At 36.7% G+C, this 72,089-nt stretch overlaps 3 protein-coding genes across 3 annotated transcripts; 2 read left to right on the top strand and 1 right to left on the bottom strand.

Moving 5' to 3' along the window:
• Window positions 1–47,110: 47,110 nt before the first annotated feature.
• Window positions 47,111–49,135, top strand: LOC145161224 (ACT domain-containing protein ACR9-like). Its single transcript, XM_079080718.1, has 6 exons — window positions 47,111–47,444; window positions 47,642–47,872; window positions 47,951–48,056; window positions 48,156–48,477; window positions 48,562–48,846; window positions 48,938–49,135. Exons 1-6 carry the CDS (start codon window positions 47,291–47,293, stop codon window positions 49,076–49,078), a joined length of 1,239 nt encoding a protein of 412 aa, XP_078936844.1. The 5' UTR covers window positions 47,111–47,290; the 3' UTR covers window positions 49,079–49,135.
• A 762-nt stretch (window positions 49,136–49,897) lies between these two features.
• Window positions 49,898–51,259, bottom strand: LOC145161223 (uncharacterized). Its single transcript, XM_079080717.1, has 2 exons — window positions 51,150–51,259; window positions 49,898–50,588 (listed from the first exon to the last, which is right to left on the bottom strand). The coding sequence occupies exon 2, from the start codon at window positions 50,586–50,588 to the stop codon at window positions 50,130–50,132; it is 459 nt and encodes a 152-aa protein (XP_078936843.1). The 5' UTR covers window positions 51,150–51,259; the 3' UTR covers window positions 49,898–50,129.
• Window positions 51,260–64,004: 12,745 nt separating this feature from the next.
• Window positions 64,005–65,321, top strand: ECI1 (delta(3), delta(2)-enoyl CoA isomerase 1). Its single transcript, XM_079080716.1, has one exon. It carries the CDS (start codon window positions 64,125–64,127, stop codon window positions 64,845–64,847), a length of 723 nt encoding a protein of 240 aa, XP_078936842.1. The 5' UTR covers window positions 64,005–64,124; the 3' UTR covers window positions 64,848–65,321.
• Window positions 65,322–72,089: the final 6,768 nt, after the last annotated feature.

The raw sequence follows: 72,089 nt of genomic DNA, 5'->3' as shown, positions 1-72,089 counted from the left end.
ATTAGCTCCATCGACTCCTCCCTAACTCCATCGAGCACCTCCCTCCGCCCTCCACCTCCAACGCCTACCCCTTCCATCAATCATCTCCGCCCTCCCTCAATCGACCACCTCTACCTCCGTCAACGATCAACAACGACTACCAATCAACAATCCTTAATTCGGAAGCAAGCAGATGATCACAAGTCACTCTCATTAACCTAAACGTGTTCGTCTTCTCTCTCGCCTAACAGCTGACGCTCCTCTACATCGTTCCTTTCCAAATTCGCAGCTCCATCCGTCGCCTCCTACATCTCCAGTCGTTCCATCCCTCCCACGCCTCCGACACCACCATCGCACAGCAGAACTCCGACTCATCTTTAGGTATCTAGTCCGTTCTTCAGTTTTCCTGCTTTATCTTTATTTTTGTTGAAATCAATGCTCCAAATCTGATGAAATTGGCGATTTCTCGTAAATAGGTAATGAAATCGTTGATATGAAATTGTTTGTTGATTTCTTAAAATCGTGATGTTCTGATGAAATTGTGTGCTGATTTCTCCACATTGTATGTTTTGATTTGAGTATAGTTGTCAGTTACTTTAGCTTTACTTTGATTTCTTTGTATTATTCACAATATAATGTTCTAATAAGAAAAAATATTGAAAGACCCTAACTTCCGTACTAAAGACATTGTCACTCCAAAACATGCTACATGCATATTTATAAATAATATTTTACATTGATAGCGTGATTACAAAAGACTGGATACAAACCGACTAAGTTTTAGTATATTACATAACTACCCAGGATATTATAATTTTTATACAAACATAAACCCAAATACAAAAGTAATAGTATAAACTATTCTAAATCTTCCAACAGTATATGACTATAATGGATTCTCATTACTTGCAATTGTTAAACACTGAGAGCGGTAAGCAGTGACGCTTAGTGAGTTCAATAATAGATACAATATAACGTTATGCCATATACATATCAATATGACAGAAGCAAAGAGGTACAAAGAACAACAAAGGCAGATGAGTATCATATGACATGCTTTCCATATCAACGAATAATCTGATTCAAAGATATACAATCAATAAAACTTTTGCCCATATGGCATGGAAAAATAACCAATTTCTTAATAAACATTTTGGCTAGCAAATTATAGGCTTTCAGCCCTGCCTAGCCTTCTGCCAATGCCATAATGGTAGAAGTCATTCTCTTACGAGACATGCTCTACACGGCCAAAGGCTACATACATGTACCCAAGTGATGCTTATGTCATACACTTCGTGGTCTAAGGTATAACTCATTATCATAATAACACGGGAAAGCACGTTGAACATATAACACATAACATACAATTGTTCCTATATATTGAACTCACCGTGAAATAACTGGGGATTAATTTGGGCAGCACTTCGGCTCTAAATATGACTTTCTGCGATGGAACTGGGGATTTTAGTTGAAAACCGGCCTTACACGGGTAGAGTTTCGACTTGAAAATATAATTTTCTCGGGAACTTCGGGGCTTCGGGACTTGCTTCGGGTGTCGTGGATCATACCGGGGCTCCGGGGGGTTAAATGTGGGCTAAAGAACGTTTAGAGAGTGAGAGATATCAGAATTAGCAAACAAATCCCGAAGGCTTCGTTTTCTATTTATAGGGTGAAATTTTGAGATTCACGACGTGAACCATGCTTGTTCACGTCGTTAGGTTTGATCCCGGTCATCCCCTAGGCTTTCCGTGTGTCTTCTAGGCTCGAAACGCGTCGTTCACTGAGTTCACGTCGTGAACACAGTCAAATTCTCGAAGTTTGTGCTCCGAACTTCAAAAATCCATATCTTTCGCATACGAGCTCCGTTTTTGACGTTCTTTATATCCACGCGTAGGTGAGATTATGCTCTACATCTTTCATTTAGACTCTGTCGGCTAATTTTGAATTTATTTTTAATATTATATTAATATTATATTTTTAACGGGCCGAGACAGGAAAAGTCCGTTAAATTTTCATAACTTCTTCATCCGACGTCCGTTTTCGTCTGTCTTTTTACCGCTGTACTACTATTGACGAGACCTTAGATTCTCGTTTAGGTTGCGTCGGCTAAAAATCACTCGATCTTTATTCTGAGTTTTTAGCTGTCTACCGCTATTCCGAAACTTAGAAAAATCATAACTTCCTCATACGAAGTCAGATTTGGGCGTTCTTTTTATGAAAATTCTCGGTTTAACAAATACTACGACTTTCATTTAGATCACCAAGGCTAAAAAGTAGTTTATCAAAAACTCACTTTTTACGTCATTCGGCGCCGTGCCGGTTCTGTCGCGAAACTTCGATTGGTCATAACTTCTTCGTTATAACTCGAATTTCGATGAGGTTTTCGCCTAAATGTTTCTAACAGGATTCTCTACAACTTTCAATAATAAAATTTTACTTATTTCAAATTTTATATTTTCGTTAAATTTCAATATTATATTGGAATCTCATAAGACTTCCAATATTTTCCGATTGATTCTAAACATAGTTTTACTTCATTTCTAGTAAAAACCATCTGTTAGAACTCAATACTCAAATTTCATATAATATTTCATAATATTATTCACTTTTAAAATTACATAACACGATAACTGAACGTGTATGTTACAAATACCTCCTCCTTTTGAGGATTTCGTCCCCGAAATCACAACGATTTAGACAAATGAGGATATTTCGCTCTTACAATTTGAATCTTATCAGTGGTGTCTTGAATCATTTCAGGACCACCAAGGATCACTACAAGGAAAAAGGGTATCAAAGACTGATATAATCAGTCTTTGATGGTCAATAATTAGTCTCTGATGAGAATCAGGGACTGATTTTGCTAGTCCCCAGCTAGTCCCCGAGACCTAGTCTTAGATAATCGATTTTTTTTGTATCTGGTACTGAAAATTAGTCCCTAATTCATCAATGTATCAAAGACTGAAAATCAGTCGTAGATAATATCTCATTCAGTCTCTAATTTGTTTTATTCAAATCCCCAATTTAATATCATATCTGTCCCTGATACTATCTTTTAGAGACTGAATATTAGCCCTTTATAATATATTATTCAGTCTGTAATAGTTTCATTGAAATCTTTATTTTGTGTCCTATCAGACCCTTTTGATATCATTTGGGACTGAATATCAGTCTTCTAAACTACCTAGCTTAGTCTCTAATATTGTTTTTCAATGACTGAATATCAGTCTCAAATACAATTTTATTCAATCTCTAACCTGATATTTCAAGGACTGAATACCAGTCTCGGATACAATGTCATGAGTCTCTAATCAGATTTTTAGGGACTGGACATCAGTCTCAAATACAATGTCCTTTAGTCTGTAACATGATTTTTCAATGACTGAATATCAGTCTTAAATACAATTTTATTCAGTCACTAACCTAATATTTCAAGGACTGAATACCAGTCTCAGATACAATGTCAATCAGTCTCTAAACAGGTTTCTTAGGGACTACATATCAGTTTCGGATACAATGACATTCAGTCTCTAACTTGGTTTTTCAGTGACTGAATATTAGTCTAGGATACAATGTCATTTAGTCCCTAACATGGTTTTTTAGTGACTGTATATCAGTCTAAGATTCAATGCTATTCAGTCTCTAACATGAATTTTCAATAACTGAATATTAGTTTCTGATACAATGTCATTCAGTCCCTAACATGCTTTTTCAGTGACTGAATATCAGTCTAAAATGAAATATAATTTAGTCCCTAAACCTTTTTAGTGACAGGATATCAAACTCATATGCAATATCATTTTAGTATTAATAACTAGTTGTAAGTGCTAGAGTTATAGACTAAATGTACTGAAAATAGAAAATGTATTGTAATCTAGACATCATTTCCAAATTAAAACAATAAACAGAAAAAATCTAAGCAGTGTCTAAATAGTAAAACCATATCTGAAAAAAGTTCTAACTTTTAACTTAAGGTCATGACTATTACTCTTCATCAGATGTGTTTGTCATGTCATCATATGCACGAAATCCTTCTTTATCAGGCGGGCATAATATGTTTTGAGAATCTGGGAACTTCGAGATCATAAATTGAAGCATCTTTTCACATTTCTCCTCACTTTGTTTCACTTTTTCTTTGTTTTCTCGAATCTCTTCCTCGAGTGCAGTAACTTTATTTTTCAAAGCCATTTCATCCGTTGAGGCTGATTGAGACGGTTCCGCTGCTGATAAGATATGTAGATCTTTTTTCCTCATAATAGGTCCACTTAAAGCCTCCCATCCAGATAGTAATGTTTTATGTTTTGCACAAATGGTTTTAACGACTTTTTTCCTCTATTTCATATTCCATTTCTGGAGTAATGCTTACTCCCGCAGAAACTAATTTGGTACATTCATCCTCTTTCATTTGGAGAATATTTTCCTAAAACAACATAAAAACATATTATAATAACTTATATATAACACCAATATCAATAATTACAAACGGAAATTAATATTACTCGATAAATCATTCTTACATATTGAATGCGTGTCTCATCATTTAGCCATTCCTTTGTAGGATGAAAATGCAACTTATGATATAATTCGATTGGGGTGGGGGGCAATTGAGTCTCTTTGTTTTTCTGCAATAATAAAAATTATATAAGAACAATTATTTATAATTGGTGTTCAATGAATATGTTAATACAAATATAAACTAAATCGCTAGTTACCATGCTAAATTTGTGATTTGCTATTGATCGAGAACCTCCTCTACTTGAAATCACTAGTTTTTCTCGATTATTTTTCATTTGATCAGCATACTTCTACAAAATTTAAATTGAACATGGTTACTAACATATAAATAATAAATAATTACGTAAAAGATGTGTATATGTAAAGAGTGAAAAAGTTACCTGTGCTTTATCTGTCTCCCAATAATCACACAAATGAGACCAATCTTCTTTGTTACGACAATCTGGCTTCATTTTAGATCGTGCTATTTGTGGATCGGTCATTCCTCCATTTTTCTTCCAAAAATCTTTCAAAGTATTTCGTGTGCGTTTCCATTGCCTTCGCATTTGCTCATCTACACATTCCATCAAAACTATATTTGCGTGCGGTATTTCAAATTTTGCCTGCATTTAGTACATATTTTAACCTTTTAGGGATGAGATTTATAACCGGACCAGTTCGGAACTGGAACCGGATTTGCTTTATTATATGAAGCGAAACATTTTTAAAAAAACAAAAGAAAAACACAACATAGATATGTTGTCTTGTCGGACCTATAGATGATTCAGTATTTAACCAAAATATAACTTTGTGTAGTCTAAAATGAACTAAAAACAATAAATTACGTGTTGAAAAAGAATCAAGTCATACCGACTTCATATGACTGCCTTATGCATATTTTAAAAATGAGTGAATTAAAAAAGTGCTAAAAAAGAAATTTCAGTCCGGTTCTAGTATAACTTACACGTAATCTATCGATCATTTCTTCTTTATTTTCTTTCGGTACTTTCTCCCATGTATGGAATTCCATTGGACAAAACTTTCGCATCACAATTCCAACCTCCGTTGCAAAATATACTGCTGAATCCCCAACAAATTTCTTAGTATATGTATCTTTTCTCAATGTAATCCGTGCATCTGGTTGATTCTCCACAATCTTGTCCAAAATATGCGAAGCCTTTTTATTAATATTAGGGCCTCTCCTTCGTCGTTGATCTGCACAATATATATTGTTCTTAATTGGTAATGTTATAAATAAAATAATAAAATTCGTACTACTTACTTGGAGCATGAGAGTGCTCAGTTTGGGATTCCATGTTATCAGTCGTGTTAGAGACATTTCCTTCACCAACTAACGGTATTGAAGATCGTTGAGTATCTTCGGTGGAACCACTTTGTCTTGTTGCTATTTTCACATTAATTAACACAAGTACAATTGAAGTAATTTACTATTATGTAGGATATAATTTATGTAATTTATATACTATTACAAAAAGACTGGTTTTTAATTTACTATTACACAATGGCCCATTACTATAATCTAATATAAGACAAGTACCAATATTTATATAATTTACTATTACTCAAAATATTAAACACAAATGTAGTTACCTGTATCACCTGAGTTTGGAAAAGAATCCATATTTTGAGAAGGAGGACGTTCAGTTGTTTTAGAAGTTGTTCTAGAGACACTTTCTTCTTGGGCAGGCTGAAATGAAGTTGATCGAGTATTTTCTCTCGCAACAGTTGCTCCTACAGAGATTCAATCATTAGTTATGACCGATTATGTCTGTTACGAGAGTAAAAAAATACAAACCTTGCACTAAAAATTACAAAACAACCCCTTCATTAACAATTACCAAACAACTCTTACACTCATTAACAAACATCCCCTGAACTCATTACCAAACAGCCCCGTACACTAACATTTACCAAACAGCCCCATACACTAACATTTACCAAACAGCCCCTACACTCATTATAACCAGTTAACTTTATGTCACCAAATTCAACTTTAACAGATTATGGATGTATCAATTAAATGTAATCAGAAATTAACATGTAAGGTTATACCTATTGATGCAACAGATGTCATAACACGTTTACGTGTACGAAGCATGCACAACTTTGGATCCAATTCACTTCCACTTTCTTCACCAGTTGACACAACCGAAATTTGTCGAGGTTCTTTCCTTACACGCTTCGTACCTCCGAGATTAGCAATCGTCATCAACACAAGAAATATCCACATTTTACCTGCAAAAATTTGGTTTTTACACAAGTTAGTCATGAGTAAAATTATTCATATTCATTGTCAAAAAAGTTCTAAATAATTAACAAATTACAAAACACACCAACAACATACAAAAAGAATACATTTATTCATATTCGTTGTCAAAAAGTGTTAAATACTAAATTAAAGACACCAACAAAGAAACACAAAAAATACACTTATTCATATTCATCGTCCGACTCATCATGTACTGCCAAATTTGTTTCATTGCTATCATCTAAATCTTCGTTTGATTCATCGGGTAATTCCTCAATAACTTCATTGGGGATAGTATCATAATCGATAAAATCATCTAAATCAACTTCAAAACTTTCATCATCAACGACTTCCACAAACTCTTCTTCACCGTCTTCTCGATGAAACTCGAAATTTTCACAATCAGATGCTTCAAATGGGGTTGTGTGTGACGGTGTTCCTACATGTTCAAATAAATCTTGTGTATCCTCATTCTCTGGTATGTCCCATAAATGCCTATGTGTGCTCCTTTCTATGATTTTCCAGCTCGAGCACGTGTGGGATCATTTATATAAAACACTTGTTTGCTTGATTTGCCAAGACAAACGGATCTTCCTTATAAGCTTGTTTGGTTGTATCTACAGAGATGAAATGAGGCTCAAACATCACGTGCTTCTTTCTACGATCGGTATCGAACCAAATGCATTTAAATAAAATAACTCGATATCCTTTTATGAATGAAAATTCAAGGACTTCATCAACATATCCATAATAATCCTCTTCAACGCCATCGTGAATTCCTAGGGCTGTAACTCCACAATTCTGAGTCTTCCTATGGTCATCTCGTGACTTAACAAGAAATTTAACTCCATTTACTATGTATCCACCATGTGTTGTAACTCGATCATCTGGGCCACGCGATAATGCATACAACTCTTCGTCAATTGCGGATGAATTTTGCTCATACATTTTCCTCATCTGTTCACCATTTTGAGAAAAGTATGAGTTGGTTGAATGCTTCTACATGATAAAACGATATAATTTAATGTTATAGTAACATTACCCGTAAAGAAAACCAACTTGGAAATAAAGATTGTTGTAATTCGCTAAAATTTAACGATCTTGGATGTTCTCTTTTCAGGTGTTGTAAGTGTTCCCTGTCAGGTGAAAATAAGCCTTAAATACCTTGAGATAATAAAAAACTGAATTCACTATGAAAGGTAAAATATACTAACTCAATGTATGGTTCTGCTTCTGCACAATTACTTAAGATAAACCACTGTGCTTTCTTCAGTAGAGTACTCGAAAGCCTAACAGTTTGTCGCTTCCCAATGCCTCGGCCATTCAATTTAAAAATATCCAATTTATAGTCTCGAACATCATTAACTCTTTCAACATCATTTCTACCACGCTTCTCTAGTTTTGAATCAACACCTTGTAAATAGTGTGAGCAGAATGTTAGAGCTTCTTCTACAACATAACCTTCGGCAATTGAACCTTCAGGTCTTGCTTTGTTTCTAACATATTTCTTTAAATGGCCAAGATATCTTTCAACCGGATACATCCACCTTGATTGTACGGGTCCTCCTAAAATAGCCTCTTGAGGTAGATGAACGCATAAGTGCATCATAACTGTAAAAAATGAGGGAGGAAATATGCGTTCCAGCTTGCAAAGAATCTTAATTATCTCTGTTTGCAGCATTTCTAACTCTCCCACATGTAATGTGACTGAAGTTATAATCTTGAAAAACCGAGAAAACTCTACCAACGTATCACGTATTGGCTTATTCAAAAGCCCACGAATAGCGATAGGGAGTACACGTTGCAATAAGACATGACATTCATGAGATTTAAGTCCATATATCTTACATTGCTAAAGAATAACATTTTTAGCCAGGTTTGAGGCGTATCCATCTGGAAAACGAACAGACTTAATTGTACTGCAAAATTGGTGTCTCTCTTTTCGATTTAAAACATATGGAGCTGGCGGTTTAATCCAACGATCATTTTTCTTCACTAAGTGAAGATGCTTGCGTATTTTCATATCCTGCAAATCACGGCGAGCATTATCAGTGTCTTTTGTCTTCTTTTCTATGTTTAATAAAGTTCCCAAAATGTTCTCAAAAACATTTTTTTCAACATGCATGACATCAATGTTATGACGCATTAACAACTTGCACCAGTATGGTAGTTCAAAGAATATGCTTTTTTTTGTCCAATTTAACTCTCTTATGCCCCTTTTACGTTTTTGGCCGGTGTAAGACTGGTTTTTTCCATGTGGACATTGAGGGACGTGTTCTAGTTGATGTAAGCAATCTTCTCCGCTGATATGTTTAGGTGCAAGCCTGTCCTCTTTTTTCCCATTAACATCTCGTGCATTCCTCCAAGGATGATCGTGGGGAAGAAATCGCCTATGACCTACATATCCTATTTTATTTCGTAAACGAATACTTGGTGCATCTTCGTTGCATATTGGGCATGCCATGTACCCACTCGTGCTCCATCCAGACAGGTAACCATATGCAGGAAAATCGTTTATCGTCCAAATAACTGTTGCACGCATGTTGAATGTACATCGAGATTCAGAATCATATGTTTCGACACCATTCTCCCACAGAACTTTCAACTCATCTACCAATGGACGTAAATATACATCAATGTCCTTTCCAGGTGAATCTTTGCCTGGAATCAACAAAGACATCATAAATGAGGCATCATTCATAGACTTCCACGGAGGCATATTGTACGGTATAAGCACAACAGGCCACATACTATATGAAGTATTCATCGTCCCAAAAGGGTTGAAACCATCACTTGCAAGCCCTAGGCGTACATTTCTAGGTTCGTTTGCAAAATCTGGATAGATTCTATCGAAGTGCTTCCATGCTTTTCCATCTGTTGGATGCCTAAGAACTCCTTCTTCTTTGGATTTGTTGTGAGCGTGCCAATGCATGTCCTTTGCAGTATACCTACATGCATATAACCACTTCAGTCTACTTGTGACGGGAAAGTAACGCAAGACTTTTGCTGGTATCTTCTTTTGATTCGTTTGATCGTCTACCCAACGACTACCGCCACAAACTAGACATGATTGTAATTATGAATTTTCCTTCCAAAACAACACACAGTCGTGCCTGCAAGCATGGATTGATTCGTATCCAAGTCCAAGAGTACGCAAATACTTTTTTGCCTCGTAGTGGGTTTAGGGATTATTGTGTCCTTGAATGCCTCACTCAATAACTTCAGTATCATATCCATGGACACATTTGTCATTTTACAGGTTACTTTCACATGCATCAATCGTAATATAAAGCCCAGTACCGAGAAAGTATCACATCCCGGAAATAAGGGTTTCTCCATATCAGCAAATAACTTGTCCACATTGGGATTGCTAGATCGATTAGAAGACTCGAACTCATTGTTTCCATCTCCTCCTTCGGTTTCATATCCAACATTAAACGCATCACCAAGTAAATCGTGGACCCGTCATTTGATTCATTGTCAGTTTCGTCAAGGTCGTCGTTTGTTTCATGTTCCCAACTACTTTCCCCATGAAATATCCATTTTACATACGATTGTTGAAAGCCATGATGTATTATGTGATCACCAACAAGATCAGGTAACTGCTTTATTACATTCAGACAGTTATTGCACGGACAATGTGTAAGACCTTCGCTATCAACATATCCCTTAGCCATCTCCGCAAAATCGATTGCTCCTTTCATGAACTTCGGATCGACCTTATTCTTGATTTAAATCCAACTCTTGTCCATCTTATCTTAATGTTAATTTGTTGAACTAAAAATAACCAAAAAGGAGATACAGAAGAAGAAAGAGACAAAAACAAACATTAATGTGGGAAATTCTACAGAAAAGTCTAAATTACTTACGACCCTTAATCATAAAAATTGGATATTTGGTGCTCTATAAAATGGATATATGGTGTTTGATTAAATGCATATGATAAGTACATGTTTGAGAATCGAGCCCATAGAGTGAGTAATGCTTTTTATCTTTTTTTATTTTTTTTAGCTGAAGCTTATATTATCAGACCAAAAACTAATGGTATACTTATGTTTAAATACTGTTAAATACTGGAATTTTCTTTTCTGGCTTCACCACAGCTAACAAATTTTATGGCTTCAATGTTTTTTAATTTCAAGGCCGCTTGTAAAGACATGAGCAATTAACTTTACAGTGTTTTAATAATTCATAATTATGGGACAGTTTTAATCTTAGGGGTATTTTGGGGAAAAAAATTAAAGTTTTTGTATCAGATTAGGCGTCTTTCATGTCTAGTATAAAAATAAGAGTGATTACTTTATTGTTTTCAATCTAGTATTACGTTTATTTCAGAAGTAATTACTTAGCCAAGAACTTTTTTAAACCTCTCTTGTCCCCTGTTATTTTTCCCCTGTTCCTGGTTATATTTTTTATCACCTGTTATTGTTATTTTTATTGGTGCACAAGGTGAAAACTGAATGCAACCCTGCTACTATTATATTTTTAAACAAGGTGAAAACTGAATGCAACCCTGCTACTATTCATCATGACAATCTCTTTTGTTCAAAAAATGGACATTTATGCCCCTGATATATGTAAGTGCCCATATTTCAATACCATGTTCCATTCTTTGTAGTTTTACAGTATTTTCCTACTTTCAGTTGGAGCTGCTTGTATGTGATTTATGTGTTTATATATGATGGCTTATATGTGTTTATATATGTGATTTTGAAATTGAAAGTTGAAACAGATGGAATGAATGTTCTGGTGGATCATGACAGTTATGCCCTTGATCTATAGAAGTGCCCATATTTCAATACCATGCTCAATTCTTTGTAGATTTACAGTATTTTCCTACTTTCAGTTGGTTTTGCTAGTATGTGATTTTTGTGTTTACATATTATGGCTTATATGTGTTTATATTTGATGTATTATACGTATATTTTTCTATTTTTCTACTCTATAAATGTATTATATGATTATATATATTTGATGGCGTATATATGTGATTTTGAAATTGAAAGTTGAAACAGATGGAATAAATGTTCTAGTGGATCATGACGTTACTATAGAGGTAATTTAAAATTCTAGTAGCCAAAATATCATATGATTTGGAGCATTTTTAATGGAGAGAAAAGAATCTAAGCTAATAATGATTGAACAAGGAATCCACGAGCAACATTAAAATTGAATAACAAAAGCTTAACCAGCGAATCAATAGAGAATTGAAGAAGGTTAGTTACCTAAGATCGATGAATGTTTCACGAGTAACTGTATATCGTAGCCCTGGATTTTGATGCACGTCTATCTCGTTCGATTGATGTTGCTTCTCGTAAGGATTTGATAGGGTTTAATGTGGGATTAACCGTTCCATAAATCTACAATCCTTAATTCCAGGAAGTGATTATGTTTGTTATACGATCCATAAGCAAATATATTCTTTCCTTTTTTTTTAATTATTTTTTTATTTCAATTTTCTTAAACTTGTTTTAAATTGTAGTTTTGATTTTGGTTTTAATTTTTTTTCATAATTTCATACTCAACTAGTTATTTTTTATTTTTTTATTTCTTTATTTTTTTGTTCCGTTTTTTGGTCATAAGTAGAATGTATTTTTATTTTATTTGAATATTTGAAAAAAAATAGGTACCCCTGACCAACCTACAAACTCACACGGATACTCTAGCTCACCCTACGGTATCACGAATCCCACATCCATCCATCCACCCACACACATCCCCTATAGACCAGTACACGTCTAGAGGAGTAGCGGTTATGCTCCCAACAACTTTCAATTGACAAACACATATTTAAAATAAATTGGGCTAGAACAACTAAAATTAGGGAGAAGACCCTCAGGTGCTGGTGGGTGGCAGTGATGGCGGCGGCGGTGGTGGTGCCAGTGTCAACTGGTAATGCCGGCTTGTAGCAAAGCAGGGGTAGTGGTAGTGGTGGTAGTAGCGGTTGGTGGGGGAGGCGGCGGCGGTGGTGGAAATGGTTGTGGTGGTGAGTGATGGTAGTGGCAGTGGCGGTGATGGTAATGGTAGTGGTGGTAGTCATATATGGTATATATGACTAAATAACGTTTATCAAAGACTAAAAATTCACTCCCTAATGATTTCTATTCTAATCCAAAAATGGTTAGTCTCCAATACTGGATTTCAGTCCCTAATAAGTTTTTTTCCAAATAGTATTCGTGACTGATTCATCAGTCTCTGATATATGGTATCTACGACTAAATAATCAGTCTTAGATACCAAGATATAACCATTCTTAAGTGTTCATTTGAATGTCAAATAGTATATGTCTATTAGGGACTGAAATTTAGTCTTTAGAAAGTTTCATGTACGTAGGATAAATTGGTGCAATTATATCAATGACTGATCTTCAGTCCCTAATAAGTTCCTTACACAATCAAAACTGACCCAAGTCTACCAGGGACTGAAATTCAGTCGCTCATAACTTTCCCCCAAAATTCAAAGTTTGCGCTAAACTATTTGAGACTGAAATTCAGTCCCTAATGTGTTTCCTAACAAACCTAAACTGACGCAACCAGATTAGGGACTGAATTTTAGTCTCGAATAAGATCGACCAGTCTTTAATGATTTGTACATTAAAATCAGTCCTAGATAATATCTGAGACTAATTAATCAGTCCTAGATACATTATATCCAAGACTGATTAATCAGTCCCGGAAATTTTAGTCACAGAAGCCCCTTTTTCTTGTAGTGGATATTCTGTCCTATATCATGCCAACATAATGGAGTATGACATTTATGCTCATATAGTGCTTTATATACCTTCAATATATTTTCTACTGTTTGGATTGTTCTCTTCTTCTGACCATCTGTGATCGGAAATAATCTTTAGCGGTACACAATGTCTCGCAACAGTTTCATCCAAGTACACTTGTGCGTATTTCTCCATAGGATCTGTTTCACGCATGGCGAGAAAATGTGCACTCTTAGTCAATCGGTCGACTATTACCCAAATGCTATCATTCTGTATAACAGTCTTTGGCAATTGGAGCAGCACTAGACATAGAGTCATTTCAAAATTCTATTTGCCTATCAGGGGTAGTCCAGGCAAATCATCGGGGAAAATATCAGGATATTTATTATTAACAGGAACGTCATTTACAGTTTTCTTCTCCTCTTTTGAGATATCAACTGTATAGGATAGATAGGCATAATACCCCTTCGATATAAGTTTACGAGTTTTTAGGAAAGAGGTTATTTTTTTAGATTTTAAGTCTTTGTTACCGAAGACATAAATAGAATTCTTCTCTTCGATAGGGATACGTACCATCTTTGCGTAACACAAGAGTTCTTTGCGGTTCTTCGACAACCAATTCATGCGGAGAATAATTTCAAAGTTGGGCAAAGAGATAGAAAATCAGGTTATCAAGAAAACTATAACCTTCAATTTCTATGACACAATCTCTATAGACATTATCAGCAAGTAATGATATACTTCCCACGATATCGGTCACAGCGTTCGGGTCCTCGCGTGCCTCCTCTGCGATAATCTGGTATGCATGGTGTTTAGATTTTGGCACCTCCTCCTTTTTAGTTGAAGTACTCATCGGTTGTTGAATGGAAGCTTGACTTCCCACCATCTAGCTAAAAAGAGTAGGGCATAAACGCTTTCTGTGGCCAGTAGCACCACAAGCATAACATATAACATTCTTCCTCGGGCAAATGGGCTTCATGTGACCCTTTTCTCCACACCCATAGCAAATCACTGGTCTTTTTTCTGTTCTTCATTGACCCTGGTGATTCTTTCCACATTTTTGACACAATGGTGACTGAAAAGAAAAAGATTGTGACCTACCGCGGTCACGAAAGGTATTATGAGGTTGTACTTGTCTGCTAGAATCAGATCGAGCTGATGGAATAAAGAAAACAGAGACAGTTTAATCAACACGTGGATGCTTCAGAACAGAAAGAGTAGCACCATGTATTTCTAAGTCATGATCATGCTTTCGGGCATACTCAACAACTTTGCCAAATGATAGAATATTTCGATTAATTACGAATTCACGGATTTCATACCGTAATCCTTCCAGGAATAACTAAATTTTCATCGTCTTCATAACAGGTAACATCTCTAGCTAATGGTTGCTCAATCCTTTAATGAAGATCGTTATATTTCTATCGACTACCTTGACCATCTCCTTCTTCAATTTTATGACTAAAATTTCATCACTACACGAGACATGTTTCTCTAAACCAATCAATTCACTTCGCAGAGTTATTTTAATCAGAGTCGATTCTTTATGACCACTAAGGTCTGAATGAAAATCATCTTCTTAGTCATCACCGAAACGAAGGTAATGACATACTCGAACAAAAACGGAATCAATTTGTAGTTTCTTGGTAACCTTGTGACTTTCCCTGATCCAAGTGTGAGTTCTGTGCTTCCAGTAGTATAGGCCTCTATTACTATTCACACCTATTCATACTCGTCCCAAGTATTGTCTCGTAGTTCCCAAGTCACCATTCAAAAGTTTTCACAAAACAACTTTTCACACCTGAGTGTGTTCAAACAAGTACATAGTACAATTTCTCCTAAGACTCAACTAGGGATTTCACGTTTCTATCAAACATATCTTGGATTTCTTAAATTCATTTTTTTTAGAATTCCTTTATGCATAAGCTCGATCTAGCATATCCTAATATTTTTCCTAAGTCGAAAGGAATTTCACTTCCATATTCTTCATATAAATTCTTTCTCGGATAGTGTCTACTCTGCAAGACACACTATACCAGAATTTATTCTAGCAGTGTGGAGATAAACGATTTCCAACTACATGTATCGTATTCTATCTCATGCAAGTCATTATGCATATTTGTTCATTTCATTATCCTTCCATGACCTCGTCATTCCTGTATATGAGTAAGTATTCTTCTCATGGTTGTATCTTTTAAGTCTTCTTCATAGGAGTCTATCCAAAGAAATCTGCATTATAGCTGCATCTCAGCATGTTCTACTAGCTTCAACTTGGTTCTATGTCATTCCTAACTACAACATCTTTTCTCATACAATACTATGAATGTATATCTTCTTCAACTAAGCACTCTACCTTACTCTAACAAGTAAGTCACTCAGCCTTTTCACAATCAAATAACCTATTTCACCATCCTAATCATGTATGTTAAAGTCGACTTAACACACAATGGAACTTTCATAAGGATGTGATAGAAGTCAATCGTCACTCAGTATTATTAAATACTAAGTCTGAACATCCTGTATAGGGTTACTACTTGAACTATATACTACATCAAAATGTTTAGGCAAAGTCTTGGCCTATTAAGTCTGAAAACTTCATTAGCCTTTCCTTTGATCTTCATTTAATTCTTCTAAATCTTGCACAACGTCAATTGCGATATTGTCGAAGTATTGATCACCATCTTCGGTTCTTCTGACTCTATAAACAATCACTGCTTCAATCTGGACAGTGGTGAAACAACTTTATAGATTGCACCAACACATTTATCTCGTCCAAATGTGTTTCAAACGCACATCATTCTTCCAAAGATGTTATTATTTCACTAAACATAGTTTGAATGTACAACACCACTCTATAGGTATTAATACACTATTTACGATATTACTTGTTAAATATTATTTTACGATATCCCTCGATCGTTTATCTATAAAATTATCGGAGTCGACTATCATAAGTCTTTTTATTACTTCGAAAAGTTTCATATCAGTTCTAATATAGAAACTTTTAAATCTAGAATATATAAAATTTCCTCTTCCATACTATGGTCGGCAACAGACCTTAAACTTTCTCAACTAATAGCAATATAAGTAAGCAACCTAAGGCACGTTATATTCATTTATTATTTAGCACATATTAGAATATAAGGCAATCCATGTTTAAGTCTAGAAATTATCAAAATTCTCAAAATTCCTAGTTCACTTAAACTAATTCTATAAAAATGTTGAAGTAACTTAATATTTTAAAATACTATGGTTTATCACTACCCAATACCCCACTTAAATCTTTCCTATGGTTTGTATCCATATAATTACAAATGACTCCGTTCATATATTGAACGTTAGACAGTTTAAGTCTAAATATCAATCCGTGATATTTAGTTCGCTTAAACTAATGCTCTGATACCATGATTGAAAGACCCTAACTTTCGTACTAAAGACATTGTCACTCCAAAACATGTTACATGCATATTTATAAATAATATTTTACATTGATAGCGTGATTACAAAAGACCGGATACAAACCGACTAAGTTTTAGTATATTACATAACTACCCAGGATATTATAATTTTTTATACAAACATAAACCCAAATACAAAAGTAATAGTATAAACTATTCTAAATCTTCAAACAGTATATGACTATAATGGATTCTCATTACCTGCAATTGTTAAACACTGAGAGGGGTAAGCGGTGACGCATAGTGAGTTCAATAATAGATACAATATAACGCTATGTCATATACATATTAATATGACAGAAGCAAAGAGGTACAAAGAACAACAAAGGCAGATGAGTATCATATGACATGCTTTCCATATCAACAAATAATCTGATTCAAAGATATACAATCAATAAGACTTTTGCCCATATGACATGGAAAAATAACCAATTTCTGAATAAACATTTTGGCTAGCAAATTATAGGCTTTCAGCCCTGCCTATCCTTCTGCCAATGCCATAATGGTAGAAGTCATTCTCTTACGAGACATGCTCTACACGGCCAAAGGCTACATACATGTACCCAAGTGATGCTTATGTCATACACTTCGTGGTCTAAGGTATAACTCATTATCATAATAACACGGGAAAGCACGTTGAACATATAACACATAACATACAATTGTTCCTATATATTGAACTCACCGTGAAATAACTGGGGATTAATTTGGGCAGCACTTCGGCTCTAAATATGACTTTCTGCGATGGAACTGGGGATTTTAGTTGAAAACCGGCCTTACACGGGCAGAGTTTCGACTTGAAAATATAATTTTCTCGGGAACTTCGGGGCTTCGGGACTTGCTTCGGGTGTCGTGGATCATACCGGGGCTCCGGGGGGTTAAATGTGGGCTAAAGAACGTTTAGAGAGTGAGAGATATCAGAATTAGCAAACAAATCCCGAAGGCTTCGTTTTCTATTTATAGGGTGAAATTTTGAGATTCACGACGTGAACCATGCTTGTTCACGTCGTTAGGTTTGATCCCGGTCATCCCCTAGGCTTTCCGTGTGTCTTCTAGGCTCGAAACGCGTCGTTCACTGAGTTCACGTCGTGAACACAGTCAAATTCTCGAAGTTTGTGCTCCGAACTTCAAAAATCCATATCTTTCGCATACGAGCTCCGTTTTTGACGTTCTTTATATCCACGCGTAGGTGAGATTATGCTCTACATCTTTCATTTAGACTCTGTCGGCTAATTTTGACTTTATTTTTAATATTATATTAATATTATATTTTTAACGGGCCGAGACAGGAAAAGTCCGTTAAATTTTCATAACTTCTTCATCCGACGTCCGTTTTCGTCTGTCTTTTTACCGCTGTACTACTATTGACGAGACCTTAGATTCTCGTTTAGGTTGCGTCGGCTAAAAATCACTCGATCTTTATTCTGAGTTTTTAGCTGTCTACCGCTATTCCGAAACTTAGAAAAATCATAACTTCCTCATACGAAGTCAAATTTGGGCGTTCTTTTTATGAAAATTCTCGGTTTAACAAATACTACGACTTTCATTTAGATCACCAAGGCTAAAAAGTAGTTTATCAAAAACTCACTTTTTACGTCATTCGGCGCCGTGCCGGTTCTGTCGCGAAACTTCGATTGGTCATAACTTCTTTGTTATAACTCGGATTTCGATGAGGTTTTCGCCTAAATGTTTCTAACGGGATTCTCTACAACTTTCAATAATAAAATTTTACTTATTTCAAATTTTATATTTTCGTTAAATTTCAATATTATATTGGAATCTCATAAGACTTCCAATATTTTCCGATTGATTCTAAACATAGTTTTACTTCATTTCTAGTAAAAACCATCTGTTAGAACTCAATACTCAAATTTCATATAATATTTCATAATATTATTCACTTTTAAAATTACATAACACGATAACTGAACGTGTATGTTACAAATATATATGGATTTTATAGGTTATGATTCTGCCATCTGGAGACATAGGAACAGTTCGTTCTTTAGAACGTGATTCACAGGCATGTAGCATTGCAAGAGCTGGAGATAATGTAGCCGTTACTCTACAAAATATTGATGCAAATATTGTGATTTCGGGTGGTGTGTTGTGTCACCCTGATTTTCAGTGTCTGTTACAAACCATTTAGAGTTGAAGCTTCTTGTTTTGGATGTCCAAACACCAGTTTTAATTGGTTCTCAGGTATTATTTATTGCAAAGGACATAAATGCCCTCTTCTCTTTCATCATAAAAGATCTGCACCAGTGTCCTAAACTAACATATTATTATATATATAAACATGAGCAGTTGGAGTTTATTTGTTTATTGATGCCCAATCAACTGCTTATGCATATTCAATATTAGATTGTGCAACTGAAATTCGCCTCTAATCACCATGTTCTCCTTTTCTTTTCAGGGTAGTTGGAAAGGGTTGCAAGTTAGTTGGATGTGGTACGGCAGGACCTATTCTTGAAGTTTCTAATGATGATGTTTCTAACATTGTTGACACAAATTATGAATTGATATTTGTTCGAACTGGAATCCGTAATCGCCGAGTTCTTACAGGTTCGTTTGACTTAATGCATAAAGAATAACTTAATATGAAACTTGAGCCAAATGAGTCTTTCCTAATTCCCATTAAGTCCCTAACTTTTTACAAATTTGTCTTCATCTTGGCCACACCATAACAAGATTGTCTTCATTTTAAGTCATATGAGAGAGATTGGAAGAGAACATTGTATAATGAGTTCAACACTTTAATCTGGACAACTATGGTTGCTTCTTTTTTACTTAGCTAAATTTATAAAAAGTTCAATGTTGTAATTACATGTGATTCACATGTAAATCACATATGAATTACACGTGATTCACATGTGAATCACATGTAATTCACATATGAATCACATTTGATTTATATGTAAATCACATGTAATTCATATGTGAATTACATGTGATTCACATGTAAATCACATATGAATTACATATGATTCACATGTAATTCACATATTAATTACATGTGATTCACATGTAAATCACATGTAATTCACATATGAGTTACATGTGATTCACATGTAAATCACATATGAATTGCATGTGATTCACATGTAAATCACACGTAATTCACATTAGAATTATATGTGATTCACATGTAATTCACATATGAATTACATGTGATTCACATGTAATTCACATATGAATTATAATTTACATATGAATTACATGTAATCACATATGAATTACATTTGATTCACATGTAAATCATATATGTATTTTTGTGAGTGTTTTTGCATCAATCAATTTCTTTTTAATTTTCTTATAAATTTTGAAGAATTTGTGGAAAATATTGAAGAGGTGAAAAGTGATAAATTGAAGAAAAATATGAAAATCTTGATATGAAGAAATGATAACACTGTGAATATCCGTAGCATTTTTTATTTTTTATATTTTATTTTGTATCGAATAAAATACATGTACTATTATGTATATAGATTGATTGATAAAAATGAGATTTTTTATGATTTACTTAGGAATATTATAGTATAAGAAATATGCATATATTCATTTGAAAAAAATATGCATATATGCACCTAAAATGTTGATTTTTTTTTGTTAAAAAAATAGAGTTTTTTTTTAAATATTTTAGTTTTTTTTTTATAAATTTACTGATTTTTTAAAATGTATATTTTACACAAAATTGCAATTTTTTATTAAAAAATTACAGTTTTTTTTAATAATTTATGCTTTCCAAAAAAGTTAAAAAATCTGCAATTTAAAAAAAAACGAAAATTATTATTATTTTTTTTAAAATCCGAAAATTTGTTTTATAATGTTAATTTGAGAGCTTTTTATTAATATTTCCAATAATATAAAAAATTAAGTTGGATTGGTATGATGACGATCATGCCCTTAATGAATTAGTTTTTTATCCAACGCTCCACTTTTAGTTATCGGGTTCTCGGGAAACTATGAGTTCTCAACCGATCTCACCCCTATATATATATATATATATATATATATATATATATATATATATATATATATATATATATATATATATATATATATATATATATATATATATATATATATATATGTAAAGTTTTAAATGTAATAAATGTGATACTAAATTGCAATTAATATTTTTCTTCATTTCTTATTTCAAAATTTTATTTTAAAAAATATTTATTGTTTACATTTTGATATTTAATTTTTTCTTAATCGACCCGTGTATTACACGGGTTTTACACCTAGTTAAAAAATATGGTAAACTACATCAACAAAAAAGGTTTTGCAGTTAAAAAATATGGTACACTGCATCAACAAAAAATATGGGGCAGCCCCCTTTGATTGCAATACGACTCAGCCTTTGCCACTGGATAAATAGAGTTGAATGGAGTGAAAACTGAAAAAGAAAACATATATTCTATTTAATTTAATAAAACCCACCATTTTGCACTAAATCGTAGGTAAATATCCAATGATGCATTCATTGAATTCCACATCTCTCTTTTATATTATATTCAATTTAATTCTATTAACTCCTAAACTCGTACTGTTATTGTTATTATGAAACATATAACAATGTTTAAGATGACATAGTGACACTAAAATCACCAACAGTGTCTTCTATGCTTCATATTCTCTTCGTTTGTTTTTTTCCTCTACCTAAATAATAAAACAGACGTCGACACCAAACTAGAGCTCTTACCCCGGCTTCTTCTACTGCCTCGTTTGCTTATGTCTCCTTGTCGGATGGCTCCTGCCTCTAAGCTTTCTGCCTTCTCCTCAACTTGACTCTTCTTCAGCTCTATTTTCCGAGTCAGTCGGAATAGGCTCCGTCCGCCGCAACTCGAGCCCTCTTTCTTTCTCGCTGCTTTTCTCTGGACTCCTCTGCCGCCGACTCGATGATCGTCGTCGCCGCCGCTCCTCTCTTCTTATACAAAGGAACCGCCGCTGGCCGCCGCTTCTTCTTTCTCCTTCTCCAAGGAGCAGTTGTTGTTAGTCGTCATTGTTAGAGCTCTGTCACCGTCGTTGCCGCTATCTTCATTTATGTTATGTTTTATGTTTTTTTTTTCAGTTTAATCGTCCCTTCCCGATCAAACTATGGGGTGGATGTTAGTGATTAGGGTTTAGACCCAAACCCTTTAGTATTTAGATTATGTCTCTTATGTATTTCTATTTATATGAGGTTTAACCTCACTATTTATCAAGGAAGCATTCTTTTATATAACACATATTTCACAAACCTCCTTTTATATTATCTTTACTTTCCAAGATAAAAAATAATAATAATAAAATACAACTACACCACACATGTTTTCAAAGTATAGCACTAGCGAAACTTAACTGAACTTTTTCCTTATAAAGATATTTAATATAAATTTAAATACTTAAATACTCATAAAAGTTGAATGATTGTTCATATTTTGTTGTAATTCATGTTATCTTTGTGTGTATCATATCAATTCTTTTAGAAAGAACTTTGTTAGATTCAATCATTCAAATATACATGCCTGGCTAAATTCATAATACCCCATAATTAACTTAGAAAGTCAAAAATCATGATCATGATATAATAAAAATAAATAAATTATGACACATTATGGGATGCAATAACAAGATAGAGTCAAGGACAAATGAAGAGTCAAACAACATTATAGGAAATTTCAAATCACAACCAAACATCACTAAGGCAACAATCCTGATTTTGGGAATGGTTTGTTACATGCACCTTTTTGTAGTCGTGGTGGTGACTATGACTAAGTTATATGTGTAGATAATATTTACAAGGTATATATAGATTAATAGATGTACGAAATTCCATTCATTATTATCTAATGCATATTATACGTTCAACCAAACGATAACAAGTACTTTTATAATTTGTTGACATATCAATAAACATAATGTATAAAGTTTGAAACTCGTCGATGAAGTATCATTTTCTGTTGGATGAAAATACAAATACCTTACTGAAACATATCATATGCAATATGTGGGTGAGATTTAATATTTAAATACATGTTCAAAATTAAAGTTCCATAACACATATGTACGAGTGTGTTATTTGTTTTTCATTAATTACTGTTTTGGTGTTGTTAATTACTGTTTTGGTGTTATGATAAGTTGATTTGTTTCACTTTTGCAAAGTTATTTTAAGGTTGTTTTTAATATCTTAAAGCTAAATTAAATTAAATTTAAAAATTTTAAAAATATGATAATACATAACAAACTTGAAATGAACAATCAAACATCGACCCGTCCCTACCTCGACGACATCCATCCAGCCCTTGTTCTTTCTTGTCCACAAAATGACAAAATCATCTGGTGTTAGCAACAAGGCAATTGGGTTAGATTAGATTTTGATCTATGTTAATAACATTTTCAAATACCAAAGGGCTTCTAGCCCAACGGTATGGTGTTGCCCTCCCTCCTAGAGGTTGGAGGTATTAAGAGTAGTTTAGGAATAGTGTAAATTTGATGTTCTAAAAAAAATAAAAATAACGTTTTTAGATTACTAAATCAATTAATTAGACTCACTTTATCCGGGTTTTTTTTTCCTTCTTCAATTTAACATGTTAGATAAACGGATTGGATCCAGGTTCATCACTTCAAATTTTACACTTCACATCAAATATGAAAATGGATTAATGATTGTCGGCAACAAATTATTTGTTTTTCTTTCCAACCCTCGTTGTTAGAATATATATATATATATATATATATATATATATATATATATATATATATATATATAACGGTAATTTTTATTTAAAAACTAGCAAAAAGCTAGAAATAATAACAAACAGTAAAAACAATATTATGATCGTTAATTCAACATAACCAATTCAAATACTTTGCAAGACAGTGATATGAACATGTTTCGTTAACTTAGTCCACAATTTTCTGAATTGAAGTAACATAGTAGTCATGTTTGCATAAGTCTAGGAGGAAGACTTGGTCTTTTCCTCACATGTCAATAAGGGAGCTAATGCTCCTAATTAGTTGTGCACGTCTACTTTTCCTTGCATGTATTATCCTTCCTTTTAGCATAAAGTCGGTTATCATTTACCTTATAAATTGTAATGTTTGGGTTTAGTAAAAGAAAAAGAGAAAATTGTCGCACGTTGTGTTATTATTTTGGTTCTTTCACTGTCTCTCGTGTCTATATGCTTAGGGGATTAGCTATCCATAAATAAGCTTCTATCAGTTGGTGCTTTCATTCTTCGTCCTCATGTCTCCCAAATCAGAAAATAGCGGCTCCACCTCCGACAACCCCAAGGTCACAAACGCCGATAATCCCATTGTTGCCCTTCACGCTCATCTCCTCCATATTGCTCAAATTACCACTGATACCAATGCAAAACTGGATCAAATGATCCTACTTATGACCAACCAACACATCAATAACCCTCCACCGCCACCGCCACCGCCGCCTCCGTGCCATAACAACTAGCAACCCCGACCACCAAAAATCTCTTCGCCTACCATTAATGGATCGAACCCGTTGGATTGGCTTTTCCAAGCCAACAATTATTTCGATTACTACCAAATGCCCAACAACCAACGACTTCCTTTGGCTGTTTTTTATTTCACTGGGGAGACTCTTAGCTGGTACAAGCATCTCGCTAACAACCAGTTATATTGACCACATGGACGGAATTTTGTCGAGCACTTGAGCTTCGTTTCGGTCCGCTTCCTACGACAACCATTAAGCCAATCTTTTCAAACTTCGGCAAACATCAACGGTGGCATCCTATCAAGCCTCTTTCGAACAACTAAAGAATTGTGTTAATGGCTTGTCACAGGAAGCTCTTCGTAATTGCTTTATTTCTGGTCTCCGGTCAGACATCCAAAACGAGATCGCTATACACAAGCCACTTACCCTTCACCAAACATATGGTCTTGTCAAACTCATTGAGGACAAGCTCCGTGTTCCACATCTTCCTGCTGATGGGAATTTTAAACTACCATCAACGAATCAACCCTTGTTGTCTACCCCCCCCCCTTTCTCAAAACTTCTGATCAAAAGGTTAAGCCCCACCGACATGCAAAAACGACGTGCTGAAGGCCTTTGCTACAATTGTCCGGCGAAGTACCAACCGGGCCACCAATGCAACACACCGAAATTACTGCTTCTTCAATCCGAAACCGACCCACTATTGACCTTTCACGCAACAAACAATATCGGCCTTAAGGACAAGGCCATTTTCGAGGAGCAGAGTATTGATACGAACATGTTTCGTTAACTTAGTCCACTATTTTCTGAATTGAAGTAACATAGTAGTCATGTTTACATAATTCTAGAAGGAAGACTTAGTCTTTTCCTCACATGTCAATAAGGGAGCTAGTGCTCCTGATTAGTTGTGCACGTCTACTTTTCCTTGCATGCATTATCCTTCCTTTTAGCATAGAGTTAGTTATCATTTACCTTATAAATTGTAATGTTTGGGTTTAGTAAAAGAAAAAGAGAAAATTGTCGCAAGTTGTGTTATTATTTTGGGTCTTTCACTGTCTCTCGTGTCTATATGCTTAGGGGATTAGCTATCCATAAATAAGCTTTTATCAGATACCTACCAGAAATCCAATAAAAAGTTTGCAAGACTATTGGTGTATAAAACCTCATAGACTCAAAGTGTTGAAGATAGTTGCGCATTTGAAGGACCAAATCGTCCAAAGGATAGTGAGAATGACCACACCAAAACATTTATTCTTCACCATGTTACATTATAATTGATATGTCCAAAAACCCATTCTTTAGCTACAAAGTAAGTTGGAATATAAACATTCCACCAACAACAAATCAAGTGCCATAAATAATACACCACCGAACAAGTTGCGAATTAATGATCCAAGGACTCGTTATTTTCTTTACAAAACAGACATAAAACAGAATCAATATTCATTCCTCTTGCATCTAAGACCACATTAAAAGACAACCCATCAAGAAAATTATGCAACCCCTATTTGTTTACTTTAATAGGAATCAACTTATCCCATCTAGTTGACTAGTTGGTATGGCATCGATTTCCAAATTGCATATAGCAATAAAATTTCCCGCAGACAAGACTGATAATTGTCATGAATCATCAAGCTCCCAAGTCACTTGTCTTCATAATTGGATTGATTAAAATCAGACAAAGCTTCCATCAACCCAAGAATTGCAAATACTTGCACATGGTTCTCGATGCTACACTCAAATCGACTCATCATTATGTAAGGTTGTAAAAATCGTTTGACGGTAGCTCGGCGGTCGACTAGCGATAAGCGATTAATCAGACTAGACGGAGATTAATCGGGGACCCTAAATTATTAATAAAATTATTTTAAAAATTAATATTTCCTCAAAAATGAAGTATTTGAAAATTTTGAAATTTTGAAAATTTTAGTATAATATTTTAAAATTTGAAAACTTTTGAAAATTTAAAATTTTGGTGTAATATTTGAAAATTAAAAATTTTGAATTTTTTAAATATTTCCTGCCGAGGACCGCCAAGCCCAACTTTGACCGATTTTGACCAATTTCCGTCAAGTACCCTAATCGTAATCAGTTAAAGGCCGTCAAACGATTAATCGCCGATTAATCGGCCACTAAGGCCAATTTCTGTAAAACACTGTCATTATGTAACTAATTACACACCTTACTATCTTTATCTAATTCTAAGGAAATCAATCTAGAAAATCGAATGCAAAACTTTGTATCATCTGATCACTTAGAGCATTAGGTGTGGGCAACTGGATGTAACACCAAATTGGTGCCACCTCATCCATAACACCACCATAACACAAAGGGGGAAAGGGTGTTTCACATGTTATATCATGTTAAGAGGTACAGAGAGAAAATAAAGGAAATTATTTGATTGGTTGATGAAGGAGATAGCCAATCATCTTTCTTGTTTTATCTTGTGCTCATTACCACAAGATCCAACATAACGAGCTTCAACGAGTTGGGGGGGCGGTGTTCCCCGCGTCGTGACGCCGTTTTCGTGTGCCATGTCAGCCAATTCGTTTCTCGTTGTGACCCACACCGTATACTCTTATCTTTATCTAATTCTAATGTGATTAATCTATCATAAAAAGATACTTTACGTATATTTCGCATCCTCTAAAAACAAGGTTCTTTCGTTAGTAATATATATATATATATATATATATATATATATATATATATATATATATATAATTAATTTTTGAAAAGTAAGTACGTTTATATATTATAAGGCTAAGCGGTGTGGAAAGAAGAAGTGTTGGCAGCATCTGATGTGTGCATGTTTGTTGGCGCAAACACTGGCCCATGTTGACGGTAAACTTTGGGTGAGAAGGTGAACGGAAAAAAATTACCGATGAAAATGTGGTTGACTCTCTTTCAATCATTCTCTCCCCTCTCTACACCATCCTGCTAGCCACAAAGTCATAGACATGGATAAAGACATATATGAAACTTTGCTGAAGTGTGGGTTAGGTCTAACGTTAGAAAATAAGGGAACAAAATAACAATAAATACAAACTTTGATAGATTCAAAGATCGTGTTTATCAAACACTTTCCGAAATCTGTAATTCGTCCCTTTTGTCTGGGGTATACGAATTCAGAAGTGAGATAATCCAAGAATAAACCAATTCGAATTACAAGCCTAATTCAATTTGAAAACACAGAATACCTTGCTTGATGTGTTCTTGAGAGATAGAGAAATTATGATGTAATTTCGAGTATATGAATGTTCAATCCTTTTTCTGGAACATCCACATCTGATTTATACTTGAGGGAAAAGTGGTTAAAATCGGTTAAACCAAAAATGGTGCCAAAACATGGTAGTTGTTGGACACAACCGATACCTACATCATCATGATGTCATCAATGGGTTTTTGGAAGGAAAATCCATCGCTGGAGTCTCACTTGATACAAAAATTTGTTTAGGTTTCAGGACGGTTCCCTAGACCCAGCCAAGGGGCTGCTACCCCTTGGAACTGTAACAACGTAATTTTTAAAACAATTTTTCATTTTTCAAACACAATAAAACTCACATAATATTTTCAAAATCTCATGTGTATCCAATGTCATCACAATAAAACATATCCCATAATCTCAAAAACATAATCCTCTGCCAGTGTGTACAAATCATGTCGGCGCCTTCCCGCGATCCTCGGTAGTACCTGAAACACATATCACATAACACGGTAAGCATAAATGCTTAGTGAGTTCTCCAAAATACCACATACAGCACATAAGCCACTCGAGCCTATATAACTCGATAAGACCCTCTGGTCAATGTGTCTCAGCGGGACCCTCCAGTCCCGTAGCTCGTTGGACCCTCCAGTCCGGTCTAGCTCGTTGGACCCTCTGGTCCGATCTAAATCGTTGGACCCTCCGGTCCGGTCTGAATCATTGGACCCTCCAGTCCGGTCTGAATATCACACAGCATACATAAATCATAATGCACATAATCTCAAGTAAACACGTAACACATAAGACCTTCCGGTCTGCACATAGATACCACTCTAGGTAATGTATAGTGAGAAGACTCACCTCATAAGATGTCTAGTAAACTCTCGTGCTCGATATCCTCGATCTAGCCCCCGCCTAGCACAATGATAATAATTCTAATCAATACTCTCTTTACATCCTCATCTCTAGAGAATGGGTAGAAGACCATTCTACCCCTCCCTGACCCCTCTTAATCAGTTTGACCAAACCCTAAGGTCAACTGAAGTCAACTCCAGTCAACGGTCCAATTTTGACCAAACTTGCCGAGTGCACTCGCGTGACTCAGCGAGTTCATTCATACCCTCAGAATCCTTCTAAGCCCCCCCCCCCCCCCCTTAGGCTCGTCGAGTTAACCTCCCAACTTGACGGGTTACCACTGGTCACGAATCGCGGGGCAACCCGATCCGACTCGTCGAGTCTTCTCATGGACTCGGCGAGTTTCCTCCATGGCAATACTCATTTGACCTTCTGAGGTCAGATCTGTTTCTCTAACTTATAGATCTGCCCTTCTAGCACCCAAAAGTCACGTAAATGTTCAATCTTTATGTGCATGCACCACACATCAAGCTCTATTTGACAAAATAACCCTTATAATGACAACTTAGACTCAAAACTCTTATGGGACTGAATAAAGCTGGATGATTGGGACTCTCTGGACCTCTCAAGGTCCAGATCTGATGTCTATGCCTCAAGGGACCTCACATACTCCATAACTCGTCTAAAAAGGGGAAAAGAAACCCTAGATTCATGAGTTCTACTATTCATACGAAAATGGGCATGGATTCATACCTTAAGCAGCAACTTTGAGTGAAATGGTAGAAGATCTGAGCCCCTCAAATCAGCCTTGCTTGAATTCCCTCCTTCTTCCTTGCAAGAATGCTCTAAGGTGAAGAAATTAGCTCCCTCTCTCTCTCTATGCTCTCTGGTTCGAAAGGTGCCTCTCAAGGGTATGTGTGGCCGCAAATGAAGGCCATAAGGACCTTTAAATAGGTCTCAAACCCGGGGATTTAGGGTTTCCACTCCCAGCGCCTACTCGGCGAGTCTACTCCCGGACTCGTCGAGTATATCATTAAACCCACGTGGCCATCTCGTCCCTACTCGGCGAGTTATAGCACCAACTCGTCGAGTTATAGCACTAACTCGTCGAGTAGATCAATGAACCTCAAAATAATTACTTAAAACAACATACCTGGGAATCTGGATGTTACTGATGGGTTTTGAGCATTGTAACACTCCTATGGTGTACGTGCAACCCTAAATACCTTGGATCTATGTTTTCTCTATTATACATGCAAATATCAAATTTCCAAGGTATTATTCTAACTAGCATAATATAAAGTACACATAATATAAAATCTAGTAGAATTACATACCTCTTGTTTGGTGCTTGATTCCATGAAGCTTAAGAGCCTAGTGCCCCAAGTGTGACACCTCAAATGGTTCACACAACATCATAAACATTTGGAATAACCATGAGAGAAGATATGAGTTCATAGAAATTGGGTTGCCCTCTATATTATGCACTAGTGCCAATTTCTCCAACCAATGGGGTCTTTATATAGTGTGGCTATTAGGGTTACACCATGTAACCCATGACTTTACCCATTCCTTATGCTCCATGGGTTTTAACCTCCATGGAGTATCCATGGGCCACCACATGGGTTAAACCCAACATAAAGAATCACGGATCACAAGCCCACATATATAAGAATTAATGATTTACACAATCAATCCCCATATATTTAATTAGTTTCTTTTTGATCACTAAATTTATTCCAAATTAATTCTTGATCAATACTAATTAAATAATATGATTTCATATTAATATATTAGAACTTATAATATATTAATATGTCACAAATATCTTCTTCTCTTTAAAAGGTCTACCCAAATGTTCCGATGCCATGCAACCCAAATGGACCATGCCGGGTCGGGTCAAGTATATACCAATTATAGTTATGGACTTAGACACTAATCCAACAGTCTCCCACTTGGATAAGTCTAATAACTATTACTGCAAGTATAACTTCACAACCTGACCAGCAATCATAGCTCTTAAAAGCTGCTGCCGAACTCTGAACAAATCAATGACGCGTCCATTAGATAAGTGATCATATATTCCTCCATTCTAGATATCATATGGACTGAGACATGGATTATAATCATTCTCTCTGTCCAATTGTTGTTTCCCGATTTCCGATTTATGATGACTGACTAATTGAACAAATCAAATCAGTCCAGGCCCGGCCGAGCACTTACATTTTGTCATCACTAAATCATCGAGGGTCCCACAAATATCGCTTTTATCCCGAATGTAAAAGGAATGGATAAACTTCGACTCATATGTTTGTACTGACTACTTGTTGAATCATACACAAAGGCATGTTTTATAACATCGAGTTACCAATGCGTTTACGTGCAATTAATGTATAACCAACTCATAGTCAACAACTCATATCTCTAGGTTTGAAGAATATAAGATATTATCGTCTCATGATTCACTCGTGATAAAATCCATGAAGTGATTCAAATGAGCGTGGGTTGAATCCAATACTCAGAACTTATGAGCACTCATGAATGTTGTAGCAACCACTGCTATGTCTAATGCACATTAGACAAATCATACAAGCCAAATTCATGACAGTCTTGATTCATATCTACTTCCAACATATGACCGACTGTGGATGGTTTGAATAACTTAGTCATTCGGGAAGAATGACCTAGTTATTCTGGAAGTCAAAACATGTAAAGTGAAACACAAAAATAATATTAATCCTGTATGGCCCCAACACTTTGAGTGTAAATAAAAACACATTTTATCTAAGCACCATATTGATTACTCATTATTCATGTTTTGATTAATCAACTTAATACTTGAATTGAAACAATAGTCATGCCATGCTCCAAGCATGCACACTATGTTCGTCCAAACAATAGCTATGCCATACTCCAAGTATGCACACCATGTTTACATGTGGTCCTCTCTTTGTGAAACAGATCGATTGACAATATTTCAGTGATGCTCATTTCACAATCCCAAATCCTTTACAATAAATGTAAGAACACCAAATTCTTGTCATTTACCGTAATCTTGTTAGATTCTAAACTTATATGCAATGATCCTCTTGTAATGAATATGCACACAAGTCACAAAGACTTGGCAACAGACATTACAAAGCATTCCAATGGAAAGCAATTCCATGAAGTCTCAAATTCAAAGTGCATTCCTTTGAACATCCTTCTTTGCATTAAGTTCTTTAATCTTACACAGATTCAAAGAACAACTTCCACCTATGGAAACAATTCCATATTACCATTTTTACCATCACTTCTGAACAAGAGTTGCCTCTTTTCAAAATATGTCAATATGGTCCTTACTCTATACTTCCAATTGTCCATGAGTAACCAATCTTTGGTAAACCTCAAATTGTTCTCAACAATTGCTTAATCATTTTAGTCATATCCAGTTCTAATCCTTTTTCCCCTCTTAATGCCCTAAGCATTAGGAAAATTTATAAAGGATAACTATTATAGCTCATGTAAACGATCCTATACCCGAAGCATATGGGACATGATTCATGCTATAAATTTTTATTTGCCATATTCTCACAATTCGAACTATGAAGAGGTATGCCGTAATCATAAACGAACTTTGAGAACGCAACATATATAGAATTTCCTTATGTTGAACCATTCTAACATAACATTCATATATATTCTTGACTAAAGTTGATTAAAATCTCAATCTAAGCTTGTAGAATTGGAATGAAGCATAAAATCCTCTCCCTTAATTATAGCAAAACAACTTTTCAAAGCGAATTGAAACTTTTGTTTTCTATAATTAACATTGCTAGCTTGCAACATAATCATCATGCTCCCACTAGCATAATGATTATTATCTTACTAGCATAACACTTATGCTCCCACTAGCTTTGACATGTATCCAGAGATCAGCTGGACTTTTAGAAATCAATACTTTATTGACTTTCTTACCAAAGTTCAGATTTCTGATACGTAATTGCTTTGATAAGACTTTATCAAAATCATACACCTTTCCTTAGATAGCTCACTTGTATGTCCAAACATATATGGACTGAACTTGTTCAATCTTAATTTCTTGCCACCCAGCAGCACAAGGGCCTACCATTGCTTCCAAGTTGTTATGCAAACAATTGATAACTCATATAACTCACAAGCATAGTCAACTTTTAACTGGAATAGACCCAGAAATAAGAATATGTCAACACGATAGGTTACGAACCTCAAGTCGTGGGCTAGTGATTAACAAAACTCTTGATTAGTTCTTGAAACTATTTCAGGATCTTTTAAACTCCCACTGTCCTCTTGACATATAAGACTCTCTTGCCCAATATTCAAGAGATAGTGCGGATTCTTTTACAAACACTTCACACAATTGGCCTTAGTTGGTCTTTGTTTTATCCAAAACATCACAACTTACCAATTTCAAATATACAAGAGTAAGAAAACATTTTACTCTACATTTGACAAGTGTTTTAAACTTTCTAAAGATTATGTCACTCAAGGCTCAATCTTGGATTATGACTCTAAGACTTTATTTTGGAATGAAGTATGATTTATCTTTTGATTTAACCATTTCCACAATTCACGATTCCTCTCCTCAGCCAACAAATGCACTAAGGTGTCCTTAGAGGATCAATTGTGATATGGTTCCATAATCACTAAGATAATCATAAAACAAGATATACAAGTACTCTCCCATCTCTTCAGATTGGAGAAACTTTTATCTTTCTGCCTTATTTGATTCTTCTTATTCATTCTGCCATATATTGAAACTTTTCCAATGTTTCAAAATTACACTTAAACTTGTAAGCATAATCATATTTACTAAACTTTAGTAAATCATAACGAATAATCTTACCAACCTTTGTGGTGGACCTGACTAGTGCACAACCTAATGTACTCGATCCTTTAGTCCTTCGCTTGACTCATATGCGAATGTGAACAAGGAATTAGTCTTAATTTACCAAAGATGAAAAATCTCATTCATCACACAATACAACTTGCATGATTCCAAGTTTCTATCCAACTGAAACTTGGGTGATGAGAATCTTTCCTTATTTGATAAATTATGACACTACCACAAACGAAAGAATCAAATTCATTTTCCAATATTGCTTATCAATGGAAACATATAAACAACAATTTTCCACAAATGCCTTTGTAAGGATACTTAAAATAAATAAAATCAAAACTTTTCTTTTATTTTAAAACCTGCGGAAAAACTTATCCTTACAATGCAAATTCATATGAAAACTTTGTTGTTATCTATTCCTAAGCAATATCTCATAACTCTTATGCAGTGGCTCAAAATTCTGGTCATCGAACCATGCGATCAGAATCAACACACCTTTTCTTTAAGCTTCCTTTGATTCTTCAAAAACATCAAAATGTAATTACATTACATCATATATTAAGAATCTCCAAAAGAGACTTAATAGAGTTAGATAACGGACTTTACCTGAAGTAGAGTCAAACTTTTGTCTTTTGACTTTACCATCCTTATGAGGTTTCAGGTAAATTCGGCAGCTTCGCAACCAATGCCCCTTTTCTTTGGCAATAGGCACATATGGACTCTTTGGGAATGGTACATAGGACTATCTCAGACTTAGTCTTTCTCTTTACCATTTCGTCAACCGAGTTGACTATGGCCGATCCCTTTCCATTGGTAAGAGAAAGTTTTTCTAGATTTCCAGTGTTACCATTGTCAATGTCCATGAAGTTTTCGGAAGTCGATCTTCTAATCAAATTTGCTTTACCAGTGTTCCAAATCATTGCTGATTCAGCAGCACCAAGCAAATAGATAAGATCATTAAAGGGTCATGTCGTGATCTGTCATCAGGGAGTGACTGAAGAACCAAGTCAACAGCCAGCTACCTCGAGACTTCGACACCCGACTTTCCCGGCTTGTCAATATGTGACTTAATCTCCAAGACCTAAGCACATATAGACGTTGTTTGCCAATAGGGATTGAGTGACTTAGAGCTTATCAAGTCTTGAAACTTGTGGGATAGGGAAATTTATTCGAGGAGGTGGAGGAAGTGAAGTATGATTTCCAGTCCCACTAATGCACAACAAAGGGACTGATCTTTCACCATGATTGCCATTTGGGATATCATCTTCATTAGAATAGCTTGTTCCTAAAGATTTGGGAAGACAATAGTTGTCTGAAGGAGACATCTATAAGGGAGAAATTCAAGTTAGTTGATTTAAAGTCCTTAATATAACACCCAATATGAAATATTAAGGCTAGGAGTCAACAACCTATTTATAACTGGAAGAGGGATGCCGTAATCCGAGTTATAAAATAGTTGAAGGTAGGTAAATGACGATTTACCAATTTCCACCATGAAAAACGAAATATAATTAAGTTTTAATTGGATTTGAAACTCCTAGATCTTTTGAGATACATTGAACTTTCAATGGCATGTTTGAATCTCAATTGTGCCCTCTCAAGTTTGTGACTGGGATGTCGAGGATCACAAACAAGGTGTGAATAACCATGCAAATTGACTTGGTACCCTTAACTTTATCACCTAATCGATGTGTCGGTTAGCCACACAGCTCCACCGATCTATAATAAGGTCAAGTTACCCTTTGCCACTCTTACTAGTCCTTATTAACGTGTCGGTTAACCACACACGCTCCACTAATCGACTTGGTAAGGTACAAAGTGTAATTTCATGGGTTAGCACCTATTTCATATTTTCCTAAGTAACTAAGATTGGGAATTTATAAGTGTTTAGTTACTTAGTATTTTTCATTATACTTTTAATGAAGGGAGAATTATAGTCCTTTCCTACCCGTTCGGCTAACGACCCTCCACCAGTCAAGGAAGCGGTGGGTGAGAGTGGACACCCATTAAACTGCCATTTTATAGGCGGTAACCTTATACCCCCCTTATAGACCGGCTTCGTGAATGAGGCCTACTAATGGTAAGATTGACTTTATCTTATACATATCTATATAATTAAAATTATAATAATAGTATAAGGGTGTATTTTAAACATTTAAAATACTTGGTGGTTTAATCTATTAATTAAACTATACTCTTAATTTAATTAAACTTAAACCATGTCTTTATGGAATTATTAACTCTTTTAATTAAACACTTTAATTAATTTAATGAAGTCCATAAAGTTTGAATTTTAACTTTTAAAATTCTAGAGTTTGGAATTAAAGCATTAATGTGTGTGAGACTTTACAAATTCCAAAACTTGAGGGCAAGTTTTGAAACTTTTCAAAACTCTTGGATTTTCATAACTTATGAGTTTAATTAAGGTTTAATGAAAAACTTTTCAAGTTCCATAACTTGAGGACAAGTTATGGAAGACATTAAATCATTTTATAATGACATTAAAAATAGTGACTCTTCCATTTTTCATAACCTATGAGACTTAATGACACTTTAAAAAGAAAAACTCTCCACTTTCCATAACTTGAGGACAAGTTATGGAGTTCATAAAAACCATTAAGATCAAATATTTCAATTAACACAATAATCAAATAATTTTTCTATGATCGATTAAACTCATAAGTAAAGATAATTCACATCAACAATTTTCAAGAAATTAGATAATCATATAAACTAATACAAATCTTGAAACTTTGACAATTATCCTTTGAAGACTCTTGGAATTCATAACCTAAAGAGTTAATGAATGAGACATTTCACATCCATAACTTATGGAAGTTTCAAAACTCTTAAGATCATAACTTTTAAAAAAAACTTTTGAGTTCCAAAATTTTACGACAAAATTTGTAACTCCTTAAAAGCATTTAGATCAAACTTTTAAAACAAATAAAATCATCATATCATTCTATCTTTTAATAAATTGACCTAATTCAACTCTTGTAGTAAAGTGACTCAAATTTTAAAAATAATTAGTTTTTCATAAAATCAAGTAATTATCTTAAAATATGACAAACTTCATGTTTTTTTTCTTTTTTTTTTCCTTCAACTTGAAAAAAAAATACATTTGCATCAAATATAATAGAAAACAACCTATGGCTCTGATACCACTGATGGGTTTTGAGAATTCTAACACTCCTATGGTGTACATGCAACCCTAAATACATTGGATCTATGTTTTCTCTATTATACATGCAAATATCAAATTTCCAAGGTATTGTTCTAACTAGCATAATATAAAGTACACATAATATAAAATCTAGTAGAATTACATACCTCTTGTTTGGTGCTTGATTCCATGAAGCTTAAGAGCCTAGTGCCCCAAGTGTGACACCTCAAATGGTTCACACAACATCATAAACATTTGGAATAACCATGAGAGAAGATATGAGTTCATAGAAATTGGCTTGCCCTCTATATTATGCACTAGTGCCAATTTCTCCAACCATGGGGTCTTTATATAGTGTGGCTATTAGGGTTACACCATGTAACCCATGACTTTACCCATTCCTTATGCTCCATGGGTTTTAACCTCCATGGAGTATCCATGGGCCACCACATGGGTTAAACCCAACATAAAGAATCATGGATCACAAGCCCACATATATAAGAATTAATGATTTACACAATCAATCCCCATATATTTAATTAATTTCTTTTTTATCACTAAATTTATTCCAAATTAATTCTTGATCAATACTAATTAAATAATATGATTTCATATTAATATATTAGAACTTATAATATATTAATATGTCACAAATATCTTCTTCTCATTAAAAGGTCTACCCAAATGTTCTGATGCCATGCAACCCAAATGGACCATGCCGGGTCGGGTCAAGTATATACCAATTATAGTTATGGACTTAGACACTAATCCAACAGTTACAACTCTCCCCCACTAGAATCAGACTTCGCCCTCGAAGTCATGCTCCGCAAATAACTCTGGATGTTGCTCCCGCATCTCCGTCTCCGGCTCCCAAGTTAGCTCGGACCCTCTCCGATGTTGCCATTGGACCTGAACCAGAGGCACCTCCTTGTTCCTCAGAACATTAATCTTCCGATCCAAGATTGCGATCGGTCTCTCGATGTAATTGAGGCTCGCGTCCACCTGAATTTCCTCTAATGGTACAACTGCCGTCTCATCGGCCACACACTTCCTCAACTGGGATACGTGGAAGGTGTTATGGATCTGACTCAACTCCTCAGGTAGCTCCAAACGGTAAGCTACCTTCCCCACTCTGGCGGTCACTCTGAAAGGACCGATGTATCGGGGTCCCAACTTTCCCCGTTTTCTGAACCGAATCACCCCTTTCCATGGGGAAACTTTCAGGAGTATAAAATCTCCGACCTGGAACTCGAGCTCGGATCGCCGCCTATCCACATAACTCTTCTGGCGACTCTAGGTGTCAGTAACCTCTGTCTGACCTGTTGAATCTGCTCAGTCGTCTTCGGCACTATCTCAGTGTTGCCCATAACTCTCTGCCCCACCTCTCCCCAACAGATGGGGGTACGACACCTTCTCCCATACAGGAGCTCAAAGGGAGGCATACCAATGCTCGAGTGATGGCTGTTGTTGTAAGAAAACTCAGCCAAGGGTAGGTATGTGTCCCAACTCCCACTGAAGTCCATAACACATGCTCGAAGCATGTCCTCGAGCATCTGGATCGTCCGCTCGCTCTGCCCGTCTGTCTGTGGGTGATACGCAGTACTGAAATGTAAGCGCGTGCCCAACTCCTCATGAAATTTCTTCCAGAACTTGGAAGTGAAACGTATGTCTCGATCCGAAATGATAGAGATCGGCACCCCATGTCGTGCTACCACCTCTCTCACGTAGATCTCCGCCAATTTCTCCGCAGAAGAGCCCTCACCAATAGCAAGGAAGTGAGCACTCTTCGTCAGTCGGTCCACAATCACCCACATCGCGTCGACTCCACGCACAGTCCTCGGTAATTTGGTGATGAAATCCATCGAAACATGTTCCCACTTCCACTGGGAAATCTCCATGGGCTGTAATGGACCATGCGGACGCTGGTGCTCTGCCTTGACCCGACGGCAAGTCAAGCAGCTCTCAACTATCCACGCAACATCCCTCTTCATACAAGGCCACCAGTAATCTCTTTTCAGGTCCAAATACATCTTAGTGGCCCCGGGATGGATCGAGAATCTCGATCTCTGCGCCTCCTCCATCAGTATACACCGAGCCCCGCCCGTATAGGGCACCCAAATCCTCCCTTGGAAGGTCATAAGTCCTCGGCTATTTGTCACAAACTCGGATACTTTCCCAACCACCCGCTCCCTCTTGCGGTTCTCCGGTTTCACGGCCTCCGCCTGGGCCTTTCGAATGGTGTCCAACACCGGAGTCATAACCGTCATCCTCATACACACATCCTGAATCGGGGCACTCTCCGCCTTGCGGCTCAGAGCATCGGCTACCACGTTAGCCTTGCCCGGGTGGTACAGGATCTCACAGTCGTAATCCTTTACCACATCTAACCATCTCCTCTGGCGCATATTCAGGTTGGGCTGATCCATCAGGTACTTCAAGCTCTTATGGTCCGTGTATATGGTACACCGAACCCCATACAAATAATGGCGCCATATCTTGAGAGCGAACACCACTGCCCCCAACTCTAAATCGTGGGTGGGATACCTCGTCTCATGAGGCTTCAGTTGCCTCGATGCGTATGCTATCATGTGCCCTCTCTGCATAAGCACCGCACCCAATCCCGATATAGACGCATCACAGTAAACCACAAAATCCTCCATTCCCTCTGGAAGGGCTAGCACCGGGGGTTCGCATAATCTCTGGCGAAGAGTCTCAAACGAGGTCTGCTGCTCGGGACCCCAAATAAAAGCAACGCCCTTCCGGGTCAATTTGGTGAGGGGAACGGCAATCTTGGAGAAATCTCTGATAAATATCTGATAGTAACCGGCCAACCCCAGAAAACTCCTGATCTCGGTGGGGGATCTCGGCACCTCCCAACTCATAACAGCCTCGATCTTGGCCGGATCGACCAGTATCCCATTCTGATTAACGAGGTGCCCCAAGAACTGGACCTCTCGTAACCAGAAATCGCATTTGGAGAATTTGGCATAAAGCCTCTTCGATCTCAATACTCCAAGGATCTCTCTCAAATGCTCCTCATGCTGCTCTCTGGATCTCGAATACACCAAGATATCGTCAATAAACACGATCACCGATCGATCCAACATAGGCCTGCACACCCGGTTCATGAGATCCATGAACACTGTTGGTGCATTGGTGAGCCCAAAAGGCATCACCACGAACTCGTAATGCCCATAACGAGTCCTAAATGTTGTCTTCTGAACATCCTCGTCACGCACCCTCATCTGATGATACCCAGATCTCAAGTCAATCTTGGAAAACCAAGACGCACCCTGCAACTGATCGAACAAATCGTCGATCCTCGGTAGTGGATAACGGTTTTTGACCGTCAACTTGTTCAACTCCCGGTAATCAATGCACATCCGGTGTGAACCATCCTTTTTCTTGACAAAAACGATCGGTGCTCCCCACGGCGAACTACTCGGTCGGATAAACCCTTCCCCAACAACTCTTGGAGCTATGAGGACAACTTCTGCATCTCTGGCGGCGCAAGGCGGTAGGGTGCCTTGGCGATAGGTGTCGCCCCCGGAATCAAATCAATACGGAACTCCACCTGCCTCTCAGGAGGCACACCCGGCAACTCCTCGGGGAAAACATCCGGGAACTCACTCACTATCGGAACATCGGCGACAGAGCTCGATCTCCCGTCAGCAACTCGAGTATCCATCACACACGCTACAAAGCCCCTACAACCCTGCTGTAAAATCTGTCTCGCTCTAGCAGCCGAGCAAAAGGCCGATCCAGATCGGGTACCCTCACCATATACTGTAAGCACTCCCCCACTAGGGTCTCGTATGGTCACCAACTGACGCTCGCAGTCTATAACAGCCCCGAATCGGCTCAACCAGTCCATGCACACGACGACACAAACATCTCCCATCGCAATTGGCACCAGATCCATTGGAAACTCAACACCGAAAATCTCAAGTATACATCCCCGTATCACATCAATAGCAAAAACCGTGCGCTCGTCGGCTATGGAAACTCGCAGAGGTCGACTCAACGCCTCTCGCTGAATGCTGATGTGACGGCTAAATGCTAACGACACGAAGGATCGACTCGTACCCGAGTCAAATAATACCAAGGCAGGTACAGAATTCACAACAAAAGTACCTACGCGTATCATAGAATAAGTATAATACATCATATCAACATAAAAGTAAAAGGGTACATACTAGCCACAACATCAGGCGCTGCACGGACCTCCTCCGCCGTCAACTGGAAAGCTCTCCCGCGAGCCCTCGGTACGTCGGCCTTTGTTGGCCGACCCTCAGTAACTCGTACTGTGGCAGGGGCAGATCCCTTTGCGGATCCCTGTAGCAGCTGTGGGCACTAGGCCTTCCGATGGCCCGTCTGGTTGCAGTGAAAGCAAACCGAAAATCCCTTGGGGCAATCCCTCGCGATATGCCCCTCCTTCCCACACTTGTAGCACACACCTGCCCTGCACGTCCCATCATGAGTCGTGCCGCACTTCCCACAAGTGCGGCCCTTCTGGCCTCCAGACCTCGAATCAGCGGGCTTTGCCCGCTTGGCTGCCGGCTGAGACTGTGCCGGCCGCCTATCCCCCCTCTGAGACTCCGCCTCCTCCCTGGCCTGAGTCTCCAGCTCAATCTTCCTCTTCCGAGCATTTTCCTAGAGTTCGGCAAATGTCCGGTATGTCGATTTCGCCACGAACTCACGAATGTCTCTCCTCAGTATGCTCAGATATCGGCTCATACGTGCCTGCTCAGTAGACACATTCTCAGGGCAAAACAACGCCCTCTCATGAAACATCCTCGTAATCACTGTCACCGACTCAGTTCCCTGTTTGAGGGACAAGAACTCCTGGGCTAAACGTTCCCTCTCCACCGGGGGAACATACTCATCTCGAAACATGGTGGTGAACCTCTCCCAAGTCACCGCTGTAATCTCTGCAGGAGTGAAATCAGCCGTCACAAACTTCCACCAATCCTTCGCTCCCAAGCGAAGCTGGTTCACCGCGAATCGTACCCTCAGATGCTCCGGACAAGAACATGTGTAGAAGAATCCCTCAATGTCAGACATCCATCTCATCGCGGCTATCGGATCCTGAGTCCCGTCAAACTCTGGTGGCTTCGTGTTGCTGAACTCCCAGTACAGCAACGAGTCACCCCCCTGTGGCCTGGCAGCGCCGACGGCTGCGGTGACTGCAGCAACAGCAGCCTCGGTAAGAGCAGCATACCACTCGTCAAATGTCTCAATCAACGTGGTCTTGATAGACCCAAACACCTCTGGTATCTCAGCTCGAATGGCTGCGGCCACCTCCTCGTGAATCAACCTACGAATCTCCTCATCACTGGTACCACTGCCTCCTGGGTTGTGGCGCGTACCCACCATGATGTCTCTGAAACACAACACAAAAGAAATCAGAGACTCGCTCGAGTGTACTCGCACTCGATCACTCAACCCTACTTGTTCCTCAGTATCCTAAGGATTCTTACTTGGACTGCTCACTGATCTGGTGTTTCCAGTAGTACGGTCCCTATACTACCTTCCACACCACATCAGTATTCACCCCAAGTCCTCCTCCTAGGATTCCAGATCACAAGTACTCTATATCTTGCTAAACACAGGCTACCCTCCAGTAGACCTCTCATATGCTCCTCTCTACTACTTACTCACTCTCGAAGTAACTCATAGTAGCAGTAATCTCCTAGGCTAAGGCATCACAAATCAGGCCTCTCTGGTCCTAAATATGAATACCTAGCCTACTCTAGCATGCATAGCATATCTCATAATATCTCATAACACATAATGTAAGGGTATTTTGGGAAATCACCGTTCGGGCGCTGGCTGATCGTACACACTACTCCTTTCCGCTTTTCCTGAAATCTCTTTCTCTTTTTAGAAAAATCGTTTCTTTTTGAAAAAATCTCTCAAATCCTCAATTTGAGTTCAGATACGCCTGAAGGTGTACCCGAATCCCTCAAACTAAGGCTCTGATACCAACTTGTAACGACGTAATTTTTAAAATAATTTTTCATTTTTCAAACACAATAAAACTCACATAATATTTTGAAAATCTCATGTGTATCCAATGTCATCACAATAAAACATACCCCAGAATCTCAAAAACATAATCCTCTGCCAGTGTGTACAAATCATGTCGGCGCCTTCCCGCGATCCTCGGTAGTACCTGAAACACATATCACATAACACGGTAAGCATAAATGCTTAGTGAGTTCTCCAAAATACCACATACAGCACATAAGCCACTCGAGCCTATATAACTCGGTAAGACCCTCTGGTCAATGTGTCTCAGCGGGACCCTCCAGTCCCGTAGCTCGTTGGACCCTCCAGTCCGGTCTAGCTCGTTGGACCCTCTGGTCCGATCTAAATCGTTGGACCCTCCGGTCCGGTCTGAATCATTGGACCCTCCAGTCCGGTCTGAATATCACACAGCATACATAAATCATAATGCACATAATCTCAAGTAAACACGTAACACATAAGACCTTCCGGTCTGCACATAGATACCACTCTAGGTAATGTATAGTGAGAAGACTCACCTCATAAGATGTCTAGTAAACTCTCGTGCTCGATATCCTCGATCTAGCCCCCGCCTAGCACAATGATAATAATTCTAATCAATACTCTCTTTACATCCTCATCTCTAGAGAATGGGTAGAAGACCATTCTACCCCTCCCTGACCCCTCTTAATCAGTTTGACCAAACCCTAAGGTCAACTGAAGTCAACTCCAGTCAACGGTCCAATTTTGACCAAACTTGCCGAGTGCACTCGCGTGACTCGGCGAGTTCATGCGTACCCTCATAATCCTTCTAAGGCCCCTCCCCTTAGGCTCGTCGAGTTAACCTCCCAGCTTGACGGGTTACCACTGGTCACGAATCGCGGGGCAACCCGATCCGACTCGTCGAGTCTTCTCATGGACTCGGCGAGTTTCCTCCATGGAAATACTCATTTGACCTTATGAGGTCAGATCTGTTTCTCTAACTTATAGATCTGGCCTTCTAGCACCCAAAAGTCACGTAAAGGTTCAATCTTTATGTGCATGCACCACACATCAAGCTCTATTTGACAAAATAACCCTTATAATGACAACTTAGACTCAAAACTCTTATGGGACTGCATAAAGTTGGATGATTGGGACTCTCTGGACCTCTCAAGGTCCAGATCTGATGCCTATGCCTCAAGGGACCTCACATACTCCATAACTCGTCTAAAAAGGGGAAAAAGAAACCCTAGATTCATGAGTTCTACTATTCATACGAAAATGGGCATGGATTCATACCTTAAGCAGCAACTTTGAGTGAAATGGTAGAAGATCTGAGCCCCTCAAATCAGCCTTTCATGAATTCCCTCCTTCTTCCTTGCAAGAATGCTCTAAGGTGAAGAAATTAGCTCTCTCTCTCTCTATGCTCTCTGGTTCGAAAGGTGCCTCTCAAGGGTATGTGTGGCCGCAAATGAAGGCCATAAGGACCTTTAAATAGGTCTCAAACCCGGGGATTTAGGGTTTCCACTCCAAGCGCCTACTCAGTGAGTCTACTCCCGGACTCGTCGAGTAGATCATTAAACTCACGTGGCCATCCCGTCCCTACTCGGCGAGTTATAGCACCAACTCGTCGAGTAGATCAATGAACCTCAAAATAATTTCTTAAAACAACATACCTGGGAATCCGGATGTTACAGGAACCCTGCACCCAGGGGTGTTTCCCCCGAATCCCCGTATTCCCGAGTTCACATTTATCACACCGAGTGTGCACCCTGCACCTCCAAGCTCGGTTAGTAAATGGAGCTCGTCCTATCTCATTATTAATTATAATTACACCAAAATATGTTGATAACACTAAAATCACTAACATTCCTCCCCTATTTTAGTATAATACTTAATTAACTAAAGGCAAACACAAAATCAAGCTTATGTATAAATGAAAATATCTTGAAGATTAAATTTCACATTAGTATAATATACATGTCAAATACTCGAGAATCAGGGTGTCCTAAGGATTAAACCCTTCAACTCATTTGAGTAACTGAAGATACTATACACATAAGTTAAACATAATATCTAATGTTTCATACTTGACACTGTTATAACCATGTGTCCAATCCATTCATGAGTGCATAAAAGCCTATCCCAAGCTTTCTGAAGCGATAACACTTCACACTCACATAAGTAGTCATTCTATATCATGCACCTGTTAATGCACTTTTTCAAAAGAACTATTAAGAACTTAATTAACCTACTTTAACAATATAGGTTATAAGCACATATATTGGGATGTAAATCAAAATGTGCTTCAATCTCCATAAGCAAGCTTTCCACTTTGAATTCACCTTCTAACATTGTATTAGAAGGGAATTAGGTATCTCACCCATAGAGATATCAAGTGGACCTTAATCCCATCCCTATAACCGAATTTTTTTACCAAGTTTCAAACTAAACCCTTCATCAAGTGATCAGCTAAGTTTTGTTGAGATCGAACAAACTCAACATAAATGGTATCATGCGTAATGAGCTCACGTACCATGTTGTGCCTAACACCCAAATGTCACGATTTTCCATATACACTTGACTATATGCTTTTGCCAAGGTGACAACACTATCATAGTATATAGAGATAAGTGATATAGGCTTTGGCCACAAAGGAATTTCATAGATCAAATTCCTTAACCATTCTGCTTCTTTTCCTGCAGCTGCAAGGGCTACAAATTTAGATTCCATAGTTGAATTGTGATGCATGTTTGTTTCTTAGAAGCCCATGAAATGACACCTCCACCAAGAAGAAACACCCAACCACTTGTAAAAGAGTGGTCCTTAACATTAGTAATCCAACTAGCATATGAATATACTTTAATAACTGAAGGAAACCCAACATAAGTTAAACCAAAGTCCATGATTTTCTTAAAATACTTCAATACCCTCCTTACTGCTTGCTAGTGGTGAGTACTAGGATTGCTAGTAAACTTACTTAGCTTTCCTACAACAAATGCAATATCAGAGCTTGTGTTGGTCATAACATACATCAAACACCCAATGACTTTTGAATATTCAAGTTGTGAAACTGCTTCACCAGTATTTGGCATAAGTTTCATACTTGGATCAAAATGTATACTCATAGGAGAACAATCAGAACAATTAAGCTTCTTAATCACTTTCTTAATGTAATGAGACTGTCAAATTGAGATTCCTTGATGTTCACGCTTGATTCTTATTCCAAGAATTACTTCTGTTTCCCTCATATCCTTCATGGAGAACTGAGATGATAAAAACTCTTTCGTCATGTCAACTTGCCTTTGATCAGTACCAAAGATTAGCATATCATCTACATACAAGCATACAACCACTCCTTTGCCAGACTCATCAAACTTGCTATATACACACTTGTCTAATTGATTCAACTTGAAAACATGAGACAAGATAACATCATCAAAATTTTGATGCCACTGTTTTGGTGCTTGCTTTAGCCCATGCAATGATTTAACCAACTTCCACACCTTATACTCATTTCCAGGCATAATAAAACCCTCAGGTTGGTTCATATACACCTCTTCCTCTAAATCACCATTTAAGAATGTTGTTTTAACATCCATTTGGTGAATCACCAAATTATGAATTGTTGTTAAGTCAATTAGCAATCTAATGGTAGATATGAGAGCAACCGGTCAGCGAAACCACCGCCAGGGGCAGAGTCCCTTGGACCCCGCTAGGGGGCGTTGCCCCTAGACCCCGCCAAGAGGTTGCAGCCCTTTGGAACCCTACACCCAGGAAGGCTACCCCCGGACCCCCGTATTTCCAAGTTAACATTTATCACACCGAGTGTGCACTCCACACCTCCAAGCTCGGTTAGTAAATGAAGATCGGCCTATCTCATTATTAATAATAATTACACCAAAATATGTTGATAACACTAAAATCACCAACACCTAATTGATTTTATATGATATTATTATGATGATTATTAAGGAGGTGTTTGGTTTTTGAACTTCAAATGTGATTTTGGACAAAAATGTTTATTGGTTTACGGTGGTAGCAAAAGAATTTTTTTAAAAATATTTGAATTAATTTTTATGATGGGAAAAAGATTTATATTTATAAAATAATTAAAAGTGGCATAGAAAGAGAGGATGGGGGAAAACGAGAGTGGTAGTTTAGTTTTTTTTTCAGTTTAAAAAGCCAAAAACATTTAAAAGTTAAGATTTCTTTATTTTTGAAAACCTTCATTTCAAAACATGCCAACAAATCAATTTAAAATATACTTACGCAATAGTTAATTTTTTTTACTTATTAGCTAATAAAATTATTAGTTTTCTGAAAATCTAATAAATAAGTAAAGTAAGATATTTAAAAAAAAAAACAAACCCAAACACACACTAGTAACAAAAATTGGTGTATATAATTATAATTTCCAATAAAAAAAATGAATATTCTTCTATGATTCGAATTGAAAAAAGAAACGATTTTAATTTATTACGGGATAATAGAAGAAGAGAAGGCTTCCCGCTGAACACCGCAACGCAACTAACCGATTTTCAGATTTGTACCACCTCTCACATACTTATACGGAACATTGACACGTGTCATGTACCATGAAGCTGACGTGGAAATCATACGACCTAGGTTCAACACTCTACCACACCACAAATACCCCGATTCGTTTTCTACCGAATGCCACACATATCAATTATCATATGGATTGGGATAAAGTTGAAGGAGGGGACATGATGTGAAGTTTTCATCAACAAAACCACCCGGAATTACACCGTCTCCGGCCATGACCGACGCATTTTAGTCGCCGGAGGGGAGGAGCTAAATCGGATAAATAGAGAAAGCGGATGGGGATGTCCTGGGAAGACGTGGTGTTGATCGAGAGAAGTAAGACTACTGGCGACTCGTCGGTGGTGACGGTGAACTGCCCCGACAAGGCGGGGCTGGGATGTGACCTGTTACGGATTGTACTTGAATTCGGACTCTATGTTACCCGTGGAGGTCAGAATATAAATTTACTTTCTTTCTCCCAAATTGTCGCTGCTAAGATTTAACTTCTTGTTCTGTCAATTTTAGTTAAAATGGATCATTCATATCATGGATGCTTGATTGTGTTGAAATGCTTCCACTTGCTTATGAACAAACTATAATTGGTTTTATGATATTGAATTGTTAAAAATACGCGTTTTGATCATTAGATTTCTCGACTGATGGAAGATGGTGTTACGTAGTCTTATGGGTAGTCCCACGCCCAAGCTCGGTGAGGGTCGACTGGGAAAGCTTAAAAAATCGGCTTTTATCTTGTTGCCCTTCATGTTTACCTACATTTTATCTCAATCACCTCTCTGATTCTGATTCTGATTCTTCCAAATCACCTCCACTCTACCTGTTGAAAGTTTTCTCACTGGATCGAAAAGGGTTGATACATGGTAAAGATCGAATTCACATGATTTCAAAATTAGTCTTTTCATGTTCTGATTTTGACCCAATTAAAACTTTTATTATAGATGTGACGAAAGTCCTGTGTGATCTTGACCTAGCAATTCAGAGAGTTAAAGTGACAACAACCCCAGATGGAAAAGTTCTGGACCTTTTCTTTATTACAGATGGCATGTAAGTCCTCAATCATCGTCGTCGTCGTCTTCTTCTACTTCTTTACAATGATGAATGATTTGAGGTGAAATATCGGTGAATTAATAAATTTCCATGCAGGGAGTTGCTTCACACGAAGATACGACGTGAGGAAACATGTGAACACCTTAGTGCCGTGTTGGGAGGATGCTGTATCACGTGTGAACTTGAGGTAGCCGGAGCAGAGTACGATGTTCAACAAGGACATTCTTGTATTTCAGAAACAGTTGCTGAAGAATTGTTCGGAGGATGTGATGTTGAGGTTGATCCTTCACAATCTGAAGCTAGTATAACAGTCGATAATTTATTGAGCCCAACGCATACATTGCTTCAAATACGGTGTCTTGATCAGAAAGGTCTCGTGTATGACATTTTCAAGATCTCCAAGGACTGCAATATCCGTGTATATACTCTTTCTCTTTACAATTAATTTAACGAATTTAATTAATTGGGATTTTTTTTTACTGAATTGGTTGTTTTTATATAGATTGTGCATGGGAGAATCTGGAGCAGCGATAAAGGGTACAGGAGTTTGGATCTATTTATTCAAAAAGAAGATGGGAAAAAGATTGTGGATAAAGATAGCCAGGCTTTATTATGTTGTAGACTGAAGGAGGAGATGCTGAATCCATTAAGAGTTATTATTACGAATCGTGGGCCTGATACAGAACTTATGGTTGCTAATCCTGTTGAGTTATCTGGGAAGGGAAGGCCTCGGGTTTTTTATGATGCTACGCTTGCATTGAAGACACTCGGGATCTGTGTGTTTTCGGTTAGTAGTTTGAACTTCAATTGTGTACGTAGGTTTTATTCAATTGCTTAAATTTTGTGTATAAAAAATAAAAATAAAAAAATTTGTGTAGGCGGAGATAGGAAGACACTCGAGTTCACGGCGGCAGTGGGAAGTATATAGGTTCCTTTTGGATGAAAGTCGAGGAAGCAGCAATCGAGCTAAACGTGATGTTGTTGTTGACAAAGTCAGAAGAACCCTTATGGGCTGGTGAATGAATCAAGATTCAAGGACGGAATATATATATATATATATATATATATATATATATATATATATATATATATATATATATATTAGCATACGAATGAGATGAAAGCTATCGATCTAAACGATTGAGATAATAATTATAATATATGTATAGGAAACTTTGTCTTGGAACACTATTTAGAGAAAATTTTAAAGCTATATGATAATGACTAATGAGAGATATCCTTGATTCTTGAATATGACAACAAGACAGTGCAGCACATGGTCATGCTCCATAATTAATTGTGTAAACACGATTTAGGTAACCTTAATGATTTTTTGGTTATGTCCTTTCATCATCATTATCATTTTTTTGGTTATGGCCTTGCATTATCATTATCATGATCGGCGAGTGTTTGGAAGGCTGGTCATCAAAACGGTCTATAACTCACTAGTTTATACCTGATAGGCATTCAGATGTCACAAATGAAGATTTAAAGCTGCAATGTTTAGTTTTTTTAAAATCTTTTTACATTAAAATTCGGGAACTGTAGCTCATAACAGGCTGCACATACGTTTTCTTTAAGCATGATAACAAAATACTTGCTAATAATAGAACAATGCTTTTATTAATGGCAAAATGCAACTACATTTTTGCCATATCGGTAGCAAGAGTAAAAGAATGTTTCTATTCTCCACAGTTGGCCCTTAAAATTATATATTTTATAAATAAGTTGCAAAGATTAATAACATTTCTTTATTCTTTTTATCAAGGAGTTATTAAGTTGATCTTCAAACTACTTGTCAAATCAATGCCGAGACATAACTTGCCCAATGCCAACCATTAAACACAACTACACAAGTATTTCAAGATACTTGTGTTTAGGTGTTTTAAGTGCTAAAATAACAACCAAATATACAAATGAGTTCCTCTCCTCTAGGCTCTAACTCAGCGGAATAAAAACAACTAATATTCAGATGAGACTGGATACATGAATGAATAGTATTATTGCAAATTAATACCTCCACTTGAAAATTCGATCTCATAAGCAGGTGGTAAAGATGAAACCCAATCTTCAAGCATGAATTGGAAGAAGCCCCAATGTGTTTAACTTCCATACACCAAGCAACATACCTCCTAAATTCAGGGAAATGAATAACAATTTGGGTGCAAGAAGGTCTACTTTGTTATCCTTGAAAGGTTCAAAAACCTTCCCAACTCCTTGAAGAGCACTTAATGGCTGCCAAAGAGCTGAAAACGTAATGCTAATGCTAAACAAATGGACTGTGCTTCCAGACATCCACATCATAAACGCCATCATAAGCAGCTGCTTGAAAGGGGCTTGGGCCTCTTCCCATGCTTTTTGAGACTTCCAGTTTGCTTCAGCATCTTTCTGTTGGCGACTCAGACTGGAATCTTCTTGATCATGAGAACCACGAGTGAAGCCAGGAGGATCTGGAATGTCACGGGAGGAGGGCGTCGATGAATTGTTTGTGAAATCAACTGCCCATTTTCGACCTTTCCCTTTTTCCATCTACATAAAGTTGAAGTGAATTTGATGAGTGGGTGATTAGTGTCATTCTTGTGCGTGTTTGTGTGCATATAACTTAAGTGCACCATTAGTGTTGCTCCATATTTGTAGAAGAGAGTTGTAAAGTTCTAAACCCTAAATTGAAATTGAGTTCGACAAATAAAGTGTAAATCTTGTAACTGAACTAGTTTAATTCGCCTAAAATTCGGCGCATCGTATCATAATCAAATACTTCCCAAAACTACTTAGAATTTCAACCCTCTAAATCACACGTAATTCCCGAATTCGCAATATACTCCACAGTTGTTTTAACTCATAAAACAAGTTACATCTGCGGCTTAGATCTAGAAACCCATTCCAGAAAGCAAAAATATACAGCCGGCTGCTATGTCTAAATCGAATGTTTCTGAGAGAACCTAGAAATTAGTGGTACGATCGACAAAACACTGCTTTCAATCGACGATCAAAACCGACGAAAATTCAAATTAGTTCAAGATAATATATTAATGAGAGGCATTACATTTATCAAAATTTCGAACGTTCAAGTGATAGAAAGAGACGTACCTGCAATAATCGAAGAGAAATATGCGATCATAGAAGATGACTGGGGACGGAGAGGGTGTTTGGGAATGCTTTTACTTTTGCCATTTAACTTTTCTAAAAAATATATAAAGATATTCGGAAGATGTAAAAAAAAAATTCAAAATAATACAAAAAGATGGGTTTTCAAAAGTCAAGAAAATATGACTTTTTGTAACTTTTAGACTTTTAAAACTAAATCAACTCAAAAGTCAAAAAATACTACCCAAACACTTTTTAAAACTCACTTTTGGCTTTTGTTTCCTCAAAAGAACTTTTAGGCTTAAAAAGTAATCCCAAACACCCCCGCAGTGTGCGAGATATATCTTCAAAAAGCCGAGTGTGTCGATCGACTCCAGTAAAAAATTTCCAGCAATGACTAAAGAGACAATTAATTTTGAGGTTTTTTACAGTTTAGTCGTGAAGTCCTTTTTTTGGTCTAAAACAAAGGTTTAAGGTTTATTATTACTATAATCTAATCAATATTGGGTTTTGGTTTAAAAGGTTCTTGATGTATTTATTTTTTGTAGTTTAGGTCACTAAGATTGTGTTTGATCTGCGGCTAAACGAGTCACGTCAGACCGTCAGCCAAACAATTTTGGGTGTCTAACTTGGTAAGAAGACGAGAATTGACTGACTGAGAAAGGGACAAACGTCTTCTAATTGTGCCATTACCCTACAAACGGATACACATACAAGGAACTATGTATCCTATTATATGTATCATATTATATGCATTAGCCGATCATATAATATATACAAACGGATACACCCACATATAAAGAAATACGTTATTTATCCTATTATTTGTATCTAATATATGTATCCTATTATATGTATCCTAATATATGTATCCTATTACATTAAATTTTGTATGCTAATATATGTATCCTATTACATTTTGTATGATAATTTTTATTTGGATCTTTAAATTATTTGTGTATAATTTACATTTTGTATGAATATTTGTATGTTTTTATAATTATTCAGCAACATTGTCCAACATTGTATAAAGCAGGAGGGTAAAATGGTCATTTTTCATCCGTCAGCACATTCAGTCAGATGTACAATCAAACAACATGATTTCTTACTCAGTTGGAATTTATTACCTCAATCAACTCTTTCTCAGTCAGCAACTATCAAACGGGACATAAACTTGTATGTGACCTGTTTATTATACCAACAATATATTTTTTTTATCGGTTTTTACCGGTTACCATGGTTATTGAGTTGGGTTTTTTCTAAAGTTGTTTCTTTACAAATACTTTTGGCAATAGCATGACTTCAAGATCAACACTACCATTGCCTTCTTTCTTGTCCAAATCTACAAAGCCACAACAAACCTCCAACTTCCATAAAAGCCCGAGCTGACAAATTACCGAAATACCCTTTGACTCCAAAACACAAACTGAATACCTGAATTATCCAAATTACATTATCCACCCCCAAATGAGTCTGAATCTCAATTCTTCAAGGGTCCCAAGCCCGCTAACACCCAATCCCTTATCACTAGTCCAAAATAGGAAACAATTCGAAACAGGGCGTTACACGGAATTATAGTAGTGAGGTCCTGGTTTGTCAGTTATTGGATCAATAATTTGTTCTCTATTAGGGGTATGAGTTCTGTTAAGGTTGGGTTCGATGGTAGCATTGGAAGATCGCTATGAGTAAGAGTCAACCTTTTCGGCGAAGCGGGGTTCAAGGGGAATTAGTCGGATCGTCTGGTTTCCAGGAAGGTGGTAAGGAGTGATTTCAAGGATGAAATCTAATTTAAGTAGGAGAGAGTTGTAACACCCTGTTTCGAATCGTTTCATAATTCGAGTTCGTGACCCGATGATCAACTATCATAAGGCTTCGGACCTTGTGGAAAGAGAGGTTTAGAACCATTTGGATGTAGGTAATATATATTATGTGATCCAAGAGTTTGGTTGTGCTTTGGAGCCCAAGGGTATAACGGTAAAAGCGATGTTTCCGAGCTTTTATTAGAATTTAGGATTTAAGATCGGAAGGTTTTAAGGCAAAGTAGAGTTAAAAATATTGTAGAGCTTCTCATTACCTTTCTGTGGATATAAGGATCGTCGAAATCGGAGTTAGAACAAAGAAGTTATGCCCTTCGAAAGTTAGGAGGAATTTGGGCTAAGTCAGGTGTGTTGCGCGTATAGGGAGTACGCCGGGCGTACCAAGCTGGGAAGATCGCGAATTACTTTAGAGTGCGTTGGGCGTACCTGGAGTACGCAGGACATACTCCAGTCAGGTGAAACCCCTAATTTAGGGTCTTGGACCCTATTTAAAGGCCTTAACTCATTTCCAACCCTCCTTATCTTCAGCCTCCATCCCCTCTAACCCTAAATTTGAAACCCTAGCCTCTCTTGTGTGAATTTCAATCCTTGGAGTGGTTTTTGGTGGGGTTTAGAGAAGAATGAGATCTTGTAAGAAGCATGCTTGTGGATCCAAGCTCTAATCATCTTCATCAACTTCCAGGAGGTATAAAACTTCTAACTTGGTGGCTCTATGTGTTAGATCTAGTCTAGGAATTGTTTTGGGTTTATTATGGTCCCTAGTGTAACATCCCAAATTTCGAGACCAAAAATTTCATTTTTAATTAAGTAATTATGTAAAATCATTTATCAAACATTGCAAATATTATATTAATTCATAAAACCATTATGTCGTGTCTCAAAAACATATCATCGGATAATAATAATAATAATAATAATAATAATAATAATAATAATAATAATAATAATCATAATAATAATCAGAGTACAATCCCAGAAACTCAATGCAGAAATCATGTGTGAGTGTGATGTGCCGCTACCGCGTCGGCTCTTTCCCCTTCACTGAAGAGGTACCTGAAACAAAACTGAAACTGTAAGCACGAAGCTTAGTGAGTTCCCCCATCATACCACATACCATACAATAACATACTGTCAGACAATTCTGGAGTGCCTGACTACCCAGATCAAGCCATTCTGGGGTGCTTGAATTACCCAGGTCAAGCCATTCTGGGGTGCTTGACTTACCCAGGTCAAGCCATTATGGGGTGCTTGACTTACCCGTTGGTCTATTTCGCCCGACTACCGGGGACTATTTCACCCCCTACCGCTACCACGTAATAATATAACACATATACTGTCAGGCAATTCTGGGGTGCCTGACTGCCCAGGTCAAGCCGTTCTGGGGTGCTTGACTTACCCGTCGGTCCTTACGACCGACACCCGAGGACTATTTCACCTTCTACCACTACCATATAATATCATAGCATACTGTCAGGCAATTATGGGGCGCCCGACCTACCCTTCGGTCCTAACGACCGAACTTGGGGACTATTCTCCCCCCTACTACCACTATCACATATAACATACCATGTTAGCACATAAACATATCAGGTAGTAGCAAACCTAAATGAATATCACAGAGACAGTCATCTAACATACAATTCCTACTGGTGGACCGGCATTGTGGCCGTAGACCCACCGCTACTGGAAGGTAACTCACCTCTATGCCGCGTAGTGTCTGCACTGATCTCGATGTGGAAATCGACTCTCCCCGACTCCTCAATCCCTACACGACAACTCTTCCAAGTTATCAACTCATACTCATACTCGCAACCCTTACAAGGGTCAACCCAAACCCAATCAATGTCCAAGTCAATTCCATGGTCAAAGTCAACTTTGGTCAAAGTCAACATCCGGTTGACTCGACATAACCACAAAATGTCATAAACCCGCCCCTACCCGTCGAGTCTAGCAAGAGCTCGACGAGTTCGCCTTCAACAACACATCGGACAATCTTCAAACGACTCGCCGAGTTCGTTCTCGCCGAGTTCATCTTCATTCATAAGAAGATGCTCAGTCTATGACTCGCCGAGTTCCTCCTGAACTCGCCGAGTCCGTCTTCATAAGTTGGGAGATTGTTTTGGACTCGCCGAGTCTGATCATACACTCGTCGAGTCCCATGAGTTCCAGGTCCAAAACAAACCGCTATTAGGTTGAGTGTTCCTTCCACTCAACCAAAACCATTTCCAGGAGACATTTTGGGGGAAAAAGTGTCCCGACTGGTCGAGTCACCTAAGTGACTCGCCGAGTCCCTCTTTGTCCAAAACTACACAGTCGATTTCAGTGGGACTTAATGCATCCCAATCATAGATTTGGCCTCCTAGGGTCCCTTTTATACGTAAAGCTACGAACTTGATGTCCATGCATGGGGTTTTTGGCTCAAAAGGCTATAGAATGGGGTTTATATGACGCATGGGTCTCCCATGGCCATAAAGTTGGCACATTTATGCCATGGGAACCCTCAATGGTTCCGGATCTGAAGCACAACCCACATATACAAGCAAAACTGAACATAGCTCCTCAAAAGCTTAGAAAAGGCGGAGAAATAGCCCCAAAACAAGATCTAGGAAATAGATGGTCAAGGTTCAAGCTTTTTACCTTGAATGGACTGAGAATGAAGCAAAACCTTGGGATATACTAGCTTCCTCTTGATCTCCTAAGCTCTCTTCTTCTCCTTCAACTTCAAACACACACACAAAAGGCACCAAAAGAGCTCAAATCACTCAAAAATGGTTTAGGGTTTCAATCTAGGGTTTCTCTGAGTTGGGAGGGTGATGGAGGCTGGGTTGGGACGAGATAAAGTGTTTAAATAGGGTGCAAACCCTAAACATTAGGGTTTTGTCCAGACAGCTCCTACTCGTCGAGTCGGTCTTCCGACTCGTCAAGTAGGTCACTTAAACCCCCGATCCAACAGTCGAGTCTACTCGACGAGTTGGGCCTCCAACTTGCCGAGTCCCAGAGTAAATTGTAACATTTCAAAGAAATTTAAAAACGTACCAGGAATCGGGTGCTACACCTAGAGTCATTCTTGTGAGTATGAGCTACTCCGAGAGCTTAAAACGTTAGATCTTAGTATTTCTGAGGTTGTTGGTGCGTAAAAATGTCATATTGATGGGTTTTGATGAATCGTGCTAGAATTGGTGTTCATATTATGGGTTTAGATGGATAAAAACGGGTTTTAGGTCCTATTAAGACATGTAAAGGAATTAAGTTGTCAACTTTATGGATTAACACCTTATTTAGAGTTTAGATCTGAGTTTGGATGTTTTGGTCTTAAGCATTAAGTGCTTAATGTAAGTTTTGAACATCTGATGAGTACGTTGGGCGTACGTATGTGTACGCTCAGCGTAATGCAAGGATTCCACGTCTTTAAGCGTTGGTGAGTTGTACTTTGTGCAGCAGCAGGCAATACGCGGGGCGTACCAATCTGGTACGCGGGGGTACTCCTGGAAAGCTCTTTTTGGGCCTTTTGGGCCTTGGGTCTTTTGGGAGTTGGGCCATGAGATGTTGGGTCAGATATGGGAAGGGTAAAATGGTCTTTTACCCATTGGAAAGACAGGATATGGATTGAACCTTGGATTTTGGGAAATTACCTTAATTTTGATTAGGGATAATTTGATTGCGTTCAAAGCGAGGATCCTGGTAGAAGCAACGCGTGTGTTTCAGTCATCTTGGATTGAGGTGAGTCTCCTCATTGTACCCGTGGGTCGAAGGCACCAATGTCGGCCCACTAGGATCCGTTATGCTAGTTGTCTTTGTGACTCTTGCATGGTATGTTGGACTAGGCCCATTGTATGATGGGCTATGCCCATTTATATGTTGGGTTGGGCCCATGGACCAGGAAGGGCTAGGCCCAATGTATGTTATGTAGGATGTTAGTTTTCTCTGTGACTCTTGCATTTGTATGTTGGGCTAGGCCCTTGAATTGGAATGGCTAGGCCCATTATGGTGGTTGGGCCCAATGTGCGGGCTAGGCCCAATGATATGTATGGTATGTGGTATTTTTGGGAACTCACTAAGCTTTGTGCTTACAGTTTATGGTTTGGTTTCAGGTACTTTCATTTCGAAGGGGAAGGGCCCGACTTGAACGCAACGCATCCACCCATGTTTTCGCAACTATATGATTTTGGGATTGTACTCTGATAACTGTTTTTACTCTTATATATTGTTAAATGATTGAAAATGATAAATGGTGTTTATGGTTGAATTAAAAATGAAATTTTTACATTATGATTTTTGGGGCGTTACATTACATTACACGTGAAGCAACTTTATTCTTAAAATATGAAATTGTCTGGCCAACATACTTATCACCAACATTCGAACCAAGTAATCGCCCTCGTTCTACAACAGGCGACTTCAACAACTTTTGGTACAAACTCAATAGCTTCATGTACTTTATCTTCAATCTACAACTTCAAAAAATCTACAATTCATATAATCAATCGTAGAACGTATTTATAAATCACAAATCAACAATCAACGTGATATGAAAAAATCAACAGGAAACCGGTCGAAAGCGTCTGAAAATCAATTTGAGAAGTTAGCAGAGACAAAAAAAAATCAATCAAAGGTGTTGGAAATCGGTTTGATTGTAACGTACCTGGTTCGTTGTGAACTAAAACAAACTTCGAGATCGTGCATGCGATTTCATTCCCAGTGTTGTGACAGTCTATGAAGTGGTGTTTGTAGACAGTGATTGTAGGGGAAACCGGTGGTGATTGTGGCATAAATCGGTGGTGATTGAGGTTAACCATCGAACCTTAGTGAGTGCGTCCAATTCGATCCTCAGTGTGGTGTTGATTGTGGTGGAAATCGACATCAAAGAGATTACTCGGATGGAGGCGGCGGCTGGAGAGGGGGGCGTGAAGAAGATGAGATATGAGAGGGAAAGAGAGAAAGAAGACGTGAGAAAAGTGTGAGAGAGGGTTCTTTAAAATTAATTATAATTAGTTAAATAAAATATTAGAAATGATATTTTTTATGTCCAATATGCCCTTGTGATCTTTTCAAAAAGTCTAATGTACCATTTGGATTAGTGATAATTACAATTATGTCATCATCAATCTAATTTGTCCAAAGAATTGATCTAACGTTCCACTTTTAGTTTTCGAGTTCTCGGAAAACTATAAGTTCTCAAATGATCATTTCTCTCTCTCTCTCTATATATATATATATATATATATATATATATATATATATATATATATATATATATATACTAGTGGGGTACCCGCGCGATGCAGCGAACGTTAATTCAGGGGATGGTGAATAGTTTCTTGTTGCATAGAACCGATTAGTGGTATTCAGTCCAGTTCCTCCAATTCATCATTTTTTTTTTTTTTTTTCAGTTCTTTCGGTTCCAATCTAATTTGGGTCGTTTTCGGTGTCGAACACCTTCTTAGATATCACACTTTGTAGTAGAACTGAATTGAAACCGTTTGGAACCCAATAGTGATAATCGGTCCGGTTTACAATTCCGTGCTTACTCTTTAATCGGTTTTCGGTTCTTTTCATTCGGGTGAGGTTCAATGTGGTTCCATACCGATTTCCATCCCCACTTTTAAATTGTCATTTAAAAAAAATATGTGATTGCTTATTATCGATTTCTACACTTACATTGAACCCGTGTCATAATTGTATAGAATTATCATGTATAGTTTATATAGATACAAAATATATAAATATTGGTTCCTGTTTTTGTTTAAATATTATGTTTATATTAAAATTCTATTTTTGATACAAGACGTTGAAGGCAATAGCAAAATGCGTTGATTTAGTATTTTTTATTATTAATATTATTAAATGCAAACTATTAAAATAATCATGTAAATATTTTTTTTAGATAGAACTAATTAAAGCATTTATATTGAACTTTTTTCTAAAATAACGACGGTTAGAGCATATACATATCTAAACATTTTTGAATGAACTACATAAACTTAAAAATAGATAACTAAATCTTTGAAAATGTTAAATTTACAATTTGCAATTATATCCCATGTGTGGGAAGTTTTTTTGGGAAATCTTTTTGAGAGCTAAATTTGCCGTATAAAAGAGTTCGAACTCGGGGTCAACATTAAACAATTGTTGTGAGCCTTCCGCTAAATCATTTTTTTTAATCATTGTTTGTTTTTTTTTACAACCTGGTTTTACAAAGTTAATCTCTTAAATTACGAATGCCAAAAAAATTATTTTTTTTCATATTTCCAAACAACAATAAACCATTAAAAGTCTTATTTCCAACTTATGGATATCTAAAAAAAATTAAAAATACTTATATTTAGAGTATAAAGTTTATGGTAGAAAAATGACAGAATTTTTTTTATGAATTTTTTTCTTGAACTATTATATTTCTAGACAATAACAAAACATTAAAAGTCTTGTATCATATTCATCATTCAAAAGCCAAAAAAACAAAAAAGATTAACAACAGGTATTAAAAATGCAGACTATCATATACTCTTTTCTATGAAGTTTTTAATAACAAACACATAAAAATAAATTAGTATATACATAAAACATATACAAACACATAATATTCAATCCAAAAAACAATAAAAAAAAACTTGTTGCTCACAATCCTTTAAAATCATGAACTTAAATTTTTTTTTATGAAAAGCATGGATATAATTGAGAATAGAATGTTTATAGAACTTTTATATAAACTTAAAACTTTTTTTCTTTATTACTATTTTTTCTATTAAGAAACAATGTTTATATAATTTAGATAAACTATTATTTCAAATAATAAATTTTTTATAGTTTTTCATTGCATTTTTCTTTTAAGTAATCTACCAGTGATGACTATCTTCTACCAAACTTTTTAAATATTCTAGCCATCAAATGCACCCCTCTGATATTCATAAATCTTTTAAAAACCTAAGATAATTCTAAGGGACATAAGTTTTTATCCTTTAATTTTATAAAAACAACATCTTCTGCTTATTAATTAATAATACCAATTATTTTAAGATAGACCCACGTAAATTTTATAATCACCACATTTATTTTCAGCTCATTTTAAATTTTTTCTTAAACAGGCTTATTTAAGTTTTATTTTTTATTTATATATTATTTATCATGTTTGTAAACTTTATTTAAAATATGTTATTTATTTTTTCACATAATTAGAAAGTTCCTTTAAAATTTTATATGTATTAGAAGAATAAGAAAAACAGTAAATGAAAAATGTTTATTTATGTTATTATTATACTAATTATAATTAAATATAAAACAAATAAAAATATACCAAAAAATGTACAATATATATCATAAATGATGGTCATTATTCATTAATACTTCTAATTAATAATTTCCTGTGTACATAGCAGTTTTCAAGAATAATTCGCTTCTAGCAGTTTTCAAGAATAATTCGTTTCTCATGCTTTTAACATGCCTTCATTTCCATACCTCATTGTTTTGGGATTAAAACAATTTAATAGCATTTTGAATTTGAAGATGTTTACAATTTTTACAGTATATTAAAAACACTTTTTTATGGTATCTTGCAAATGCTCATTTTATAAGAAATTTAAAATCGCTTTTTATGTTTGAGTGCACGAAATTGAACGGACTTTATCTTTACTGTGTCTCACTTTTTTTGTATTCAAACCTCATAATAATATTTTAATGTTTATAAAAAGTCCGAGACAATACATAATCTACATATTCATAAAGAAGTGAAATACATAATTTAACAAACATTTCCAGTTCTGCACATATATTTGCATAACTAATTGAACTTTACTGAGCAAAAAGTCAGTAACATAAACACATATTAACAGCAAAAGTATTGAGCATAGTCATTTTTCATACTTCTTAGTTAGCAGGATTTATAGATACAAACAACAAAAATGTCTATTTACAAATAAAATTAAACAAAATCTAACGTATTCTAACCATAGATCCACATCAAGATCCAGAAAAGCAAGTCAATGTTCCTCATGCAATTTTCGCTTGCACAAACACGATTGTGAAGATAAAAAAGTGGTAATGCACATGTACCATCTTGGGCGCAAGTCAAAGTCGTTTCAAATCTATGGTTTTCCTAGAGAGAAACATCTAGAGGAAGACAAGAGATGCATGGGATAGTGGTGATGAAGGTTATTCAATAGTTTATATCTAAGGGTTTTAGAGAAAAAGAGGTTATCGAGAGTTTCAAGGTGATGTAGCTAGATGGTGATTCTTGGTAGTGGTGGTGCATTGCCGGGAAAGAGGTGATGTTGGTAGCAGACAATGGCGGCGGCCTGGGATGGAGGTAGCGAATTACTTAAGAGGATTTAGGGTTTTTTAGATGAGAGTGTTTGTTGAGATTTATTGGGCTAAAAATCATTGTGATTTATAGTTATGAGGTTACGATGTATAGTATTTTGATTGGTCCAAATTTGTTCATATGGATCACAACTATCTTTTAATCACAGCCATTTAAATTTAATCAATGACCTAAAATTAATCTCCTTGTTTTTAAGACCGGGTCTTAAAACTCTCCACATTCCCATTATCTATGCATTATAAAATAGTATATATATATATATATATATATATATATATATATATATATATATATATATATAAAACTTATAGATACCACAAATGAAAAAATATTTTGTATATTTAATAACATTTTTTATACATTTAAAAAGGTATTTATAAAATGTATTTATACATAAAAAAATGTATTTTATATTATTTAAAAAAAACATATTTTGTATATTTAACAACATATTTATAACATTTTAAAAAGTATTTATACATTTTAAAAAATATAAAATAAATAGTTGTAACAATAACAATAACAATAGAAATAGCAATACAAATACCTAGTAATAGTAATAACCAATAACAATATCAATAACAATAGCAATAACAACAATAACAAACCGATTTCTTCAAACGCGGTCTTTATTTTTGAAAGTAAGGGAGCTATATAGCCTCTTTGAAAGGTCTACGTACACTTTTGTTTTTTTAATATTGATATTACAAGTGATTGTGTTTGACGGTCGTTTCTATTACACTAGATTTGGATTTATTGTTGCAAAAAAGAATGCTAGAATGCAAGTGCTCTATTGTTGTAATTTTATTTATTTTAAATAAGAAAAGTATATATCACTTTTGAATATATTTCGTCTAAATGTGATCCATGTATGTAGTGTCTCCGGCTATATACCATGATCAAGGTATTAAAAAGGAGTCAAGCTTAATAGGTGAAACTAATAATACTTTGAGTACAAATGCTCTATTATTAAAGTGAGTAATCATTATTAGATATACAAGCAAAAGATACGGTGATGAGAATTATGGGGGTTGGTTATGGATTTGTTTTATTCTACAAGTACCTTCAAGATGAGAATTAAGGGGGCTAGTTATGGATTTGTTTTATACTATAACAAGAGAATGACGATGTGAGTTTCAAACCAAAACTTTATTTCCATATAACATTAATATCAATTGTTAAGAAAATTGTGTTGTCCTTCGGATCGATGTTGAAATCGGATGGAAATTGTGCATCCGAAAAGGTTGTGTAAGTGTTATAGTAAGATGTTTTGATTCTTTTGGATGTAGGAGGAGGATTCTCACCGCATTTCTTAACGAGTAACCATTTCTCGTGAAAAAATTAAAATATCTCAAGTCGCCACTTGCATAAAAGCTTTCATTTTACATAGTTTGCGATAGTCACTTCGTGTTGACTTTAAAATATCGACCTCGGGTCTTCCACTCGCACGACTATTCATCTTTTGGTTGAAGATGCTTTTGATACCATTAAATTTCTTTTGAAATCGTTAAATTTCTTTTGCATGTCCTTCCATTTGAAGTTTGTTTGATGCGTTGTATGAGTTGAACCTCTCGATTGCATTTTAAAGTGTTCCAAAACTCACCCCCCAAAAGCCTCCGATCTTTTTGATTTCCAGGGCTCCTTATCTTCCGATATGACGATATATGCATTGCCAATGACACTTCTTCCTTTTCAATCAATTTTTTTTATTTTTGACGTTTTGTATAATTTTGTGCGGTGTCGGGGTGAGTTGGGGGTTCGTCGCTTGATTCTTTAGATTCTTCATTTGGAGCATCATAGAATTGTGATGCTTCATGAGTGGATTGGAACCGGGTTTCTAAAATGGATTGTAAAAAATAGGGGACCAGATAATAACTAACATTTTCTTGAAAAAACCGAAACTAGTTATAGACTTGTTGCATCATTAGTTGGTTAATATTGGGGTTGATATGGTGGATATTAGGGATAGTTTGAGATTTGGATATCAAGAATAGAATGTGACAAATATGGAGAATCGTTTCCGATTTTTTTGTGTTGGTAGCTTCTTTTGTTTGAACTGTTTTTTTTTTTTTTTTTTTTTTTTGGATTTTCCATTAGAATCCATTTAAAATGGAATTGGATAAAGTGGAAATAAAACTGGAGAGAAATGGAATGGAATTAGAGACAACTATTATGAAATTTGATAGAACTGTTATTAAATTTGATAGAACATGGGGCTTTTAATTGAGTATAGTTTTTATTATAGGTAAAAAGATTTAAAAGAAATAAAGTAAAAATATGACTATTGGTAAACAGTCAACAATGAGAGAGAGAGAGTTTTCCAAAGAGCTATGTATCCCGTGAACCTTGCAATGTGGCGGCACCTTTTCGACTAAGCCGGTGGTACCACTATGAGCCCGCTGTCAAACTTCGTTGGATCCGTCGTGTTTTATAAACTATTTTTTGGTTTGTTAAACATGACAAATTAAAAAAAACTCCAAAGATAAAATGATTGTAGTGTGTAAATTAAACAGTTATAGCCTTAAAGTTCAAAAAATCTAAAAATAGGTGAAATGCCTACCTTCCTTGACCTAGCCCTAATTTAAGCCAAACAGGATACTTTCTAAAACCAATGTCTAACAGTTAACATTCTTAAGAATAATGTACTTGCAAGTTAATATTTAGCCAAACCATGTGAAAGAAAATATTTGGTTTGATGATATGACTAGCCACCTGCCTCTAAATACCGAAAGAATACCAAATGGTGCTTCACTGTAGAGTGCTACTTAAAACATTGGGGTAAAATACAAATATTTAAGTTGCACTTCGACCCAATAGAGAGCTGATCAGCGTTATCCAGATAAAAAGATGTGCACGTTAGAGAAACGCGGTAACATTTACATCCTTACCCTCACCGGCGATGACGACCACCGGTTGAACCCTACGCTACTTGACTCAATCAGCGCCGCAGTCCACCGTGTCCGATCGGAAACCACCACTCCATCCGCCCTCATCACCACCGCACACGGCAAATACTTCTCCAATGGCTACGACCTCGCCTGGTCTCAGTCCGATCCGGATCGGCATATCCTTATGTCCACTAAGCTTAGGTTACTTGTTCGAGACCTAATCTCTCTCCCGATGCCTACGATTGCCGCCGTCTCAGGCCACGCGGCGGCCGGCGGATTTATTCTCGCGCAGGCTCACGATTACGTTCTTATGAGGAAGGATAGAGGATTTCTGTACATGAGCGAGATGGATATCAAGCTCGTCATGCCTGATTGGTTCGTGAAGCTGTTGAAGAACAAGATCGGATCTCCGGCAGCAATACGTGATGTTTTGCTGAGAGCTGATAAGGTCACGGCGGAAGTGGCAGTGACGAAGGGGATCATTCACTCGGCTCATGATAGCGCGGAGGAGACAGTGAAGGCGGCGGTAAGACTTGCGGAGGAGCTGGTGATGAGAAAATGGGATGGACAGGTGTACGGTTGTAACAGGAAAGTTGTGTTTGCAGACGTGTTGGCGGCCATGAACTTTGACGAGACCGTCGAGGACGTTGCCGGCGCAAATATTATACCATCCCGGATTTAGTTAGTATTTGGTGTCAAAATGACCCGACTTGGGGTTGTTTGGGAAAACTTTTTAAGGTTAAAAGTTATTTTTGAAAAATGACTTTTTGAAAAAATACTTTTTAAAAGGGTGTATTTTTTGTTTAGTAACTTTTTCCAAAAGAAAATTTTTAAAAAGTGTTTGTATTTGTTTTTGGCATAAAAGTTAACTTTTCAGGTTAAAAGTCTCAAAATTCACAAAAAAATAGGATTTGGGACTTTTGAAACACTTTTTTTTCCTTCAATACAAAAGTCATTTTTAAAAGATCTTTTTCAATAGCAAAACATCTTTTGGATGTTTTTCAACTTTTTAGAAAAGTTAAAAGTCAAAAGATATTTTAAAAGCAATGTCAAACACCCTCTTGTTAAATATGGTTATTTACCATTTTACCTCATTGTAAGCGATAAAGTATATTGTTTTCTTAAATTTTTAATAGTGTTTATTTTGTTCTTCTAATTTGTAAGGTGTTTTTTTTTTTTTTTGGTTCATCTATAATCCATTTGATTTTTGATTTTCTTAGTTCATGTTTTTTCACTTTTGGAAATTTTCTAATGACTAGAGTGTAAAAATAATCCTTCTAGTTTGTAAATTTTTATATTGTTGTTTACAAATCTTTTTCACTATCGACCATCATTTGTTTCAGGATTTTAGAAGTTGTTAGTGATTGCTTATTTAAAATGATTTATCAATATTGGTAGATGTGCTTAGTAATTATACGGTATTAAAATAATTTTTTTTTAAATGTTTGCTTATACAAATACCTAAACACGATAAAAAAAAATGTTTGAGTAATAGTTCCAACCACTTTAATGATCAAATTAATATAATTTCTTAATCGTTAAAGGTTTTTATTGGTTTGTTAATAAATTGTATCTTGATTGATTTGAAGATGTATTTAAAGAGTTATTGACATAAAAGCCCTCAATTTTACACTAAATGTGCGGATTTATACCATATCCATTTTTTGGTACGTTAATATCCTAACAAACCGGAAAATTGGTTCACTTTTGCCATTTACCTAGTTTTTTTGCCTCTTACAACAGGTCACCAAATTATTCATCACCATCATCATCACACTACCATCATCACCATCGTCCCACCACCATTAATCAGCATCATTCCACCACTGTCAACCACCATTTACCGCTAAATGTAACCAAATCGCTTCATAACAGGGGATCGTGGATGTGCTTTTCTTTCAGGCACTTCATCGAGCACCTTCAGTGCACTGTTCTTCTCCCTCTTTTTCTAACTTGTTTTAGGTACCATGACTGAACACACAACTTCACCGATTCAACCATGTAAAAGATGCATACACCAGAAATAAAAATCAAGAAAAAGATCAAGGAGCTTGTGATTTCTATTCCAGCAAGATAATGAATTTAAAACAACTAAAAGTCATTGATTCAACCATGTAAAAGATGCATACATTAGACATGTGTGTCTATATATATATATATATATATATATATATATATATATATATATATATATATATATATATATATATATTCATGCATACATCAGAAAAAGATCAAGAAAACTTCATATGTAAACAGTTCATAGAAGAATGTATCGGAGGGTAATAAGGTTTCCGATTCAACCCTCAAGACCATCAACGCCAACACCCATCTCCCCTGTTCTCGCCATCGACACACCATCATCTCCATCGTGATCATACACCAAACCCGAGACCCACTTCAGCCCACTGAAAACCGGTAACATCAGTTCACCACTTCAGCCCACTGAAAACTGGTAGCATCAGTTCACCATCCTCCACTACCAAAGCATCATCACCATCAAATACGACAATGTTGAGAAATTATCATTTCTCTTTTGGAGACTTGTTTGGGTGGTTTAATCGGAGATATTATCTGATGAAGATTTGTGTCTTTGAACATGTACAAAAACAATTTGTGCTTGTAATTTCTCTTAAATTGGAGATATGCTCAAAACACTAGTCGAGGAAGTTGCTAACGTACCAGGAGCTTGAAGATGAATAGAAATTACACCCCTTCTTCAATAGAACACCAAACCCCACCCCTTATTTCCCTTGTTTAATCAATTTCAGGTAGGTTCTTCAAAAGGAATTGATTTCAGGCATGTATGATAATCGATAAGCAGTAGCAGCTAGAGAAGACGATGAACAATATAAGGGGTTTAGGGTTTGATTTGATTCATGTTTTAGAGAATAGAGAGGTGAATGAGATGATGATGATGAACAATCAGTGGAAGAAAGAAGAAGAAAGAGGTTTAGGGAAGAGAAGGAACGGTGGGTGGGGAATGTTACCGGGCAACATATAGTTTACCGGTTAAATTGCTTAGTGTCCTGCTGCTGTAGGAGGTAAAAATTGGGTAAAGGGAAAAAAACGAATTAATTTTCTAGTTTCTTAGGGTATTAACGTACCAAAAAATGACATGGAATAAAACCGAACATTTGGTGTAAAATTGAGGGCTTTTATGTCAATAACCCTTTTTTAAACGGTTCAATTCAAAGATTATCAAACATCTCTAAACTACTAATTTTTTCTTCATATTTGACCAGATTTGTTTATGTATAAAAATGATCAAAATTGACCTCTTTACACATTAATCACTTATTTGTTTTTACAAATAACAATTTAAACTTTTTATCATAAACATTAATATCTTTACAAAATTTTAAACTAGTAACATATGATATTTTACAAAAACTTATACTAATAACATTAAGAAAGTATATTTTACGAATATAGTCGATGTAATTTCACATGGCACACTTCTACATCATGTTTATGTAACATGCATCCTTATGTTAACCTTCTTTCCTTTTTCGCTTATTCCACTCTTTAACCTTCAATTCCATTCCTCAAAATTAAGAAACATAAATATAATTAGGTATTTTATAATATTGTCTCTAAAACTAACAAATTCAAATTAGAAATTTATTTAATGTCATAATAAATAGCAAAATATTATTCTAATTATTTGGAATGAAATAATATTAGACAACAAAGTCTACATATGAATCTTATAAAAAACAATAAACGGTGGACGATTTCTTTCATTTTTATACCTCTAAACTTCAATGGTTTGAATAATTTTTTGCATTCATTTTTCTGGGATTAATGTTCTCTGAATTTTGTCTTCTCCAAGTTTGTGACTTCTATTATTGGCAAGTCACTATTACTCTTATTTGAGAGTATTGCAACAACTATGCTCTATTATTAAATTAAATATTCAGTTAATTAGTATTACTGTATTAGAAAGCAGTATAATAAGTAGTACATTGAGAGCATTAACATCTTGTTTTCACTTTTAAAGATAATACTCCCTCCGTCCCAAAATTATAGTCCATAATTCCTTTTTGGTTTGTCTCAAAATAATAGTTCACTTCTAAAAATAAATAACATTTTTACTAAAATACCCACTCATTATTACTTAACTAACTAAGCATTTAATGGAACATTAAATGCAAAGTAAGGACAAAACTGTCATTTTATTGTATAAAGTTAGTTGTAATTAATATTTTCTTAATCTATGTGTTTTTTGTCTGTGGACAATAATATTGGGACGGAGGGAGTAGTATATAAACATTTGTTTATAAATAAAAGTGAAAATATATTACTTTTTAGCCAAAGTAATCTAAAGAAGAGTTGTATCTAACTCAGAGACGATTCTATAGATATAAAGAATGTCAAAAACAAAGTTCGTATGTAACATCCAGACTTTGAGGTACTTTATAATTATTTTTCTGAAACGTCCCAAAATTATGAGGTAAAATTTTCATTTTTAATTCAACCAAAACATTAATTATCTTTAAGCCGACATTCAATATCCTTTTTCTAAATATTCAAAAGTATTTTATAAGGAAACAGTTATCAGAGTACAATCCCAAAATCATCATAATGCGGAAACATGGGTGGATGTGCTGTGATCAATTCGGGCCCTTCCCTTTCGAACCGGAAGTATCTGAAACCATAACCATAAAAACCGTAAGCATAAAACTTAGTGAGTTTCCCAAAATATCGCATACCATACATACCATTGGGCCTAACCCTCACATTGGGCCCAGCCTGCATATTGGGCCCAACCCACCATAATGGGCCTAACCCTGCCAATCTAATAGGCCTAGCCCGATCATACAAATGCAAAAGTCACAAAGACAGTTAGCACCTACATAACATACAATGGGCCTAGCCCCCTCCTGATCCATGGGCCTAGCCCAACATACAAATGGGCCTTGCCCAACATACAATGGGCCTAGCCCAACATACCATGCAAGAGTCATAAAGACAACTAGCGTAACAGAATCTAGTGGGCCAACATTGGTGCCTTCGACCCACGAGTGCAATGAGGAGACTCGCCTCGATCCGCTGATAATCAAATAATTGCTCGAGTCGCTGAACCGGATAACCTCGCGCCAACTAACAATAATACAATATTAATCAATAATTATCTCGATAACCCAAAATTTGAGGCCCACTCCATAAACCAACTTCCTAAAGGGTATAAGACCATTTTACCCTTTTCTTACTTGGCCTAAAACCAAAGCCCAAATCAATAGCAACAAAAGCCCATTATGGCCCAATAACCCGATTGGGCCCCAAAACCATCATGGACCTGCTTCCAAGAAACCCCTTAGTCTATCCATGGCCCAAAGTCAGAAGTCCAATGGACCAACAAGGCCCAAACATCAAAAAGCCCAAAATGACATATAAGGGAGTACGCCCCGCGTCCAGAATGGTACGCCCCGCGTACTCATCCTCGAAGCACAGAGTACAAGCGGTTGATGCACGAAACACCCATTATGCTAAGCGTACTCCTACGTACGCCCAACGTACCCATCATAGACCAAAAAAGCTCTTAAATGGTTAAGACAATGACTTCCAAACTCCGATATGAACCTAGTGAGATGTCTTAACACGTAAAGTTGGCAACTTTACTCCTTTGCATGGATTAATGGGACCAAAATCTTAATAAAATCCATAGAAAACACCCAAAATCATGCATGGTCCAAAATAATTCATCGAGATGACATTTTTATGAACAATGGACCTCCCAAATGCCGGGATCCAACATTCTAAGCTCCTGGAGTAGCTCATACTCACAAGGATCACTCTAAGGACCAAAATGAACCCAAAATACTCCTTAAACTAGATCTAACACCTAGAATCATCAAGATAGAAACTTTATACCTCCAAAATGTAGATCAAGATGCAACAAGCCTGGATCCAAAAGCTTCAAGCAATCTCACACTTCTCCAACAAGTTCCTTCTTATTATATGAATACCAATTAGCATGAAATATCACCAAAAGCTAAAAACCCACTTAAATGGGGGCTAGGGTTTCGTTTCTATAGTTTATACGGTCGGAGGCTGAAGATAATAGGGTTTGGTGGTCAGTTACGAAACTTAAATAGGGTCCAGGACCCTTTTTGGTAAAAGAAATGGTCAGAGATCAGACCACGGTTTCCCGAGAGAGTGGGCGATCAACATGAGGTCTAGAGTTAGGCCGAGATTATAGTCCACGGATTGGATCAGGAGTTCGGAACCCCAAGTGGCGGAGAACTGGCTATATGGGAAAGGACACCAGGATGGGTCCAGATTTATACACAACAGACTTAGAGCGGTCCGGATAAACTGAACGCCCGCGGGGCGTACCAGTAAGGCCGAAGGCTCGGAGAATGGTCCAGACAGGCTGAAGGCCCGGAGGGGCGGTCCAGACATACTGAAGGTTCTGAGAGTGGCTCAGATAGGTTGTAGGCCCGGAGAGGCGGTCCAGTCATGCTGAAGACTTTGTATGTATTTTGTTAGATCTATGTTTTGGTATTGAGCACGCTGCTTTGTGATAATAACCTATGGAACCGGATGTTATTTGTGATTACTTATTAGCACCTATAGAATGCCCTTAGGAATTGTCGGTGGTTATGAAGGAGAGCTTGGAAACTCGGGAGTAGCAACTTGTTTTATAAGTGGATAGGATAAGGAGAGGTTTCAGTACTGTGACACTTGTCGGTTTTGTGAAGGACATTGAGTAGGCCTTCATGGGCAGTGGAGGAGGTGAGTATCTCCAGGATGGAGTGTTGGGCAACTGTAGTGACGACAGCACTGTCGATAGGTTATCGGGAGCATTTCAGTCATGAGCTGAGGGCCGGAGAGGGCATACCAGACTCATGTTGTGGGCTCATAAGCAATCCAAACCTATGTTGAGGACCATGTAAGGGTGTTCCAGTCATAGGCTGTGGGCATAGAAATTATGATGGTTATGACTCTATTGGAGCGCGTTCGGAATAGATGTATTGTTGAGATTCAGGTGGGTTGTGCTCGGTTGTGACGAATTAGGGGATTGTGGATGAGACGCAAGGATAGATCCTTGGATCTCAAGTTATTAGTAGACATGAGTTATGTTCATAGATGTATTCCAATCTAGGGTATTCCATCCTGAGGATGACCGGACCTTATGATTGATTGGACCTGACATGTTTGGTATTCCAACCTGAGGGTTGATTGGGCCAAACATGTGTGTGATACGAGGGTATTCCATCCTAGGGATGACCGGACCCGTCATAGGCATGCCTGGTATTCCAGCCTGAGGCTGATTGGGCCAGGTACGAGTATTCGTACTTGTTAGCTGGTTGTTCATGTGAGTTGTTCCGGGAGCTGAAGGATGCAATATCCTGTCTGCATAAGAGGATTCGCTTCAGGAAGGAAGGGGGATATGAGTCCCCGATTCTTCGAGTCGTCAGGATTATTGCCAGGATTGGCAAAGTAGCAGATAGATTAGGCCTTTCTGGAGGAGCTTAGATGTATTATGGCGATTTCCATCGTTCGCAAGTTACGAAGGTGCGTGTAGAATGGGAATGTTGTGGTATCATTGGGTGATACTCAGGTTGATGCATGCCGAAATTAAGTTGAGAGGCAGATGGTCGTCTTGGAAAGGAAAAGTAAGAGTCCTGCACAAAGAAGATTTGCCTTGGAAAAGGTACAGTAGCAGCGCCTGGAGGGATTTAAGTTGACTGGGAAGCCGAAGGCTGCAATGTGAGGGCATTATCCGAATGTGAGGACGAAGCCTAGTTTAAGTGGGGGAGAGTTGTAACATCCCGATTTCCCGATACCAATTTAAAGCTTCAAGAGTCAAGTTTTAAAGGAGACTCAACGAGTTGATAGGCCAACTCGTCGAGTAGAGACCAAATCATCCGTGTGGGTTTTATACCCTACTCGACGAGTTGAAGGACCTGACTCG

Source organism: Lactuca virosa, chromosome 2 (genome assembly GCF_052849685.1).
Source record: "Lactuca virosa cultivar CGN04683 chromosome 2, Lactuca_virosa_CGN04683_v6, whole genome shotgun sequence".
Classification (NCBI taxonomy): Eukaryota; Viridiplantae; Streptophyta; class Magnoliopsida; order Asterales; family Asteraceae; genus Lactuca; species Lactuca virosa.
The sequence above is the reverse complement of the archived record's forward strand: the minus strand, read 5'-3'. Positions and strand labels throughout refer to the sequence as shown.

Excerpts from the sequence above, each read along its gene's own strand:
- LOC145161224 (XM_079080718.1), top strand. The coding sequence starts at position 47,291 with ATGGGGATGTCCTGGGAAGACGTGGTGTTGATCGAGAGAAGTAAGACT. Across the intron at positions 47,445-47,641 it reads ACTCTATGTTACCCGTGGAG|ATTTCTCGACTGATGGAAGA; the intron begins GTCAGAATATAA and ends TTTGATCATTAG. Across the intron at positions 47,873-47,950 it reads TCGAAAAGGGTTGATACATG|ATGTGACGAAAGTCCTGTGT; the intron begins GTAAAGATCGAA and ends CTTTTATTATAG.
- LOC145161223 (XM_079080717.1), bottom strand. The coding sequence starts at position 50,588 with ATGGAAAAAGGGAAAGGTCGAAAATGGGCAGTTGATTTCACAAACAAT.
- ECI1 (XM_079080716.1), top strand. The coding sequence starts at position 64,125 with ATGTGCACGTTAGAGAAACGCGGTAACATTTACATCCTTACCCTCACC.